At 38.2% G+C, this 60948-nt stretch overlaps 1 pseudogene across 1 annotated transcript; it reads right to left on the bottom strand.

Annotated features, from left to right (window-relative positions):
- Window positions 1–18745: 18745 nt before the first annotated feature.
- Window positions 18746–60152, bottom strand: LOC308554938 (hydroxymethylglutaryl-CoA synthase, cytoplasmic pseudogene; annotated as a pseudogene). The gene is made up of 2 exons: window positions 60005–60152; window positions 18746–20460 (listed from the first exon to the last, which is right to left on the bottom strand). The product of its transcript is annotated as a hydroxymethylglutaryl-CoA synthase, cytoplasmic pseudogene (transcript).
- Window positions 60153–60948: the final 796 nt, after the last annotated feature.

Below are 60948 nucleotides of genomic sequence, written 5' to 3' on the forward strand. Positions count from 1 at the left end.
CAATGGACTTAAACAATAAAATTCTGGCCCAGTTTAGATATTCAAGTACATCTAGCCTGAAAAGCCAAAGAGCATACCTTTGAAGTAAAACAGTAAAGGTAGAATATAAATTTAGTTTATTTTGTTTAATAATTTGCAGACATGTGCAATGATCATTTTTTAGTTTCTAACTCTCAAAATGTAGTCCAAATGCTATGATTAATTATGATTCTGTTCAAAAAGAGTGACACTTGAGTGTCAGAGGCCCTTGTAATTTCCACATAGAGCAATGCTCCTGAAACAAAGTCCCAAGCGTTGTAATTACTCTGGGTAATCCTCACTTCAGCCTTGTTATTTAACACTCACTGTCCCATTTTCTAGGAAACATTCACCACAGTAACCTAAACCTTGCAGGTACTGCCAGAATTTATCAGAGGCCTAAAGCCTTAGACATTCCAGCTATAGCATACATAAAAAAAAAAAAAAAATGATAAAAAAAAGAGGAGATAAATGTTACAAATAACTTTAGACAAAGGTATTCTCGCATAAGGCATATGCTACATTGTCCTGCTACAAATGGAGAGTTATTTCAAAGATGGTTATTTTCTCTTGGTCTGTTGAAGTGTCATCAGCAAGCAGGCAGGCAAAAATAACTCTGAAACTATTATTTGGTTACCTGGATTTTGCACCCTCTGTTGAACAACTTACACGACCTTTACTGTGGTTTTAAGGCTTAGTCGCCCATTCATTAGGCTGACAAACTTGTCAAAAGCCTCCAGGACTATGTCACTTATGTCAGAAACACTTATAGAAGTCACAGCACATGTCAGGGCTCAACTTAGTCCTGTCAACCATTGCCAAAATGACAACAACAACAAAATAACCTTCTGGGGACAAAGGGCTGTGGGGAAAGAGGAGCTCTCCCCTTCAGAACCTGTTGACTTGCCAACCCAGTTACACTGGTGCCGCTCTGAGCAATTCTGTCTCTGCTACTTGAACACCTCAGTCTTTCTGGGTGCATTTCATGATGCATTTTAAGAATCCCTAATTCATTTGAATGTCTTGGCAGTCAAGACAAAAGTTGATCAACCATAATTTTAATGTAGGAGCTGAATGCTCAAAACTGTATTTTGACACAGGACAGTTAAAGACAAATGCAAGTTTATGAAAATCAGGAAACCAAAATGAAAACCAAATCCAAATAAATTAGACTGGGAAATGTTCAGGTGTAAGAATTAAATTATTTTGATCCCAACAAGGAAACATGGAATTCAGATAGCTAAAACAATAGAGAAGTACACTGAGTATTTTCTCCCAACAAAAAATATACAACTTAAGCACTGGCGTAAATCATATAACTGGCAATAAAATAACCTAAAGTATTTCCAGTTAGACTCCTGTAAGTGACTTGTGTGTTTATTTATGACATAACTGACCTAATCCTGGAGTTAGATATATTGCCATTTAGTTCAAAATGTTTTCAAATTAGAATACTTCTATAACACATGAAAGAAATGGAGGAACAAAGTGGCTCCGAGTAATAAAAAGGTTGAGGCTAGAACCACATGATGGTAAATATGTTCTGTCCTCTACCTGGGATGGCCAATGGTCTGAAATTATACTCCCTAGGACCCCCTGCCAGCTGTATTCCTGTTAATTTCTGCCGATGGGAGGTGCTTACATGCAGTTAGAAGAGGGGAGAGGGAAGGAACACAAAAGCATTAGTGAGAGTGTGGGCTCCATGGGTCCTACTCCAAACAAGGGTTCTAGCCATGTCTGTGGTTGGGTGTAGACTCACAGGCCCTGGATAACACCCTTCTGCTTGTCCTGCCACCTTTCACTTGGTAACCAATTTCCCATATAGAATGGCTTCTGTTTCTCTGATTTTAAATGGCTGATAAGATCCTAAAAATTGTCATTTATTTATCATCAAGTTAAAAGAAGAGAAATAAAATCCAGCCATTCTACCAGCCTCAGCGTGGACAAATAGAAAATTTTCTCATACTCGTATCAAATGATTTGAGTAAAATTCCCCATGCACTCTATGAAGTCTCTTGGGAGTAAACTTTAGGAGACTGGATATTTTCCAAATAGGTTTATTTATATCAGTTTAATAGCCTATTTTATACAAAACATAGAATGTGTGGTTACTCTTACTATCACTCACATAGCAAATTTAAATATACAAACAGTTGCCTTTGGTGACCTATAAAAGGCCAATTGGGCATAGGAGGCTCAGATGTTAGGTTTAAAGACAAGCTAAAAATCAATTTGCAGCAATGCAATATATTTGAAGACATCTGGGAAATAACGTGACTGCAAGAACTTGCCGGCGTGCTGCTATCAAAGATGACTGGATCAGTTTATCCCTAAAGCTAAAAGACAGAGCTGAAAATAAATGGGAGCTCAGAATGTCAGGAAAAAAAGCAAACTTCACATGAAATTTATGTTGAAAAATCATTAGTTTTACTGGTCACACTTGTCTACTTAGGGGAGCTCACATATGTTTGTTTGGTTTTGGTTTATTTTTAGGGCCTATATTGTTTCAAAAGAGAATTAAGATGATTTGCAAAGGTACACATGATACAGAAAAATAGGAATGATCAAGAATAATTAAGAATTATACAGAGAAAAATGCAGAGTAGGAAAATAAGGTGGTGCATGATAAAAGATGAACGGTAACATATTTACTACATTGTATCAAATTTTACATCAAACTTTCCAGCAGCGAGTAAGAAGACAAAAACATGATTCATTACAAGTTTTAGGTTCTCCATAAAATGAAAAAATGTGGCATCAGGAGCAACTATTCCTAATTCTGAGACAGGAGGTAATAATATTAGCAGAAGTACCACTTATCAAATATTTGTCTATGCTAAGCACCGTCCTAAACACTTTACATAAATTAATATATTTGATCTTAACAAAAATGCCGAATAAGTGGTACTACTACTGCCCTCTCCATTTTACGAAAGCAGAAACTGAATCAAAGCAAGATCTGACGCCAGGCCAACGGTCTGGGGCTGGGCAACGCTGGGCGGGGAATCGAATTCCAGGCGCTCTCATTCCAAAGTCCACTCTTTGAACCGCTGTGCTTATAAAATCACCCAGGTAGTGAACGAAATATTCTGACAGTAAACTTGAAAATGAGTTCTTTAGGGTCATTCCCTTCGGTTACAGCACCTGCGGCATCAGGCTAAAACACAAATCCAGAAAATCAGTGCTAGAAAGTAAAATAATGTGGCCCAGGTACCCGGCTGGTTGTTCTTTGCCTTAATCTAGCTGTTACTCTCCGGCTGTAAACGCCGGTGCCGCAGGGAGCAGACAGGTAACCTAAATCAGTGATATGAGCCAGGTGTAAGGAAAGGGAAGTAATAAGGACAGTGATCGAAGAAGGGACCATTTTTCAGTTCCAGGCATTTGTTACCAGGCAGGGATACGTGCCTAGTATTGCCAAGTTTTTTATTGTTTCCAAGGAAATCCAGATTTTATGCAAACATTTTATTTCCTATTCACATGTGTGTATGTATATACATAAAAGGCAGAGGGAACTTGTCTGGAAGCTGGATTTGAGCAGAGGCCTCCAGTGTGCTCACCCTGCTCTGGCACTGCTCTAGCAATGGCTCTCCGAGGTCATCCACATCAGCAATGAGGCAGCAGTGGGCGTCGGTAACGTGAATCACCACAGAATCATCTTCATCTTGGGAACAGCCACCCCCAAGGAAAGGACATCAGGCCTCCCCCTTCCCTCCTCCCTTCCCCACGTGCATCGAGAATCACAGATCTCAGGAATAAATTTACTGCTTTTCTCCCAGGCACTCCTCCATAAGCATTTGTTTTTCTCTGCCAAGCTTTTAAGAAATACCAAGAGGCTGGGAGTTGGGAATTATACTCGCTGTTAAGTACCGAGTGCCTAGAATTCAGCTATTTTGGGCTGACAGGTAAATGGAGAGCCAGTGTGAGTGAAGCCTCTCTTCATATTCTCTTGTGAAATTTGAGTTGCCTAACCAACCTCGTTTTGCTCAGAGACAAACCCAGGTTTTCTTCAAAACATAATTCAGGTTCCACACTAACAGTAATGAGAGAGAAGAGAGAAAAAATGTGAATTTCTGTGGTTTTATGTCATAAGTCTGAAAAGAACTTTAGACTGAAAGCCCCTCTATTCATCTTCCTTTTCTCAGTCACTTTCTTCGTAAACCATGTGGCAGTTAGGCTCGCAGAAAACTATAATGCAGTTTAAAACAATGTCAGGAGGCAGGGAGGGGTGTATAATTTTTGCAACAAAATACGAAGGAAGCAGAGAGGAGCTAACAGTTACGATGTGATTAAAACACGATAGGGTTAAAAGATGCCTATCCTTAGTGTTATCAGTCGACACCGCTACTTTCAGTCATAAATAAATGAGCCAAGTTTTCTCCACCTGAGTTTATGGGAACATGGAAGGGATCGGAGAACCACGGCTCCCCAGGCCTCCTGCCAACTGCTGTCCGCTGCCTGCCGACAGGATGGAGGAAACAACCCGGGCAACGTGGGGGGCAGCGAGTACACTCTGGAGTCCTCGGTGGGGGGAACCACCCAGGCAACGGGTGACAAGCGCTAAATTACTTCTGGAACCCAGGGGCAGAGTCGGGAGAGACGCAGCACCCCATTCCCTGACTCCATGCAGCAGAGCGCTCTACAGCAAACCGCGCTATTTTACCCCGCCACCCCAGTAAATTCCATGGAAAATCAGTAAGTAAATAAATAAACGGGATTATATTAAATAAAAAAAAGAACCTCGATACATGTTGGAGCAGAATGGAAAGAACATTCTCTCAAAGCTCTCCATGGTTTCATTATGCTTTTCTCATGGGGAAAACAAAAGTATTCATCACAGCATTATTTATCATTTTGAACCTAAAAAATATACACAGACAATAAGACAAGGATTAATACATTATTTTACAGCAAACATTAATCAAGCTTTTAAATATTATGCTTCCCAAATATTTTCAATGATGAGAAAGAAATGCTTAATGCTACAACAGTAGGTGGAGATGACAGAAGATAAAACTGATTACGCAGAAAGATCTTACAGTCCAGACACAGAAACATCACAGCTGTTAGCTCCTCCCTGTTCCCTTCAGTATTCTGTTGCAGGATTCTGAAGGCAGTAAGAATTATACATCCCCTCCCTGACTACTGACATTTTTTCTTTTTTTTTAAAATTACTTTTTTAAAAAAACACGTCTTTATTGATTTCAGAGAGAGGAAGGGAGAGGGAGAGAGAGATAGAAACATCAATGATGAGAGTCATTGATCGGCTGCCTCCTGCACGCCCCCGACTGGGGGTCGAGCCCGCACCCCGGGCACATGCCCTGACCGGGAATCAAACAATGATCTCCTAGATCACAGGTCGATGCTTAACCACTAAGCCAAGCCAGCCGGGCCTGACATTTTTTTCTTTATGTTTCCAGACACCATTGAACCTATTTTCCTACAACTTTAGTAATGCCCCCCCAAAAAAGTAGAGGAATATGAATTCCTACACAAAATAAATGTAATATCCTTGACCCTTTATATGTCAATCTGATAAGTACAGGACAATGTTTTGTTGCTAGACAAGAACTCTGCAAGTGTGTCTGCATACATTTTCAGCATGTGTCACAGAGTCAAGTATCTCAGGGTGAGAGTTTGTATATTTGCATGAACAAAACATTTCATAGACGGACTTCAGAAGGACTTACAGTGTACTCCCATCTGAGGGAGTGTGGCTTACATTCATCATGCTGAGTTTCTTTATTGACAACAATATCAATAGAAAAAACTGTAACTTGGAAGGTCACTCATGGAACTCCTTGTGCATTAACCAGACTAAGAATTGTCTATACCTTGGGAGTCTAAAGCTGCTTCTTTTTTCTGCTCTGACGAGTCATCCTGTTGTGGTTTTTGGTTCTCCTGTAAACTGCAGACCATAAATAGGCTGCTTTGCTTGCTTTTGGCGGAAGGAGCACTGTGTTTGGAGTCAGAGATCCTGAACTGGACCTTAATTCTGCCACAGGCCAGCTGTGAGGTCTTGAGTCCGCTGCTCGCCGTCTCTGACCTTATCCCTCACTCTAAGAAGGAAGCCACCTGCCACCTGCACAGGACTGCTGGGCAGTTAGAAAAACTCCTGAATGGCAGGGGAAACTTAAAGTTAACTGCTGGTATCTAACATTACTTTTGGTAGTAACTAGAAGAAAAGTGATTAATAGGCAAAATTTGTAGCCATCTGAAACAGTTCCCAGTTGCCTAATATAGGGCACAATAATGATTTCTATACAAATAAGGTCTGTCCCTGATATGTGACTAGTCACAAGTGGCTCTCTACTATCAGTGTTTTCTCCAAATAAATTTAAGCAAAGATCTTTGGATATTCCCTAAGATTTAGGTAACTGATTCATACAACGCTAAACAAAAACAGCCTTTCTTATATTATTTCGAGAGTAGTATATCCCATACATACTGTAGAGAAAATATCATGCTTACTAACCCAATTTCTTTAGCTCAGAGATTCAGAGGAGCAGCTAACTGAAATACTTTCTGAAAAACCATACTGTATCTGGGATGTCTGAGAATCACATTCCTAACACCAAACTGTGTTGTCCGCAAAGCAAGGGAAGAATTTGGCCTTTATGAACTTTCCATAAATCTGAGGGAAGAGAAATGAATTGTAGTATTTTCAGGCAATCCAGATATGTTATTTACATGAGCTGGCCAAGAAATTCTGTTTGCGTGAACTTAGCTAAAAAACAGACTCTAATAGACATGAAAATCCTTTGATGTGCTTCTTGGAAAGTCCATTAATAGCACTTCCGCATAAAAAAGCCCAGTGTGCAAAGGATTCCTCAAGACAAGGGTGCTATTGGCCACATGCAAAATGAAGGCACAAGAAAGGGTTTTCTGAGGTCCCCTAGCTGCACTTTCTGCGGATTTTGCCCACTTTTTAGGCAGCCCTTTGTCACCCCTGACTAGCCACACTGCTCCCCTGCTATCTTGTTTCTACCCTATCGGTGAGAATTTATTTCTTATAAATTGATTTCTAAAGGAAACAGTCACTTAATATGTTATCCCTCAAAGACATTTATATTGAAATAATGGAAGCAGTGCCAATGCCAGAGTAAGAGAGTTTAATCAGTGACACATTGGTTTCTCGGACATAATGTCCAGCAGACACACATGTAGTCACCCTCCTCTTAAGGCCTGATCTGGGTGTTCAGATCTTGAGATAATTTTGAAAAGGACCTACTCCCATTGACAGGGTGTCTGAGAAACATCCAGATAAAAAATAGGACATAAGACACTACTTTGTTTGTTTGTTTTGACCAAGTTGGAAGCAAATAAGGTCAGAGTCAAATTTAAAAATCCCTTCTTTTCCCATAACAAATCGTTAGATGGAAATACTCAGTTCCTTATCAAAGTACATGTTTATCGGATATAGATAATAGCGAGGTTGCTTTTTATCTCATTTAAACATATCTCGTTTGGCATCCTAGCCAAAAAATGACTGAGTAATAATGAATAACTAAATTTTAACTGGACTACACATGTAGGCATCCTCTACTGGCATGCACACTAGATGTCAAAATATCTTACTTTTAGAGAACAAGATACTAGAAAAATGAACATTTTTTAGGGAACAAAACTTCACTTTTCGCCTCATCCGCTGTGCTGCACCCATGCTTAGGAATTGAATTTCTTCCCAAATGTCACTGAGACACGCTATCAAATGGTCTTATTATGAGCAAAGCCTCCTCTCTTAGGGGGGGGGGAGTTCAAATGAACCCATTATACCATGCAGGATCTAAACTCTTTCATTTTCTATTGAATTTTATGCAGGAGCTACTTTATGCTCTATTCCTTTTGCCTTCATTTGCTTTGTTGTTGTTGCTTAGTTTGACTAAATTATTAATATATGACTGGATGAACAGAGCTAAGAAATATGTAGATTTGTATGTTTTATGTTCGCAAATATACATTTTTAAAAATAAAAGTCTAATAAAATGTGCTAATCCTTTTCTTCTCAAAGAGGGTGAATTTCTGAGGAAGAAAGCATTGTAATTTGTAGACAGTTATCATAGCAAAAGGAACATCAGTTGCAAATGCCATGTTAAACAAATGAAATACAGTAAATTAAATGAAACTACTTTCTGTAACACTCTATGCCTCTATCTGTTAATTTTGAAAAAGGCACCATAGTGAGGCTCATTTTAGTACAAACTCATTTTATGCAGATGTACTACATTTATTTTCCTTTATGAAAAAAATATATAAAACTGTATAGCCTGCCCCAGTTCTGCATGAGGAACAGTGTGAAAGCTTTTCTATTCAGAACGTCCCCACCTCCTAGGCCTCCCTTCACATTTCCCCTCCCAGGTGCTACTCAGTGTTTCAGACCAGCTCTGCGCCCCCGGAACAAGAGTCAGGGCAGGAGGTGTCCTTTCTTCTGTCCTTCCTTATAGTTTGACCCATCTCGTCCAACACCTTCTAAGATATTATTCTGGCAATTATGCCAGTCTTCTGTATCTTCACCACCCTCGGTGGTTCCTTCCCCTCAGCCTTTATATATAAACAAATTGATAAATCTTTTTTCTTATCTTAAGAAAAAAGGGGGGGTGGTGCTCTTTCTCCTCTGGTTAGAGACCTAACTTCCTCTTGCTCACCACTGATTTCCTCAGTGTCACCTCCCTTCAGACGGCTACTCACTACCCCCCCTCCATTCAATTCCCCCTCATCCTTTGTCCTGAGTTTGCTGCCCCACCACCCTGCTAACAGTGCACAGAACAAGCTTCTAAAGGCCAGATTCAAGGCTCTTTTCATCCCCTAAATAACTTGACCTCTCACAGTCTGAGGCATTGCCCACCAAGTCTCCCCTTTTTTTTCCAAAACTCTCTTTCCTGTTTTCTACCAGTTCTCCTTCTAAATTTCTGACCACTTCTAAGTCCCCCACCAGGCCCCTCTCCATGCCCACCCCACAAATGTTCCCTGGGGTTCTGTCTTTGGTCTGGTTCTTTTTTCCGGAGATTTTCTTCCTAACTCTGCCCATTTCATTTCTGTCACATTTACTGATCCCTCTTCCCACACCCTCCTCGGAAAATCTGTGCTTCCCAAGATTGTGCCCATGGGTCTCTGTTTCCTTATCTATAAAATGACATCAGTAAGAACATCTACACATTAAGTTGTGAGATGATTACATTAGTTGGTCCTAGTAAAGCACTTAGCATGGTTCATGCCTCAATATTCACAATCACTGGCAATTGTTCTCATAGTCCCTTGATATTCACTCCTCTCGAGGTAATCCAAGTATAACTAACAACTATTCCAGTAGCTCCCAAATCTCTCTACCAGATTCTTAATCTCTCTACTCCCTGTCATGCTAAGAGCTGTTCTCTCTTCATCTATGCAGCAAACCTTAATAAATGGTGCTGCAAGGTAGAACAGACTTCAGGTGGTGAGCACACAGTTATCACATTATAAAGTTGTACACCTGAAATTTATATAATATTAACCAATATTACCCCAATAAATTTAAAAACATACTGCATATAAAGCGCTCTTTTGAGAAATATACTTTATGCCAACTATACTTAAATACAAATTAATAAAGAGAGAAGGAAGGAAGGAAGGAAGGAAGGAAGGAAGGAAGGAAGGAAGGAAGGAAGGAAGGAAGGAAGGAAGGAAGGAAGGAAAGAAGGAGGGAAGGAAGGAAGGAAGGAGGGAAGGAGGGAAGGAGGGAAGCGAGAAAAAGAGGGAGGGAGGGAAGAGGGAGGGAGGGAAGGAAGGGCAAGACTATACAAAGTTGAATGAGCTAAAATCAGTCTTTAAGATGAAATTGCTCACAGTCTATTGGGGAAGCTGGACAAGTTATATGGTAATGTGGCAAATGGGTCTATACAGTATGCAAATAAAATCAAGGCAGCCCATTCTTTACCTCAAACTAAAAATCCATCTCCATGATTTGTCGTATTAGCTGTATATTAAGAGTGCCAGAATGTCTTCCTTCTCAGGATACCATAAACGTAAACAAGGTTCTGAAGTGACCCATTCCCTTGGTTAAAAATTAAAACGTTTTCATAATGATTATATTGCAAGGCATATAAATGCTGCTGTACACCTGAAACTAATATAATACTGCATGTCAACTATACTTTAATAAAAATGTAAAATTACAAAGCTTCCTATTTCATCATTATAAATAAAAATGTATAGGAAATACATTTTGAAGCTGAAGGTAAATGTCTAAAGTTAACTAACTCTTAGGTGAGTTTGCTGTTGTTGTATATAGTGTTTTTTCCCCTTCTCACAAATTAGTGAACCTCCGAAGTCTCATTAGTTCTTGGTTGTGAAACTGCAGTAACTTCTCAGCCTTCACACATGCTTTGGGTACTCATTTACTGATCTTGATGGTCTTGTGCAAAACAACTGTGCTAAATTAGGCTCAACTCTTCCGCAGAACTTCAGTGGGGAATTGTAATGCAGCTGCAAAATACGATGTTGGGGCTAAATTGGGCCATCCTGCGGTATCTTTTAAAAAAATTTTAAGCAACAAGAACAAACTGCTAGGGATATGTCCTCTAAATTCCCTCAACTATGCAATTAGTAGATTTCCACTATATGGCACTATGCTCATTAACATTCACGCTGTTGTCTGTCACCGCATGTTTCTCTGTTTGCTTTGGATTTGCCTTGCTGAACTATTTGCCTTTGTCTTCCTGCTTCTTCTGCAGCTTTGGTTGTTCCTTTTGGTTTTAGCAGAATATTCCAGGAAGATAACGACTAAAAACGTATTTATAAAGAAATTTATACATAATTTTTTTCTGAAAAGAAATATACACATGAGCTGCTTTTCACTGATTAGGAAAGTTCTGTAATAAATACACCTATGGAAGTCAGGACCTCCCTCAATCTCCCAGTTTTATTTCAAAAGGGAAGAAACAGTTGTCAATACCTGTACTTCCTATTTGTTTCCTAATGACACGTCTTCTCTCCGAGTCTATAATCTGAGTGATTAGTCAGTATAATGTGGACTTCTGTTTATTTTCTATTTAAGACGATAGGTTTGCACAGAAATATCCACAGCATCTTACTTGATTCCCCTTGTGATGAAACTGCACACATCTGAGAGCTCAACGTATTGAATTTGGGGACAAAAGGCAAAGGTGTGGTTGTCTTTGCTTGAACAAATTTGGCTGACCCATACATGTCTGTAATTGGTGCCCTTGGTTTCATCGTTATAATGTTCTAAATACATAGATTCATATCCTATTATGACCTTCTAAAACATTTTTATTCCATTGTGACATTTTTCTTTTTCATCTTTGTATCTATACAGATTGCTTAATACATAATAGATGTACAATTGTTTCAATTGAAAGAAGAAAGAAAGGGAGGCAGGAAAGGAAGGGGGGGGGGAGAGGAAAAGAAAGAAGAAATGTAGGTGAGTGAAGGGAGGGAGAAGGGAAGAATCTCTGGGTTTCCTTCCAAATTATTTCCTTATTATTTCTGGAGGCCATCAGAGAATTCCCCACAAATACCTCTGTATTAACAATGCCCCATATTTCTTGCAGACTTTCCCACATGAAGATGAAGATGCATCAGGAAGCTTCACCAACACCATTACTGATAGGACCTTATGGCTTATGGTGCATCCTGTTAAGAATTTACACTGTGTCTAAAAAACACTTGCTGAAGTCTACGGTGATAAAGCAAGAAGGACCTTTGCCTCCATATCAGGATTTCTCAACAGTGGCACTATTGCCATTTTGGACCCCATGATACTTTACTGTCTAGGGAGCCTGCCGTGCACTGTCAGATGTTCAGCAGCATCCCTGGCCTCTACCCACTAGGTGCCAGTAGCACCCCCTCCCCCAGTCGTGACAATCAAAAATGTCTCCAGTCATTGCTACCCAGGGAATGAGTGAGAATTGCCTCCAGTTGAAAACCACTGCTGTACATATACATTTATGTTGTACAACAGCCATAATATGCCACAGATTCTTCAGTGGGGTAGGAAACCACTCTTCAAATTTCCACATCAGAGTCAAGCACAGATCACAGTGGGCTCCCTGAAACTTGTACCTCAAGGCAGACTCTGTGATTGAACCCAATTCTACCCCTTCCCAACTTGCTAAATCCCTCCACATACACTGGGTTGCTCTCCCTTCTTTTATTCATCTATCTCCCACACAGTGACCTTTAATCCACCCATGCATACAGTTTGAATGTAATGTTGAAAGTGTCAATAAGCAGAAAAGTGAAATACTCAGGTGTGTATTAGTTCCTTGATAATAGTTATATTTTAGGCCCTGACAGGGTTTATAGTATGACTGTTTATAAATAGTATGACTGCTTACAAAGGATCATGATAAAATTCTCCTGAGGCAGAACAGGACCCTGTGTTGAGATTAAGAGTTTACACTCTGAGTTGGACCTTCTGGGTTAGAATCCTAGCTCTGCAACTTACTAGATTTCTGCAACTCTAGACAAATTACTACTCTCTGCCTCAGTCATGGCCATCTGTGAAATGAGCATAATAATTACCTCTTGCATGGAACTGTTATCAAGTTTAAAGAAGAGTCTGTCTGGGAAATGATTTAGAAGAATGTTGAATATGTTTTAGCTATTTTTCTTATATCTATGATAATAGTATACCTTACAATAGTACTGTCTACACACAACTATGCAATACAATGTACACACACAGGACAACCAAAAACTATCATTTTACTGTAATTAACATTTTATTGTAGTCATTAAGTTTGTTATGAACTAGAATGGCTCTTACATATTGCTTGGTTTGGTACACTAGTGAATGCTTACACTAGCATCCACGGCTTGCTTTAATTTCCATGTCAATCGGTAAATGCTTAAACAGCATGCTACTCTTTTCAAAGCTGTTCTTCAAATCTGTTTTAAAGAGGAAAGTATTTGGTTTTCTGTCATTGTTGTCATGATTAGCACTCACTACAGGCTGTATTATCAACGGTCATTTCTGTGGCCTTAATTCTCCTGCTCCATAGCATCTCACCCACTGACACATTGTTCCTCATGTTAATTCAACATTTTGGAAAGAAATAAATATGTAAACAAGCATATGTAAGTACTAGTAAGAAGAAGAAATCAATGGTTCTTGATGATTCTCAGGTTATACTGGGCAAAAGGAGAGGAAGAGAGAAGAGGTTACGGCGGATTCCATGATGACTCTGGGTTTCCCTCCTATGACGCATAACAAACAGGAAATTCAGAAGAAGGAATAATTTCTGGAGAAAAGATGGTAAATTCAATTTAGACATGTATAAAGGGAAAAGAGGAGTTGAGTAGGAACCTGGTGTTATCTTGACCTGGGCTCACAGTAAAGAATAAGCATTTTCCATATAATGGTTGCCGGAAACTAAAGAAAACCTGCAAAGGAATCCAAACTTAACTAGAACTTTTGGAAGCCCAGAGAAAATATCTGGATTAGTTTTGTTATGATACAAATAATTCCCCATTAACAGTCTGTCTTTCAAAAAAAGAGGGACAAAGTTAATTTACTACAAAATCATTTAAACTAAAAGGACTAATGGCATTATTGCTCATGCAAAACTAGAACGGGTTACTACCTAGTAACTAGTTTCATTTCTAAGTACCACCATCATTTATCTATAAAAATCAGTAAGAAAAAAAAGTACTTTTATGGTTTTCATAAACAGGAGGGATATTAGCAGCTTCATTTAATAATTAAGGAAACTAAATCTCAGCTAATTTAAATAAAGTCTCTGAGGACTGGGGCCAATAGGTGGTAAAGCAAAAACTAAAAGGGGGGCTGTAAATTCTACTTCAGCGTTGACCCATGTTACTTCCTATACATTCACTTTTGGTAGGCACTTAGTAATTATTTGTGTAAAAACTAAGACATTAACCTTTCTGCCCACTACATCAAAGCAGATACAATCTCAAGGAAAAGACTTCTATAGTCTGAAAAGTGTTAAAATATTGCTTTTATCAAAAGCTTTTGTACTAGGATGCTCGACAAACTTCACAAGTGCTCCCTGTCCATCAAAATCACAAATGCCATTCAGGCAAGAATCGTGGATAATATTACCAGGGTGTAACGTCAGCTGAAAGAGAAGAAAAGAAAAGTGGGCCCGCGGCTGTGCCTCTCCTCCTGGGGAGTAAGGGCTCTTTTGAGCTTTCATCAGAGGCTATTCCTAGGAGGTAGGTAGGGAAATAAAAGTGTCATTATTCTTGTTTTACTGAAAAGAAAACAAAAATCAGAAAAGGATTTGCCTAAAATCACGCAGTCCATTAAGGAACAAAGAGCACTCAGTTGCTTTTGGCCGCCCTTTCCCATAGCTTCTGCTACCACCTACTAGACAAGTGTGAGCAGTCAGGCGGAGGACGGCTCAGAGGCAAAGGAAGCCTCCTTCAGTTTGCTGCTCCAACTATAAAAATAAAACCGTGTTGGAGCTTCACCATAATCTGACTCACCTTGGCGCAAATTTAATACCCTAAGTTCATCTTTAGAATTAACTGCAGGAGCTTGTCCTCTAGAATTCTTAAGAAGTTGCATCTAGCCCTCCCGCTTGGCTCAGGGGCTGAGCACCCACCTAGGATCCAGGAGGTCAGGGATCGATTCCCGGTCAGGGCACGTGCCCGGGTTGCAGGCTCGATCCCCAGTAGGGGGCGTGCAGGAGGCAGACGATCAATGACTCTCATCATTGATATGTCTATCTCTCTGAAATCAACAAAAATAGATTTTTTTTAAAAAAGTTGCGAGTAATATGAATTTGACTCACCATTATTAAGCCCAAGAAAGCTGCCACAGAGAGAAATAGCAGCTCTTTAAAGACACTAGTAATCAGCACTTCTGCTATTTTTCTAAACCTGTATACAGAACTCAAACATTTTTCCATTGCTCATCTAATGATATTATGTAATAACAAATAACACCATACATCACTTATATATGTAGTCACAGATGTAAAATATTCTGCCTCATAGGCTTATTACAAGGATTAAATAAGCTAATATTGCAAAGCACTTAAAATATAAGTGTTTGTTAAATTACAAAAATAAAAGTTTATTTTCTTCCATGCTGTGCTTTCAGTGTACTTAACTATAAAATTGCTTTTTTTCAGACTTGGGCCATTTTTTAACAACTGAAAGGGAAAGGGAAACATTGAGACAGAAAAGGATTTTTAACAAAGGTCACTTAAGGATCTGATCATACAAAAAAGAAAAAGCTCTCCTGAACAGATTTTATTTTTTTGACACAAAGGTGGAAGAAACGATTTTCTCTATAAATCTCTAGAAATGTAAAAGGACATAATGAGTAATTAACTGGAATTTCTAATTAAGTGTACACAGAGTACTGGGTGCCCTTTTCTTTATTTTGTCACCCAGGAGCATTTCCAAGAAGTGACATCCTTTTAAACACGGGCCTAAAATGCAAATTAATTATAATTCTGATGGCCTTGAATCTGAGTAGAAAGTGACACAAAACTGTAAAATTTCCTAGAATGTCCCTGAGGGTTTAAAGGTGTAGAAGTATTGAATGTATATAAATAGTACAAGAAGGTTGCTGCATACCATTTTCCTAAATTAGAAATTGACAGGACAAACCCAAGAAGTAGCCCTTGGCTCTAGTTGATATTCAAGGTATATGGGGAGCTAAGTAGGCATGACTCAGAGCTAGAAAATGACTAGAATATATTCAGATAAGGAAATAAGAGTAAAAAGCAAGCCTTCCTACTTGAAAACTCTGAGATATCAGTGTCTTAGTCCATTCAGGCTGCTATTATAAAATACACAGACTGGGTAGCTTATAAACAACAGAAATTTATTTCTCACAGTTCTGGAGGCTGGAAGTCTGACATCAAGGTGCCACCAATGGCCAGGTGAGCGCCCTCTTCTGGATCACAGATTTCTCACTGTGTCTTCACATGAAGGAAGGGGCAAGGGATCTCTGTGATCTCTTTTTATAAAGGCACTAATCCCATTCACGAAGGCTCCACTCCCATGACCTAAGCATCTCCCAAAGGACCCACCTCCTAATACATCATCTCTGGGGGTTAAGAGTTCAACATATGAATTTGGTGGGGACACAGACACTCAGACCACAGCACTCAGTCTAAAGTAAAATATTAATTTAAACTATGGTACTAAGTTTCATTTGAGTTCTAAATGGCTGAACCATGCATGCTACATAAAGATTGTCCTAAATATAAAGGGCTGTTACCCTCCCAATAATACTACTCCCTGAACAGGAAAAAGAGCAGCATCAGGAAAGGACCTTTACTAAGACTAAGTTACCCAGACTAAAAAGCAAGTAGAATTGTTTCAATTTATAGTTTCATTTCCTTCCTAACCAACAGTTATATTAGTCAAATTAGGGATCTGAAAAAGCTACTTTTAAGTTACAAATTGAACCCTCCCTAACTCAGTTTGCATCTAGGTGATATGCCTGTGAACCTCGCAGTTTCAGCATTAAGAGGTCCCAATTAATAGGATACTGCTGAAGGTGCACTGGAAGCCCAATGCCAATGCTGATTTAAAGACACTTTAAAATACCAACCCCACAGAATATCCTGAAGTACTGCAGGACAGTCATTAAAATGTTGTGGGAAATAGCTCAGGTTTTGAATTCACACTAACCTGGATCCAAACAGATTCATTTAATTGCATGTAACTTTGGGAACATCTTTGAACATGTTTAGCCACAGCTTCCTCACCTATAAAACGTGAGTAATTATATCAACCACAATACTTTGTGGGGAATACATAAAATAGTTTATAGGATACACTTATAAGATAAACATTCAGCAAAACGGAAGGTCTTGTTATCGACCTAAAAAGGGAACAATCCAGTTTCCATTAACCATAATAGTCTCATCACAATGTGTATGAAATGATAAAAGCATTTCACAGGCTCGGTTGAAATTAAATAAAAGTGTTTCTCCTCTTTAATTAAAGAGAGATTAGATAAAGCCCTAGATTAGGGACTCCTACCTCCAGATATCTGTGTTTAATACCTGCAAAAACTTCCAGTAAAAATTTCTCTCTTACTATCTTTGCTGAACATGTTATTACAAAGCAATGACTTCACGGTAGTTTAAAAGCCCTTTTTTAAAAAAACACTTCCCTAAAACTTTACTCAAAGTTATTCACCTCACTGTTAATAGCTGTACAGTTAATTCTGTGCCAGTATTACTAGGCCTGCCCATTGCTGGCAATGGACTTTGAGAAAACCCATTTTCTGACAAACAAAAGTGAAATTATTCTTTTCAAAACATACTGGACTCCCAATACTTGCAAAAGTATTGCATGCACAATTTTCCATCAATCTTTAAACCTGAACTCCATTATCTATCTGTATCAGTGGTGTTAAAATCAAGTCACTTTAACAAATTATGACTGTACAAATCAAAGTACCACCAGTTACTATCAGACAAGAGTATTTTACAAACACTACACTGCATATTACCTTGCAATCTGAAACATTACATTTAATATTTGTGTACATTTATTTTAGATAGCTGAGGCTTGAGAGAATTTAGCACAAATAAAGTTTAAAATATTTAAATCTGTATGTTGGTTCCAACTAGCTCTATTTTACAATCTATAAGGCTCGTGTCATCGTTCAGCACCAAAAATATCTCCAAAACTGTCTAGCTAGTCTTGTCAGACTTTGTGATAGTTTTTTAAGGTGTAAGTCTGAGCAAATGCTTTATAGATCCCACTTCCAGATCTTACGTGGAATACTCATTTTGGCTGATCAAACTATGTAAAAACATGGGTTTTACCTTTTTATTTTCATTAAACTGATTTTTTTAAAAGAATTTAGGTTGTCAATCTTTCAGTTGCATTTATAACACTGAAGCATCAGAAGTAGCCTAATAATGCCTTGCCCCTATCCTTCATTTAAAAAATTTTTGCAAAGCAGTCAGAAAAATGTTTTATTTATTCTTCAAAATAAGGTACGAAGAAGAATTGCAGCAACAAACTTCCTCACACTCAAGTTCCAGTAACATCTCAGTGTTTTTCAGCCTAATCCATCATGACTGACTCAGGAGCAGACCTGGAGCTACAGTCAGCTCCAGTGGGCCAGGCTGTTCCTCCCAGACGCCTGCTCAGGGACAGCATCTCTGCTCAGGGCCCTTACAACCACTCGTGACTGCTGGCCTGGATTTAAAGCCACACTCCAGGTTCCAGAACCGAGTTACCATCCCAACTCTCTCTCTCCAGAATATACAAAGTTTAGAAAAAGAACATGCTTGTCTCCCCACTTTCAAACAGGGTTTGTTCATATCACATGTAAGAGCACATTCCTTAAACTAGAAACTTTTCTCAAAAGCCACAGGTACTTTCAGGAATCTTATTTGTTCAAAGTATAAATTCTTACACATTCAAAAAAATTAAAATCGAAGACTAGTGCCTCTGTCCTTTTCTGCCAGAAGTACACGGCTCATGAACCCATATTTTAAAACAAAGCTTCATGCACACGAATGGCCGGAGAGGTACGAAGCTTACAGAGCCCTTAACATCGTGGAGCACATTAAGCAGCGGCTAGGCCACAATGGGAAGCATATTAGCAAACTGAGCAAAGACACTTTCCCAAGAACATGATAGGTTTCCAGGCTCCATGTCAGTACATAAAATTTTAAACAACATATAGTCCTTGAATATTGTCCCCAGACATCCCATTCCCAATGGTTCCCATGCCTACCCAGCCCCCCAGCCCCCAAGGGTCTTCCCCACACAGAAGTTCTCAACGCTCCCCATTGCTAGTGACGGTGGCTCTGGCTCTGCTGCTGCTCCCGGGACTCCGCGCACTTTCTCAGCAGGACTAGGAGGACTAGGAATATGCACAGCTGCTGAGCTTGAGTGCACAAGTCCTACTCCTTTGTCCAAAGTGTCATGATTTGGAGAAGGTCGCCAGGCATGAGTTCTCCTGTGCTTTTCATCCACTCTAACCAAGTACCATGTTCCTTCAAAGAATGAATCTACTGAACTCTGGGAACTATAATTGACCAAGTGGCCAGTGTCCTCTCTGAGCTTCATGCTTTCCCCAAAGACAGCTGGTGTCACACAAGTTCTTGAGTCAAGCCTTGATTTAAGATCCCATAGACTTGCTGTTACTTTATCGGGAGCAGACCCTGGTGTGGCATCTTGGGTAACTTTAAGGGAGCAGAGGGTGGCAGCCACACCAGAACCATGGGAGGACATGCCGACCCTCTTTCCTGCCAGCTGCTGAGGCAAGTACTGTGCTGGAACAGGAGCAAGGGAGCCAGACACGGAGACGTGTACGTATCTCCATTTGGTTGGATACAAGCAAAGAGGCCTCTGTTTTCTGACTAAAGAGTTCAGAACTAGCCTTCATAAATGCCTTTCCACATCTCTATCAAAGCAGGCATCTTCTAATTTAACATCCCCAAAGGCTTCCAGGCCATTATAGATACTAATTATCTCTCTGTTCTGGTCATTCAGGAAATCGTTCAGCATCATCCGAGCTAGAGATTTCTGAACCAGTTTACATCAGGGTGAGGGGAAGATCATGAAGCTGAAATCATTCAAGGCCAAATCTTTATCATTTCCCTCTTCCTGCCACTGGGCACGGGTATTTTTGTGGTAGCCAGAGTAGCAGCAGTCTAATGCATTGAGGTGGCACTGGATGGAGAGATTCCCATCTCCTGTGGGATATTCGGAAAGATACCAGGCTTGTGAAAGTCATAGGCATGTTGTATGTGTGTCCCACGGAGTCTTTGTTCACAAATTAAAGGAGCATTTGCCCCAGTGAGCAGAGCAATGGCTCTGACTCCACCTGTAGGTCTAGCATTTCCTGTGGCATATACAAAAGTATCTCCTACAACCACCAGGGCATGACGTCCTTCCCAAGAGCTGGACTGGATCCAGTTCACAGCATTGAAGACAGCAGCTGTGCCTCCGCAGCAGGCATTCATGGTGTCTACTCTGTCTATATCTGTGTTCCCAGACTCCTCACAGAGCAGCATCAGATTAGTCTTCACTGACTTTGATTTGTCGACGATTGTCTCTATTTTCACTTCTAGCCACCCAATGCGATCTAAAAAAGGCTGTTTCTCTCCATAAGAGTCTAAACCACAGTCATACAAAGAGAGGTGATACCTTCTCTATCTGTGTGGAAGCCCACCCTGGCCTGGCCCAAACCAGTAGTATACTTTCCAACATCAATACCACTGTATTTTTCCAGCTCTGCATGATCAACATATTGAGAAGAAAAATAAATCTCAAGGGCAACAATTCCCATATCTTTTGGCCAGCAGGCTTCTGCATTCAAAGGAAGTTACCCAGGCAGGGTAAAAGCACTATGTGAGGGACAGAGACCATCAGTCTCCATGTCTGTCACTGTTTCCTCCTTCAGACACCAAAGGTGACCAGGTGTCAGTACAGGAAAGAGAGCAAGCCAGGAAGACACAGTTAAAAGCCCTTCTGAGTTGCTTTTCTCTTACCATTTTTATTACAAGTCACTTCCCTTCTTATGTGAACACAATTAGTCTTAAGTTCAGGAAGCAGTGATTTCCTTTGACCTTTATCACATGAGCTTTTTAGTTTAGGTCAGGTTCTCCAGCTTTCGGGAAAGATCAGAAGGCTGGCGTGGTAGAGTATTACTTCCCTTTGGCTGAAGTAATATTCTCCGTTTATATACTGAAAGTAACCCCCTATGGGCAAATTATATATATACCCAAATGACACAGTGTCTCAAAGTTCAGTTGGCACAATGAAGCAACCCTTGTTTTGTTTGGTTGTTTTGCTGTTTTTGAGGTGAGTAGCTATACTGCAGACTTTTCTATTGGAAACTGAATTAGGGATCTAATTTCCATGTATGATGTTGGCTTAATTAGAACACTGTCCATAACAGTTTGACATTTGGAGTCCACAGCAATCTCTTTTAAAGCACAACTACACAATTTCTCCAAGGCAAACGTGAAGCCTGGAAAATACTTTAAATTGCATATAATTTATCTGACCTAACATTTTTTATTGTCATAATAAGTTTCTCCATGATTTTGGCTCTCCATCCATCTAGGCTATCTTACATATCAAATGGACAAAAAGCTAAACAAGGGGCCACGAATTAAAAGTATCACCCTCTTTACCTCTGTATTTCTTCCTAATTAAGAAGTATGTTAATTGAAATCAGAGTGACACAGACCCTGTGCAGAAATCTCCCGAGTATTGTAATTGGTTTGTGGAGCTGTCGCCCCAGGGTCATTTACTGGAGTGATTCTCGCCTGGGTTGGGAGTGACTGAAAATCCCCATCTAAAAAGCAACCTCAAGCTTATCAAATAGGATTGCCAGTGGAAAAGCAAATATATCCACAACCAAATTAGATTTTCTTTAAACATTTACGGAGAAAGTATTTGAGATCAGACGCCTTTACTAATCAGTTCACCTCAGCGGTTATTTCCCCACGCAATTTCCCTTAACTCAGTTTGATCACATCTAGGCTTTTTAATGGCTTTACATCACCTACAGAAAAAAGATAATATTTCAAGACTTTGGCACCAGGCCCCGCCTTCCCTATTCCTCCCCTTACACCCACAGGGCATCTCAACCACACTCTAGCCCCCACGCCCGCACACCCCCGCCCTTCCCTACCGAACAGCTATGCGCACACTGTTACAGTCACAGGCAACTTTTCTGCTTTCTCTTTTTCTCTGGAATAACAAACGCTTACAAATCCAACCGAAATTTTCTTACAAGACCCAGCCCAAATACCATGTCCTCCAATTACTCCTTTAATGTTCCCCTTGGCTGAAAATCTAAACTTTAAGTGTAATATACTCTTGTCTTGGTTTAATAATATCAAAATCTCTGGTAAAGTAGTTCTTTTGTCTTAAGTCTAATTTAAGGCAGCGAATATCAACTTACACCAAGCAAGGTAGAATGTTAGGAATTAGAGCTATAAAGATATATGATGTAATCCTTACCCCCAATGATTCCATAAATAAGACGTTAAACAAATTAATATAAAAATAGAACACGCAGATTTGAACAGGGTATACAAACAAAGGTTTCAAAGTCTGGAGAAGAAAGACGCTATCTTAGTCTGTTTGAGCAGCTATAACAAAATACCAGAGACTGGGTGGCTTATAAACAACAAACATGCACTTCCCACAGTTCTGGAGGCTGGAAAGCGCAAGGTGATGCACAGGGAGATTCAGTGTCTGATGAGAATTCATTTCCTGGTTCACAGGCAACCGCCTTTCCCGGAGCCCTCACATGGTGGAAGGGGAAAGCTTGCTCTCTAGGGTCTCCTCTGAAAGAGCACTGATCTTATTAATGAGGGCTCCGCCCTCATGACCTAAGCACCTCCCAAAGCCTCCACCTCCTAAGACCATCACACTGGGCATTAAGTTTCAACATATGAATTTGGGGGGGACACAAACATTCAGTCCACTGCAGATGATTTCCTTGAGAATCTGTGGAATTTAAAATAGAATTTGGAAATATAGCGAATGGGTCTAGATAGAGACTGGGGTAGAGAATTCCATGCAGAAAAGAACATAAGCAAAGACACTGAAGCGAGACATTTTCCAGAATTATTCCAGTTTGCCAGAAGTATAAGGTGCAAGTGGCTAATAATCACAATAATAATAATACCTAATATCTTTTGAGCAGTTCCCATATGCTGGGCATTGTTATAAGGAATTGACATGCCTTGAATTCATTTAATTTTGTAACAACATATGCATTCAAGACTATATTCCCTTTTCATAGATGAGGAAAGTGAGGCAAGTGAGGAAAGCCAGGTTGCAAGCTGGGCGGAGGGGGAACATCGGATCGTCTTTGTAGAGAACTGGAACTGTTTGCTAGAGAACAGTGTGGATGGTGAAGAGTACGGCTGGGGGGACACCACACCACGGAAAAAGTGTGGGAAGTGTGTGTACATGTGTACGGGGGGGGGGGGGACTGCACGAAACTAATTTTTGATGGAGAGTGCCACGTGAACGGGGTGGACAGTTTGACAAGCAGATCCCGAAGCGCTTGTATGCCAGGCCGAGAGCCTTTCTTGTATATGAAGTCTTGAGGACTTTGGAAGAGTGTACTGATGGACAGATTTCCACTTTAGAAAGGTCACCTTCCAGCTCTGTGGAGGGTGGCTTTGAAGAGCAGTAGAGTGAAGGCAGGGATACCAGATAGACCACTGGCCCTAAAGTCCCAGCAAAAGATGCTGAGATGCAGACCTACAACAATCATTGCAGATAAGGAGAGGAATGAAAATGTGGCAGAATGTACTACCTAAAAGGGACTGCCACAACTCCCATCCCACAACCCTAAGGCCCACTGAGACTCAGAGACTCCTTCCATCGAGAGATGGGGGATAAATATTTCCTCCCCCTGTAATTACAGAGAAGTGACACTTTGGTCATAAAATGTTATACAGCTTCCATCTGGTCCACTTAGGATGCTTGTTTTTAGAGCCCAGCTGCCATCCTTTGCAGAAGCTCAAACTCTCCCTACCTGGAGAAGCACATGGAAAGGCCACATGTAACTGCTGACTAATAGCTCAGATGAAGTCCCAACCAATCATATGCCATCAACTGCCAGACCTGTGAGTAAAGCTGCCTCATGATCATTCCAAATCCCATCCTTCAAGTCTTCTAAGCTGATGCCCCATCACCGGAAGCGAAGATTAGCTCTCTTACTGTTGTTATTCTAGCCCTCTGAGTTTGGGCATACTTTGTTACTGGAACAGGAGGGAATTGATAAATACTAGAAAATAAAGTCAAAAGAATTTGATGGTTTCTAAAAACTATAGCTTGACTGGCTGAGGGTTCTATGGCTGGTAGAGGACTGGGACCAAGAAAGCAAGGAATGTAAAATGAATGTCTTCAAGTCTTTATCAAGTTGAACTCTTAATAAAATGGCCCAAGGAGAAAATTTAGTAATCTGGTCCCTCTTTAAAATATAAGAAATCATATTTTTAAATGTTCATATATGTACTAAAAAATCCCATTTTTAATCTAAGCAAATACCTGGCATGTTCTAAAGCAGCATTCTGGAAATTATCATTTCAGGTAAGTAACACAATGTCTTCCCTAGAAAACTACAAATATTTGAAAATATTTGGAATTTCATTTGGGGCAATTTGAAGGAAGAATATCTCTGGCTTTATTTTTCTCATTTTTCATGACTCCTACACATTATGTATTTATATGTCATGTTTTCAAATATTCTGTCTAAACTTGCTGTAGCCAGACTTTTATAACATATGATGTGGTAGGACGATGGCTGGATACCTGGCAGATTTTGAAGATTTATTCCTTTGGATGGAAATCTTACACAAATGGCCCAACTGCTAAAACTGCTAAAGAACAAAACACTTTTTAAAATAAAGGCTTTCAGAAATCTATACATATTCTCAATATGTTTAGGTGTTTTTGGTAGGAAGAAGGGTTAGCTCTGCTAGATGATTTCTCTTCTTTCATCAAAATGTAACATTGTCCCTGGCTGATGTGGCTCAGTTGACTGAGTGTCATCCATGCACCAAAAGGTCCCTGGCTCAATTCCCAAGCCAGGGTTGTAGGCTCGATCCCAGTGGGGGGCATGCAGGAGATAGTCCATCAATGTTTCTGTCTCACACTGATGTTTCTCTCTCCTTCTTCCTTCCTCTCTCTCTGAAATCAATAAAAACATTTTTTTTTTTAATGTAACATCATTTTTTTCCTTAAGAAAGTTCAAAAAATTAGAGTATTTTCTCCTTGGTGCCAAACTACCTTCATGTGATACCCAGTACGTGACAGGATCTTGCTGAATAAGCACTCCGAATTGTTCCTGCACAATTAATCTAATTGAAACCAAATGTAAAGAGAAACATGGAGGGCAGCTTATCATAAAGACCCATGACATCATTGGCATTAGACTGGTGATTCTTGCATGTCTTCTCCTCATGACCCCAAGTATGGCTTATGCAATTGACTGTTAAAGATGCATTTAGTAATCAGTGATTGCCAAAAATTATTACGGAGCAAAATGGATACATACTTAGCAAACTCAGATGATATTACACTTGTTCACTGCAGTAACCTCCTGAGGATGTGATAATTGAACAAGAGCAAAGCATGACGAATGTCTTAAATAACAAGGGAGGACAAGATGTCTCCATCTCCGATATCTTAGACTTAGAGCATTGTCATCACAGTCTCTCTGCCACTCTCTCCCAGACATCTCCCTTCTCTAAAACTATCTCTAAACAAATTCACTGGCATCATTTGGAGATTAAGTTGTGAGTAATGGTGAAAGAGATGTACTCATAAAAATGGTTAAACTGGTCTACTCATATAGAAACAGTAAGGTCATTATATACCATATCCCAAATAAAAACTTTTTTAGTCATGTATATTTTTATGTAGGAAGCCAATACATACAAATTGTGTGTGAGTGTGTATCAGAAGCTAACTTGTAATTTTTTAAATATATGGCAAAGGTATGGGATATTGTAGTTTCAATCTGTATGCTTACTTAAAACTTACAGCAGCACACTTTGTAAAAGTAATTAATGGCCAGTATTGTATAATGTAACAGGAAACACTTCTTTTTCACTAGGCTAAATGGACAATGTAGGGCATACATATGGATTTGGACTGATTCCAATAGATGCTGCATCATGTAGGAAGAAAAATGGGCTTGTATTAAGCATATTTTGGTAATTGGTAATGCAACCTCCCAGCTCCCCTGGGTGTGCAACTCCTGAGGGATCATCTTCCAAACCATTATGATTTCACAAGCTCTAATGCACTGGTTTTACATAATTAAATTTTAAGGTAAATTTAATGAAATGCTCAAGAATCTCAGAAAATGGGTGTTATTACTGCAAAAAGGATAGCAAAAAATAACAAATCTCTACATGTTTCTTCTATCTTTCTTCATATAGCCAGACTTAATGTGTACTTAAAGCAAATATATATACACTTATTTCCACAGAAAGTGACCTCTCTTGGAAATGAAAGAAAACAAGAAAGCAAGGAAGAAAGAAAGAAAGCGAGAGAGAGAGAGAGAGAGAGAGAGAGAGAGAGAGAGAAAGGAAAGAAGGAAGGAAGGAAGGAAGGAAGGAAGGAAGGAAGGAAGGAAGGAAGGAAGGAAGGAAGGAAGGAAGGAAGGGAGAGAGAAAGAAAGAAAGAAAGAAAGAAAGAAAGAAAGAAAGAAAGAAAGAAAGAAAGAAAGAAAGAAAGAAAGAAAGAAAGAGAGAGAGAGAGAGAGAGAGAGAGAGAGAGAGAGAAAGAAAGAAAGAAAGAAAGAAAGAAAGAAAGAAAGAAAGAAAGAAAGAAAGAAAGAAAGAAAGAAAGAACTGCAAAGAAAGAAAGAACTGCAAAGAAAGAAAGAACTGCAAAGAAAGGAAGAAAGAAAACTGCAAAGAAAAAATAAAAAAATAAAATGCATTAGCTTCCTCAAACACAGTTGAAACCACAATTTACATTGGGGAAACACAGTTGAGACCACAGCTTACTTTGGAGGTTTTACACATAAATAGATTTAATCTGATATTCCTTCTTTCCTTCTGTTAGAGAAAAGAATTGGAACTATAGTTTAAATTCTTATAAATGGTTCAAGTGGTTTAAACCACACTGTCGTGCTAGTTCAATCAAATGAATGTTAAATAAAAATGTGTTTATTTGGAGAATTTCATATAAAAGGCCTGAGTTAAGAACTGCATTCTTATTGCATTCATTCATTCATTCAATAATGTGCTAAGCAAAGGTTACAAAAACCAATTATGACTTTCTGCATTATAATAGAATAGTGTCATTTAAGGGAATGCAAATGAGTGGAATTTCATTTTTGCCCTTGAAGAGAATCTTTCATGAGCTTAAACAGTGCCATGGTCAGTGGCTGTCTTCTAGTGTTTCCACTGCCCATGTCATCAGCCAAAGGTTTACTAGGATAAAGAGATAGTGGCAAGCTCTGCCCAAAATTTTCAAAATGTATATGTGAAAGCAAATTAAATACCTTTGCATGTGACCTGGAGATAATGACTTGCTTACAAAGGATAAAGGATGGAAGATGAATAGTGTATTGGTTTCCTAGGACTTTAATAACAAAATACCACAAGTCAAATGGCTTAAAACCACAGAGATTTAGTCTCCCGCAGTTCTGGAGTCTGGAAGTCTGAAATCAAGGTGTCAGTGAGGCCATGCTCCTGCTGAAATGTGTAGGGAAGAGCCCTTCCTTGCCTCCTCTTAGCCCTCGGGGCAGCTGCCAACCATCCCTGGCAGATGCTTCACTCCAATCTCTGCCTCTGCTGTCACATGACATACAACTTGTGTGTCTCTGTGTCTCTACTTACGTTTCACATGATGTTTTCCTCTTCTTATAAGGACACCTGTCTTATTGAAGTAGGGCCCATCCTAATCTTAACTTGATGAAATCTGCCATGACCCTATTTCCAAATAAAGTCCCACTTATAGGTACTGGGGACTAGGACTTCAACATATCTTTTTTAGAAGACATAATTCAACCTGTAAAAAACAGTAACTTTTCAGTGAAGAAACCCAGCAAACACAATTTTTACGAAGTCATGAATGTTAGTATCAGTAGTGCTAGGTCATATTGAGGTTGAAAGGAATCAGACCCCTTACCTCAAAATACGGTACCTTAACGTGCATATTGGATATTTTACTGAAGGAATTTGAGAAACTAGAGGTGCAGGAAGGATCCTTTGATTTTCCCTGAAGCAGGTCATAAAACACTTATGTGAGAGGTACCCTCTCTATACTCAGAGAAAAAGGAGCATCCTTATCTTCAAACACAGAGGGATGACAAGAGGAACCTGACCCTAATTTACCACACAGCTCATACTCCGCTTCGTTTGTCCTTTCACATTTGTCCACAACTTTCCACCCTCCACCAGACCTAGATAAAAACGCTCAGGTTTAACCACTTCTCCAGATCTTCATTTCCTTATGAAGGCTCTCGTGTCATGTAAAATGTATATTCAATAAATTTGTATGCTTTTCTCTTGTTAATTTTAATCTATCTTTTGTTACAGAGACCCATCCAAGAATCTAAGATAAGTAGAAGATAGATAGCTCTCCTCCCCAATAATATCACGCACCCCTGATAATGTGTAATGAGAAAAGGCACTTCACATCTCTGACAGTCTTCACAGTAACCCATAACCAATCATGACCAATACCTCCTATGAATCAAATTGAGGAACATTCTACAAAACAGATGACCAGGTCTCTTCCAAGCTGTCAAAGTCATGAGAGAAAAAAAACACACACAAAAAAAACTAGAAATGATTGCCGACCAGAGGAGACTAAAGAAGCATGAACACTAAACAGCGTGGGATGTTGGATTGGATCCTGACACAAAAAAGGACACCAGTGGGAAAACTAGTGAAATCCAAATAAAGTCTGTAGAACAGTTAACAGCAGCGGTATTAACTTTACGTAGTTTTAACATATGTAACGTATGAGATGTTAGCATCATAGGAAACTGGATGAGAGGTACATGAACCCTCTGCACTATCTTCACAACTTGAATGCAAAGGTAAAGTTTTTCCAAATGTTTAAAAGTTTATTTAAAAAGTAAATAATAACAATGTTTATGTTCTTTCCATCATATAAGAAGCTTATAAAGATGATATTTTCAAGTTAGAGTGATGGAGAATATTTAGCCCCTCTTCATTCAGTGGAGATGTTTCCTTTCGGGAGGGAAGCACACCTGAGATAGCAGAAAGATTCTAATGTGCAGATATTTTTAATGGCATATATATTCAAAGGAGGCACTGCACAGGTAGTTGAAACAGTGGGCAAAGCATAGGTCTGGGAGCCAGAAGAGCCATCTCTGGGACATTTGCTCCACATTATAGGCTATATGCCTTTTCACGTGGGTTATTTTACCTTCATCTCTAGGACTGGAATAGAATATTCCTACCTATATGGTAAGGACATGGTGAAGATTAAAGAAAAAGTATGTTAATGCCAACTACATAATAGATGCTCTCCATTTTTATCATTATTTGTAGAGAGAGAAAGGGAAGGAAAAGATTGTATTACAACACTGCTGCACTGGCAACAACATTCTTAACCTTTCCATTCAATGTTGATGATCTAGGAGTGATGACAGAGTCAAGAGGCAAGAAACCAGACACTTCCCTTTCGAGTGACAAGAACTGAGCCACTAATGACCTCTGCAAACAATTACTTATCCATCTAGCTTCCTTCCTGACATTTCCATATTTTCCTACAGAATATGAGAATTATTATACATTACACTTTGAAGTACAGATATACTCTCTAACGTCCCAAAAAAACCCAAAAGGAAAATGGAGATTTTTATTTTGTGCCAACAGCAGTAGTTTCCAGTGATCAGTTAGTTTTCATAGTTCCTCAACAAACTGTTTCTATTGATCTGTTCCAATACCTTTCTCAGGATGGATGTCAAAAATCGGGAAGCAGGTGGGAAGGGAACTGAAATTATTTCAATTATTCTTACCATTGATAATATCATGAATAGCATCAAAACATAAAAAGGTCAAAACCAAGTCAATAATACACTTAAATTAATGTACAGATGAGCCTTCAGTGAATCTGAAGAGAGAGTGTAACGGGGCTAGAGCGCTGCTGAAACGGAGACCATGCAGTCATGTTGAAACTGCTCGTTCGCCTCACACCCTCTCTCTTCCTGAGCCCTTGCTGGAAATGTCTTTGCTCTTATCCCCTGTAGGCACTCAGTTGACATCATTCTCCAAGTTTCCGCTCAGGGATTTCATTATCAAGGATGGGCTTCCCGCACAACCAGGCTTCACTCTGCCCAGATGCCATTGTCAACTGGGAGCTCCCTGGAGATGGAGGTTGTTTCATTCATCTCCGAGACTCAGGACCTAGCATTGGCACAGAGCAGGCAACAGATTCATCTTGATCAATCTAAACTGAAACTTTTGTGAACTGGTAAACACCAAGCACTGATTATTAATTATTGGAGAATTTTATTCTATCTTGCCACCATTTCCTTTTATGGCTTTTTCCTCTATAATAATATCATTGTTCTCTATTTCTTTAATTCTCCCAAGATTATAACATTGACCCAATATGAGAATATGTAAAATATTTTCCCCCTGATAAATAAAAATAGGTATCCATTTAAGTATGTCTTCTCTCTGCTTATTGCACATCCATTATAAAAAATAAACTTAACCAACATAATTCTTTCTATCTGACAAGACTGCTTCAACAACATATGGTTAATTTCACTAATTTAAATTCATCTTCCGATAGATGTGCAATGAAGTGTTTGCAGGAAAAATGTACAGGCATGTGTAGCTGGGGAACTAACTTCAAAATCCGCATAAGCCCATGCTTTCTTCACTGAGGCTCTTCTAGCCTCTCAAAGGAAACAAGAAGTGGGCAGAGAAAACCAGAACGAGGTCAGCCTTTTAAAGAATCTAGTGGGTAGTGGATGTGCTGGCCTTCCTGGAATGACATATTCTTAGTTTGAAAAGAGATAGGAGCTGTGAGTAATTTGCAAATGAATGCATCTGCAAATGAATGAATGCATGAAACACAATGGAAGCATTGTGTCCAAGATTATACCATATTGCTCTTTGCATCCACTTCCAAAGAATTTGTTTCTCCACCATCTGCATCAGTTCTATTCCACTATCAGATACAAAGCCCAGAAAATGCAAGCCACTGAGAATATCTTGTGAAAGGGGCTGTGTGAACCGTTATTATGCTTGTGTTACTTCCTTAATATCCTTTATTAATGAAAAAGAAGAAAACGACTTCAGAAGCAGCACTTAAAATTCAGAGTGGAGAGGCTTCTGGCCTCTACTGAGTAGCCTTCCCCCGTCCTACTCTCTTTCTTCTTTGCTATGTAATAATGTGTTTGGGTTAAAGGAAAGCTAGATTCTCACATCCATGTCTCAGGCGAAAAGACTGCTTTAAAGGGAGTAAATGGATAACTTCTTATCTAGATTTCACAATGGATTTTTATAAGCATGATCTAGCAACACCACGTTAATGCTGACACACATTATCCAAAATATACTTATTTTACTCCAACAAATTACTCTCCTAACTTCCTTATTTATAAGCAATTAAATTTACTTGTAATGTGTTGAATAATTGTATTTCTTTTATTATATCTAATTTGACAACTATATGTCAAAACTAGCCCTAAGAAGTCAACTAAAATAAGACTGAATTTCATCTTGTTTTGCACAGTGGGGCCCAGATGAACTGTATCAGCAAAATGGGAGGAAAGCACCATTAGATGCCATCATGCCTCTCATTTGCAGAGCTTGTCACGTTTGTTTGCTACAGAACAATGGATATTACCTCAGCAGACTCCTGGGCTTCAAATCCTGAACTTATATCCTGGGCCTGAAGGTAAATTTTTTATGACATCTGTGTACTTCTGTAATTAGATCCACAGCATCTGCAACACATGCTTTTCCCTTTGAAATGTGTCTTCCAAAGAATAAATAATACAGGGAAATTAAAGAAAGTACACAAGCATGTGTTGCTGTTGCTTTGATAAAACTCCTGCAGGAGTCTGGAAAATGGGCTTGACCAATTTATCACACTATCCAAAAAAGTCCAAGAAAAGGCAGAATTTCCAGCAAATCTTTAAACATTTCAAGGGATTTGATGATTTCTAATCAATGTTTCAAATATTTCCAGTATCATTCATTTATTCATTTATTCCTTCCTCCCTGATGCTGTTAGAATGTTTATGCAGCGTTCTAACCAATACAAAACTATCTAAATAGTGTGATCAGAGATCATTCATGGAAGCATGATTTATGAAAACATCATCACCATCAATTTATCAAGAGATGTTTACATTTCTTTGTTATGGTACAACACCAACTCTTTTAATAAAAATGTTCCAGATAGCATGTGTGCTCCTCTTGCAATTAAAAAGTTCTGGACAATATGTGTGCTCTTTCTTGTTGACAGCAATGTTTTCAATCATTTAATAAGTTATTTACAATCTATATGTTACAATTTGAGGACAGGACATTTCTCTAAAATTGTCCCAATTTTCTGAAAACTAAATGACTTACACAAATAATAACAACAAATATAGAAAATGCAAGTAAACACTTGCATTAATCTTTTCTGCATTAATCTCAGTTAAGATTTTTTCCCCTAAAATTCAGTTCAAAGCAGATCCCATTTGTAAATTTCACCAACTCCTTAAGAGTGCATACTTCTAACTAGGTGGAGGGAAAACAACTTAACAAAATGGTGATTTATCTTTGCTAAATTACCAGTGTGACATGACATTACTTTGTCTAAATTAAGCAATTATGACGTAAGGGCTGAAGAAAGCTACAATGAAAATGTCATCCATTCCTGCTATTTTGTAAATATGGAAACAACTCTAAATGAACCCAATATACAATGTTCTAAATCTGTCAAGAAAAAAATTGACAAAATTATGAATTGATTTTAAAATAATATACCCTGCAAGAATTGGAAGCTTACAGAGATAAATACATGATTAGACAGTCTGCTAGTTTAACTCAATTAAAAGAAATCATACTTTTAATATTTTTATAAGCAACTTTTAAAAATATTGTATTTTTACTGCATTAATAAATCCTCTCTTAAGATAACCAAATTTTCACTATTTATTGGCAAAAGGAATAATATAAATTTACTTAAGAAATCAGGGGTCATGCTAAAACAATATTATTTTTAAAGTAGCAAAATATGTGAATGAGAAAAAGGGGGGAAATTTTGAATATAAATATATTATTAGTTTTTTACTTTTTGTTTCCATGAATGTAACAAAAATAATATCAAAATGTTAAATTTGCCTGAACACCTAGAAATTATTTTAAAAGAGAGTTAAAGATTGATGTTTAAAGTAAAATCCATTATCGCTTTCATAATTACTCAAACATTCTTTTACTGACTGCTGAGAAATGAAATTAAATGTTTAGAAGTAAACCCTTTCTTAGTCCATAAACATCAGAAAGTGAAATTTGCTCTGGACGTTGAAAATTGAAAGATAATGCCCTTGTATTTCTAACAGATGTTCTTTACATGGGGGGTAATAATCCAAAGGAACCAGTGCTGAATTGTACACTGGAGACATGCCCAAGTCCAAGAACAATCAGCGCTTCCTCCCTGCATAAAGCAACATGGATGCTGGGACCCACAAGCAACCAGAACAAGACCAAGGGATCCATCTCTACCCATTGGCTTTCAACCAGAGAACAAGCCTGGTGTTGGGAGTACAAGAGGATCCACATGGTTTTCAACCCCTAAGTGAAAATTTCATCGTCATTTACGCTCCTTTTATATCAGTTCATGGCATGTAAGTATTTATACTTTTAATGGTTCTGTATGTTTTTTAGAAGTTATCACATTCTAATTTTGCATGTCCTATCTTGAATTTTTCTTAACTCTCACATCCTATTTTTAATGTCATTATTGTATCTTATTTACTAATGGTAATATTTCTTGATGTCTAGTTCTTATTTTAAATGTTTATTTTCACTTTGATTTTATTTAAATATGACAGGCAGAAAGCAGAGGAACATGGGGTTCTACTGTATGGAGTGTCTTTGGCAGTGCTTCTCAGTCTATCAATGGGAAGGACCAGGTCCCCCCCCCCCCCAATCTGCATATTCATACTTTTGTAAATGAAGAAAAATTAATTTCTGGAAAAACAAAACTAAAAACTAAAAGGCATGCATGCACAATGCACGCTTAAATATATTACTAGACTTAATGGATTTTAAATTACTCCTTCAAATTGTTTTAAAGGGCTCTGGCACTAACTCCAAGTTTCTGGATGTGCCCTGTCATGTCTGGTGCAGACAGTTTGCACACCAACACTTGTCCTTGGATCTGGCCTATGGTTACGGCACGTGAGCTTGGACTCCTGTCCCTAGCTGGTCTTTCCTCGGGAAAGTCTTCCCTGTGCTGCAGACCAGGTCTAATTTCCCTACTGTAAGCTCTCCTAGTTCCCTGTATTTCTCCATCCCACAAAATAATTGAATAATGTATTATTTGACTAGTCCTTTAACTGTGTCTGCCTTGCCAGAGGACACAAGTGCTTAATGTTGTTTACACAGGAGCAAGCGGAGGTGGCTTTACTTTGAAGCTAATGAAATGTCAGGCTGTGGTCCATTTGTTCAGACAGGCCCCTGTGAGCGGTGGAAGTTGTGGGGTTGCAGTGTTCTAGGTGAGAAGGGAAAGAGGCTGCCATCAGTAAGCATTACTGTGTAAACATTTTTGGCAAATTGCCTAAAGGGATCTTAGACAAAAGGGACCTGAGACTCGAAGAATATAATGTGATTTTTTTCTCCATCATAAATAAATAATCACTTTGGCACCTAGTTTTATATTTACAGTTTTATGGGTTTTCTTCCTTAAAGTGGGTCCCCAAATTACATAAGTTTTAAACTGCAGAAACTCTGGATCTCCAAAACACTTTATCCCCAGCAACAAGCACAGCGCCATACCTGAGGTAGGTAGCCCATAATATCACCAGCTGAATTTGAAATGAGTAAGTTATCAACTAACTGGTTTAGAACTCCCCTGCAAGGTTCCTGTGAGAAGATCCACAGGGCCCTAATTAGTCTTCTAGAAGTTCTTTCACACTAGCCTACTTTCAATAAAGGTATTACTCGTAGAATTCATCTTTAATCTATACAAGATGAATTCAGTAGATTTTAAAGCAGAGTTTTTCAAACTGTCGATTGTGATCTCTTAGTACTTTTCAAAACCAATTCTGTATGTTGTGGAATCAGAGTTTATTTATTTTTACAGTGGAACAGAATGGAAAAGAAGGAACAGAATGAAACCAAATAAACAGAATGGAGTGAAAAACATCAAGAGTACATCACAGGAAGCAAGGTTGAGTATTGTTTTATAAAACTTTTGTGTCACCTGGCCAGGCATGGCTCAGCGGTTGAGCGTAGACCTGGGATCCAGGCAATCGGGGTTCGATTCCCTGTCAGGGCACATGCCCGGGTTGCGGGCTCGATCAATGACTCTCTCATCATTGATGTTTCTATCTCTCTCTCTCTCCCTCTCCTTTCCTCTGTCTGAAATCAATAAAAATATATTTAAAAAAAAACACTTTTGTGTCAGTGGTATGCATACATGTGTGTGTACTAGAACGTAACATAAAAAGTATTTTTCACTTTGAAAAAAAAATCTATAAATTTAGAGCACAGGACTGCCCTATAGCCTTTTCTGAAGAAAAGGGATGGAGGTTGTTTACAACTAAGAATGTACCTAAGAGTTTTGGTTTTTGGTAGTTACTTGCTTTGTTTTGTGTTTCATATTTTGCACACATACCCCTTTGTTGAATCATCCATATACATATAAAAGAGTAACTTACGTTTTTAAGATCTCTGAGAAAAGATAGTAGGCTGTTTCCATGACCTTAAGGAACTTTCCATAAGAAGGTCTTGAAGTTTCAAGATCTCTTGCACTCCATTTCCTTATCTCCTAAAAAACAAATCAGTTTGCCACTGTGGCAAGTTGGAGTTCATTCTGTTAATTGTCTTGCTGAATATACTTTGCCTGTGATGTCGTCCCCAGCAATGGTCTCCACTAATACCCATACAGTAACAATGCCTGAACCTCTATCTCCAGCCTTGGCTACTCTCCTGAGTTCCAGACCCTGTAACAACTGCCTGCCAGGCACATCCATCTGGCCACAGGCACCTCCGGAAACAGAAGTGGTTGCCTTCCCAAATAAAACTTACTATTTCTCCTCTCTACACTGACTAATAGTCCTACTAGGCACCCAGAAATATAATATAGATGCATAGGGGCCTTTCCAACATCCTCCATCCATCACCACTAGTCAACAACAAGGATCACCTGTTATAAATCCTTAACATTTCCTAACTCCAGCTCTTTCTCGCCACCCCATGATTGTTTCTGTCCTGGTCCCTGGCCTGGGCTATTGCATCATTCTTCTAAATGTTCTCCCACCGTGGCTCTCACTCTCCCTAGTCTTTCTTCCCAGGGACTCCAGATTGATCTTTTTAGAATCCAAACTTAATCACGTTACACTCTTGTGTAAAATCTTCAAACTGACTGAAGAGATTGTTTCCAGAGGGACCAAGCTCCTGCACTAAGCATGTGCCTCTAAGAGGAACTAGCCTGACCCAAGTTATCTGGTAACCCGATGATAAAATAGAAGGAAGCTCAACAAATTCTTCATCAATACAGTGCAATGTGGTGAACACACACAAAGCATAGGCCCAGTATAATCTGTCATCCAGAATAAGATCTCTTATGACCTAAGTTGCCCTTAAATAAACCTGCTTAATATAGTCAGGAACCATGGGAGTGAAAATACTGAGAACATCAGATTTTCTAACTAGATATTTCAAATGTCAGCAGTTTAATCTCTTCTCTAGGTTTTATTATGTTCCTTATCAAATCTGACAGGAATAAAGAAATACTAGCAGAGGAGAATGGTGAAATCCATTGTATGCCAATAATTTCACTCTTTCTGAATAGTAAACTTAGGGATGTTTAAATTAAAACTTCATCAGTTTTTACTTTTAATTTTGTTCCTTTGTGAAAAAAATATTCTATTCACTCAAGAATGAGAAATGTCAACTATATACCTCATGCATCATTAGGTACTGGAAATTTATAAAATGAATGTCACAACCCTTACCTTCAGAAATCACAACAGCAACATAGGCGTTTCCTGACTTCAGTCCCCCTCACAAGAAGACCAATTAGCAACAATCCATAAACAAGATAACTGGAATCTCTTTTCTAAGTATACAAGGAATATTCATGAGGATAGGTCATATGTTAAGACACAGAACAAACCTCAGCAATTCAAGAAGATGGCAATTCTACCAAGTATCTTTTATTACCACAATGGTATAAAATTAGAAATCAATAATGGAAAGGAAGCTGGAAAATTGACAAATATATGGAAATTAAACCACACACAAACAGATCAAAGAAGTTAAAAATAGAACTACCATACGATTCAGCAATTCCACTTCTGGTTATATAGCCAAAGGAAATGAAATCATTATCTCAAAGAAATATCTGCATGCTCATGTTCATTGCAGCATTATTTACAATAGCCAAGACATGAAAACAACCTAAATAGTCAATGACAAATGAATGAATAGAATAATGGTGTATATATGTATATACAAAATGGAATATTATTTAGCTACAAAAAAGCAAAGGAGATCCCAGACTTTGGAACATAAATGGACTTTGAGGGCATTATGCTAAGTGAAATTAGTTAGACAAAGAAAGATAAATACTGTTAGATCCCTCTTAAATGAGAAATCTAAAACAATCAAGTCCATAGAAACAGAGCAGATGGTAGTTGCCAGGGGTGGTGGGCATGTGTGTTGAGGGAGGGGGGAATTGGTGAAGTGGCCAAAAGATACAAAAGTCCAGTTATAAGTTCTCAGGATGTAATTTGCACCATGGTGACCATAATGAACAATACTGTATTGTATATTTAAAAACTGCTAAGAGTAGATTTTAAACATTCTCACTAGAAACACACACACATACACTGTGTGTAGCTATGTGAGGTAATGGACGTGTTAACTAACCGTATTGTGGCAATCATTTCTCAATATGTATATATATCAAATCATTATGTTGTATACCTTAAACTTACACAGTATATGTCAATTATATCTCAGTCAAGCTGAAAAAAGAAAGTTCACTTTCAGGTGGTGAAAAACATATCTGTAAATATGTCATTAGCACAGCAAAGATTTCTATAGCATTTACTATGTGCCACACACTACTCTAAGAGCTTAATACATATTAATTAAATCATTTAATCCTCACAAAAATCCTATGAAGTAGATCTTATATTATCCCGATTTTACTGCTGAGAAAAATAAGGCACAGAGAGGCTATTAGCAGAACTAAAAATCAAACCTGTATACTCTGACTCCACCATGCCATTCTGCCTGCTGATGAGTCAAGGAGTAGAAATATGCACATGGTATTACAGAACACAGTGCACATATATCAAATTCAGATTTATTAAAGAAGGGCTGGGGAAATTATGGTAAAATAATAATGGCTAATATACTATATACTAACACCTATTGTACTTATTTACTGTGTACTAAGTACTTTACATGTATTGAGCTGACCAATTTCAAACTCACAAAAACCCCATGAGGTTGGTGCCATTATTATCACAATTACACTAATAAGGAAAATAAAGGGTTAGTAACTTATTCAAGGTTCTGTAGATAATAAGCGGTTAAAGCTTCTGTAAGAGACAGAGTAGACTTTTGTTTTAAAACAATTAAGGGGCACTAGCCAAGCCACCAGGTAAGTGACCTGTAACATGGGCGATGGAGATAACCTGTGCAAGAGTGTGGAGGCAAAGAGGAGCACAGGACATGCAGAAAAGTGCAAATGTTCCCTGAAGATGAGGCGCTGAAGTACGAGGCATGGCCTGGGAAGGACTGGGGAAAACAGACCAAGGAGGGGTCAGTGTGCCATGCTTAGATTTGTAACTGGCAGTAAAGGGCTTTGGAGGCCTTTTAGACAAGGGACTCACATGGCCAAGTTTTAATCTTAGGACACTGATAGCTGTGGGTGAATTTTAAAGGGACAAAGCTGGAGACCACAGAAGCTGTCCAGCAGACATACCATATACATTTCTAAAGTGACAGTGGTGGTAGACGTCCAGAAAACAAGGAAGAAGTAAAATGGGACAGATGGCCGCGCTACGCTCAGACCAGTCTCTTCTTTCTGAACGCTCGCTCGACTACTCCAGCCACCACCCATCTGCAGCCATTCTCTCCTCCGGCCCTTCTAGAACATTAGATAGTCCATGTGTTTAAAGCACCTCCCTGTGTTTACTGGGTTCTCTTCACTTCCTGGTTGTTAGGAACCTTGGACTGAGTTACTATTTCTTAGGGCTCCCGCTAAAAATTATTAAACTTTTTACCCAAAAAAGTGTAATATAATGGAAAGTTCAATAGTATAAAAATGGCTGGCCTTTCCATGGAGTCTAATTCCCAATTCCGTTTTTCATTCGTGTATACAGCGTCAGAGCACAGTGTTCTTGCCTTTACCCAGATGTGCGCTAGGTAGTTTGAGTACATGGATCAAAAGCCCAACCTCTGCACTTAAGGAGCTTGCATTAAAGGGAAGGACACTGTTAACTGATAGTTATAACAATATAAAAACAAAGTAAAAAATAAAAATAAATACTAAAAGATTTTTCCAAAATAATTTTTAACATGATACAATGGCAGAGATTGGCATGACTTGCTTTGGGCTGAAAATAAACAAAAATCATAGTGACTTAACCAAAGAAGGATCTATTTTTATGACACATGAGAAATCCAGGGGCAGGCAGGCAGAGAAGGAATAAAAAACCCATGACCCACCTCGCTTTGCTTTCCTGAGCATGCGATTCTCACCCCCAAGGTTACCAGCTGGCTTGTCTACCTTCAGGCAAGCTTTTCATTCTCGGCAAGAAGGGGGAAAAAGAAAAGGCACAGGTCCCTTTTTATCTAGAAAACAAGAGCATCCCCAGAAGCTAACCCTCTAGACTTTTTGATTCTATCTCATTGCACAAAACTGCTCTCAAAAAGGTCTGGAGAAGTGAATACATTTACCTGTACTATAGTTTAGCCCCATTAAAGGCAGGATTCCAGTGGTGAAGGAAAAGGGAAGAATCGATACCGAGTAAGCAATTAGCAGGACCCGCCACCATGAGAAACACACGCATCTGAGGAATGGCTACGGAGGTAGGAAGGCACGAAGGGCAGAGAGGTGCGTTAGGAGAACCGCAGGGTGAGAGCAGGGTGCCCGGAAAGCGTCAAACACAGCCTCGAGGTCCAACGAGAGGGTGAGCAACACGCCCACTGTCCATGGCAGTCGGGGCGTCCCTGGGGATGCTGCATAGAGACAGAACTCTGCTGCTGAGGGCAGAGCTCAAGCAATTTACTTCATCCTCAAGTGTGGCCACTAAAATAAGCAGCATTAACATACCTGCAACAGAGATGCACAGAGAGGCTAGGGTGGGAGCTTATGCAAAGGGGGCTGGCAAAAACAGCTTCATGGTCCATCCAGAGAGCCTGTACTCCCTGGGCTCCTCTGCCTAAGTATACTGAAATGGTCCCTGCCTTACTGGGGCCATGTGAAAAAAGGAGTCAGCCCCTGTTTCCTTTACAGTTTCCTGTCCATGAAGTAGTATTACCACCTACTGCAATGAAGAGAATGGAAGGGGGTCATCCCCCCTTCCATTACATATTCTGTCACCATGTGCTCTTCCCTCGGCCTCTGGATTATGGAGATCACAGGTATAGTTACAAGGCAGGTGCTCAATACACCTGATAGGCTGCCTTTACAAAGTACATGCTCAATTTTAACTAGCTCTCAGAGTTTGTATCCTAAATAATTATTTGTATATTTTTAAATATATTCTATAAGAAGAGACATTGAGACAATATCATTCATATCTCCCGAGAGCATATTGGGAACAAAAATTTGCTTTTGAGTGTTTTAATGTCTCTTTGGGCAGAACATATGCAATCTTTTAATAAGGAGGATATCTACAGAAATATTATATTGATTTTCTTGAAGTTATACTGCATAAAGTGTCCTAACTTCCAAGACACAGAATACTTGCTATATTAACAATTGTTAAAAGTCTAGTTTGTCACTTTAAGTATATTTTGCCCCTAGAAATAATAAAGTTTCAGGTAAGAGATAAAAATAAAGTTACTTTTTCAGATTTCACTTCAGCACAGAGACTCAAATATCTCTCCCAATTCTGAGTCTATTAAAATTTATCAAATGTATTGATTTCTTTAGCCCTGGATGGTAACTAAAATGGAAACTTTTGTCAACTAATTATTTTAAGGAATGTCTACAACACAGACTGTTGGGTTTAGGCTCTTAAAGAACATTTCTGCCCAGAATGGTTTTTTATATTATCTTTACAATAGTACATTCAACTGAATTTAGTAGTCCCTCGGATAAAACTAAATCCATTTATGAGAAAACAGAACTTTTTGTAAAAAAAACAAAAACAACAACAAAAACTATTAGATTAAAATCTGTGAAGGTGCATTCCAGCTCTGTCCCCGCTCGAGGGGCCTTTGAAGGTATCTAGACATCTTACTATGTGAGAAACAATTAGAAAAGAGATAACATATCTGGTCATGTTCAGATCTTGTCTGGCACTAGTTTCTCCAAGTATTTAGATTATTAAATGGAAGAAGGGAGAACCAAAAGAAAGGGTGGATGGATTTCAGTACACTGTAGAAAGGAACTTACTACCATTATAAATATCCAACCTTAAAATTAGTTAATTCCTTTTCATTTGAAGGGATCAAACACTTGAAAGCCAACTTAACAATTGGTAAATGATCCTCTATAGGATAGCCACATCCTTACCCCATCCATGTGGTGCCATTCACATTTTTGTCTATATGAATGACATTCCACTGGCCCAGCTCTTTAACATAGTTTAGAAACATGTCCTCAGTGGGTAGGAAGATGAAGGTAATGTGAGTCACACAAATGCAAATGATGTGGTTAAAAAAGAGAGTGAGGGGGAAAGAGATACCACAGGATGACCTACCAAACCTGTGGTTTAAAAGAAAAGAGATTAGCCTGATAGAAGGATATTATAAACTAGCACAAGCAAGATTTCTATTACACAGAGATATGCATAGAAACTTAGATTATAGAAGAGAGAGAGAAAATGTTACAAAACATGAACTTGAGCTGAGTGTTTAATAACAGAAGCATCAAATTTTAACCATGGAATTTTCTTCATTGTAAATATGGACAGATACACAAAATATTATCATACTAATTATTGAAGTAAGGATTGAGTTTCAATATCTACCATAGTTAGTATGTAAGAAGTGTTTATTAAATAGACATGATTAATTCATTTATTCTACAAATACATATTGCAAATCATGAAGCTTACTGCTTAGTGGGAGAGATAAAAACTAATTCCATAAATGCATAAATATGTATATTTACAAGCTGTGCAAAGGTTAAGAGGGTTAGAAAGGGTTACTGTTGGGAACCAAGTGAGTTTATAGACAGGTTTCTGTTCTAGACTAAGGGTAAGAGAGTAGCATCTTGTGTTTTCAGATCATCATTATATTTTAGCAACAGCACAGGGCCAGACACAGTATATTGAACTTCGGGATGAAACTGGAAGAGCAAGTAGGGATTAACCAGGTAAAATCTAGAGCTGGGAGTGGGTAGAGTTGAAGAAACTTCCTGGCCAAAAGGAACAGATAGAAGATGGTGCTCAAGAAAAAGCTTCTTTGAGGAGGTGATGTTTAAGTTGAGAAGTGAATAAAGAATGGAGAGGCAGAAAAAAAAGCAAGTGTGAGGTCTTCTGATAGAAATTATCTTGGTTTATTGAAAGAATGGCAGGCAGGCCAACTGGAACATAGCACAGAGGAAGTTTGAATGAGATGTGATATAGCATTCACTGTGACAGGAAACACAGGATAACAGTGTGGTTCCAAAGACTATGGGTATGGTTTTAGACATGTTGAGTTTAAGACACCTTTAAAACATTTTTAAAAAGAAGTCATAAAATGAATTGATGCACAAAATAGAAACAGAGGCATGGATACATGGAACAGTTGGGCAGCTGTCAGAAGGGAGGGCAGGGCAACTGGATAAAAGAAGATAAAGGGATTACCCAAAGAACATATATGAATAACACATAGACACAGACAACAGTGTGGTGATGAAGGGAAAGGAGTGTGGGGGCTGGGTGGAGGGCGGCAAAGTCAGGGGAATGAGGACATCTGTAAGTGTCAACAATAAAAATTAAAATAAAGAAATTTTTAAAAATTTAAAAACACCTAAAAAAGACACCTTTAAAGAAGGCACAATCGACATACACAATATTAAAGATAAAAAAGAGTTTGAGGTCAAAATATTAATTTCAAAGTCCTTATCAGACAGATGGTAAATTAAAGTATGGACATAGAGAAGATACCATAGGAAGAAGACACAGAAAACAGAAGGGAGTAAAGGCTTGAGAAATTTCAACACTTAATGGCCAGGTAGAGGGAAATAAACCTGCACAGGAAAACTGTAGCCTGAAATGTGAAACCCAGAGCTGAAGTTAAAGGAAGTATTTCAAGGACAGTGGTCAAGGGTATCAGTTGCTGCTGAGAAGAAAAGCACGTGGAAACAGATTTAAACATAAGGATTTCACTAGTGGTCACAAAGGGAACCATTTTGGTGAAGTAAAGAGAGAAAAGACTCCTTACAGTAGACTGATGAGTGAATGGAAAATAATGAAATGTTGCCAGTTCGGTAGACAAGTCTTTTGAGCATTTTGGATCTGCAGATAAAATTGAAAAAGGTAGAAGCTAGATACAAAACTGATTCTGAGACAGGCTCTTTGGCTAAATTAGGTTTCGTGTTTTATTTTATCTTTGAAGAGGATGATATTTAAGCATGTTTTGATGCTGAGAAAAAGCATCAGAACATATGGCTAAAGAAATTAAGGAAAAGGTCTTACTGATATCAAGTACAGAGACATTTTCTCAGTTCTTGTCATTAATTTTACTAGTAATTGCTCATACTGAGTATATATAAAAATCTAAGCAAAACTATTTTATATATTATGAATTCCTATTGTTGTCAGACCTGTCATAATTTTTTTTCAAAATATTGTAACAAAAATAAGTGGGAAATGTTTGCATCCAATATGTACTATAATTATACATATATACATGCATAATAATTTTATATATATTTATATATATGATCCTAGTTCTTAGATTTGGCTTTACTAATTAATTTCATCATAACATTTCGCATTTTACATTCATTTTACATAGTGATATTTTATTTAAAGTTGCATTAATTTTGACTTTTTCTTTCCTTTTCAACAATTAAAAATTTGTAGGAAAAAACACACAGGGGAAAAATTCTAAATGTATTTCAGTCATCAGTTTTCTCCAAAGAAATTTGAACTTAAAAAAAAAAAATCAATTCACAGATATATTCACTGCATCTTCCTAATGGTTTTATGGTTAATATGACTAAAAATGAATGAAGAGGAAAATCAGTGAGGAAGACAATCTCATCCAGATGGCTCTCAACATCAATGTGGTAGTCTGAAAATAGATGGTATTCAAAATAAAACCATCATTCAAAATAAAACAAAATGTACTATACATATATTATTCCTATATACAATGATATGACCTAGTATTAGCATTAATGATTTTAAATTTTCTCTCTTGTAAGAACATAATGCAAGATAAGACTGAAAATATATATGATGCAAATTATTTTGAAACTTGACTGACAAGACAATGAGTTTGAATTTCAGACTGTATCATAGGGGTAAACCTCTGAAATGTTTCACTAGCAAATGAAAGGCACATGATAAGGTGTAAGTTTGGTTGGCACCATTAAAGATTAACTCAATGTTCAATCATTTATTTAAGAACTATTTATTGTCTCCTACATACCAGACAAGGTTTAAAAAGGTGAATCATGGGCCAAATGCCTGAGATACTGCTGTTTCAAGTCTCGAAGGTCATGTCCTCTGCATCCCGGTTTCTCTATCCAAAAAGGAATGCAGTAGGTATTTCTTGTAAACATTCTTTGAGACTGGAATTTAACAGAGGTGGAACCAGCAAAGAGCGAATATAGCATACTCCCAAACTCACACACGGCTATTACTTGCTTATGATGGTCTGATCTGACAAACGTGGAATGTTGTTCATATGTCCTCTCACTGACTGGCCAATGCCAAAGGCTAGAGGTGCAACCGAATGACTGACCAGAGACATAATAGTCACTGTCAGGAGCCATGACTTAACGTGACTCTTATTCTAAGTAAAGAGTTTGTCCTTGAAAAGACCAGTCAGGTAATGATAAACTCATAGAAAGGGATAAACCTCAAGATTCACCAAACCAAAAGGTGATTGAGCAACTCTGCCTACTGAGACTACGATGTGGATGATGTCTGGTTGCAGGGTCAGAGTAAACTCCAGAAGGTTTAGTGTTTGGTACCAGAAAGTAGAGAGAATTCACCTTTTGCAATTCTAAGAATATCCCTGAAATGTAACTGAGATAAATCTAAATTTGAAAGATTGGGCTTAGAGATGGAATCTAAATACTTTTTAAACTGTATGGAAACATGCACTTAGGGAGAAACTTAACCAGGACCCTGAAATAAGCCACACACAAAACACTCACTTGGTGGGATATACTCTTCCAAGTCTGAATCCAGGCATAACACAAAGAGCTATATCAAGAGATTAGCCTTATATGCCCCAGTGACAATTTTTATGGCTTCAAAGTATTTTGTGAAAATTTCTGAAGGCTTGAACTGCTCGTCACAGTGTTGACATGAAGTCATTCAAACGTTCTGTAATAATGAATACTGGCAAAAGTTAAGCACAAAACAATGAACTGACAGCATCGATATTTCTCCATCCACTTTCTACTAATCATTATCCACCAGTTATATATTTTTTTATAACTCACCAGTCCAAAAAAAGTGCTAGCACACCCATAGACACTGATGATTAATGATAAGCTCAGATATGTGTAAGGCTAGAGAACAAATGATTAACCACTTCATCATTGCCCCTCTGACTTCGAGAACCAGGTCACTGTGCAGGATTCTCTGAAAACAAACATATCAACTGGTTTCAGGCAAGCTGTGGTCTTGATTATTGATTTTTTAAAAGGTATCAGCTTTAACAAGTGACCTCAGAGGACTCAGTTATTGTGAGTTATAGCCAGAGTAACCAGAATCAGAGAAATGTCTAAACTTTGGGTAAACGCCAGTAATGAGAGTTGTTTCTAAAGTCCATACAAAGTGCCTGAGCTCAGGCAATGATTCTAGTTTATTATCTAAATAATGCAGACATGACAGCTTCTGATAGCAGTGTGCAAACAAAAAAGAAAGTGGAGTTTATTTTGAATGTATTGAGGCCTAAGGGGGGGAAATTTACGTTTTATATTATGAAATTTTAATGTTTCAGTTGCATTCTATGAGTTTATCATTCTTCCATATTCAACATGCATCTGTCTTTGAAATAACTGCTTATAGTCATGATAGCTTCACCCACACACTACTTTTGTGCTATAAACTGGGTATTTTGTTTTCAACTGATTTCCCTTTCTTAACTTTTTGCGTTGAGGATTAAGACAAATTTTAAAAGTAATTGCTAAAGGCATGAACCCTAGCCATTTTCATCACAGCTATTCAAATTTTACCAAAAACGTATAGTTAATCCTAGTCCTTGGCTAAGATTCTAATCTAGTTTTTAAAAACACTCTGCATTTTAAAGTGACTAGTTACTTAGACCAAGTTGGTAATATTTAAAATTTCCCCCAAATATATAACATTTACACAATTTTTCAATTTCTTCTAAGGTTCTTCCTGTCCAAAAAGCCAAAGTTCATACACCTCTTAGCTGTTTTTAAAGTTTAAAGCTTTTTATCTTACAACTATTTCATCCTAACGGCTGCCATCCTCCAAGCTTGACGGATTTTACAGAACTTTACTCAAAATACTTGTGATTCTTGGGATTAACAATAATTCCTTCAGACAATGGGCAGAGTTAAGAGGTATAAGAAATATTTTTATTTGTGTTTTTATTTCTGTATGTGCTGCCCCCTGGGAGCTTTGGCAAAAGAAAGGTGTCACAGAAATATAATTTATTAATAATAATTCATTTCATAACCATTTACAGAAAAGAGAAGGAAAGGACTTGTGAAAAGCCACAGAATTCCCTGAGAAGGTGACTCACCGGTGGTGTTAAGTATCCACAAGAAGACTAAAAGAAGAGCTCTTCTCATGGTTCTTATGACCACAGAACTACATTGGTAGCCCACAGCTTCTTCAGAGAAGACTACATTGTCTCCCATAGCACAAGCTTACTAGACAAAGTTTCTGCCTTACCCAACAGACAACTGCAGGTTACTACAGGCCCTAATCTCCTAAATGCCTTACTGCCTGCCCCACCCTCCCACCCCTTACTCAGACAATTCCTTTTGAAAAAAGGGCAATCTGATACAAGGATGACTTAGAAATAGTAACTTGAACTTCAGCAATTCGTTTATTTGAATAAGTCATGCAAGGAACAGGAAATATTTATTTTTACTGGATCAGAAATGTCAGACATTTGTTAACACAGGGTATCCAGACTAGAAAGGATGTGAGGAAACCCTCACTGGTCCATAGATGAATGTGAAAAATATTTCCTGTAAGAAAAATGTAAGAGAATTGTGGTTGTATAGCTAAGAGAAGGAAATGTTAAGAATTTGCCAAACTTAAGGATAGAAATCATTTTAATTTCTGGGAAAGGGGCATTGTTGATTAATGTTTCTTTAATTTGGTGAATTAGAGACATGATGTCAACCCTAGCTAAACATCAGATTACCTAGGGAAATTCAAAAATCACTGATGCCTATAACCAGTTCCAAACACTTTCAGTAAGTCTATGATGGTCATGGGTGCTGAGGCAGCTATGTTTTTAAAAGCTCTCTAGATATTTCCAATGTGTAACTGGAGTTGAGAACCAATGTAGAAATACATAGTTGAAATAAGCAAATTTGCAGGGATTTAAGGAAGACATTTTGAGCCAATTTTTCTCAAGTCAGGTCATCTATCAATATCAAGACAATCTGAAGAGCTCCTCTTCATGACTAAGCCTTGACCTTGGGTCTTGCTGGGACTGCTAAACCTAGTTTTAGCAAGAATTTTATTAAGCCAGTTTAGAGAGAATTCTCCCATTCTGGATATCTGGTCACCCTTGATAGCTGGTCAAATTCCTTACCCCCTACCACCCCCTTGCTATCTGATCATCCTGACCTGCCTTTGGCAAGAATTCTGTCAAGTCAGTTTAGCAAGAATCCCCAATACCCTTGATTTCTCCTCTTGTTAATTTTCCATCCATTTACTACCCCTGCTACCATCACCACCAGCACAAACACACACATACCCCTTAGCTAAAAATTTCCACTTGTTCTAGTATTTGAAGTTGAGCTCATCTCTCTCTTCCCTATTGCAATAGTCTTGACAGCTATAGCAATAGTGGAATAAGTGTCAAGAGCTTAACACGTGTCAGAATGATTTTTTCATCAACACATGACCTTCTGAGGAGATAATATCAGTAGTCTTCCTTCTCCTATGCCCAAACTGGGAACCACTGCAGGAGGCCACCCAGGTGGCGCAGCTCTAAAATGCATTACCGCTTCAATATTATAAACTTCAGCTCCATTGGGGTCCCAAGGGAAGAGTGCAGTAGAAAACTATATATATAAAGGCAAGATAAGATGAATAAATGTGGCCCAGCAGTAAATATTGTAGGAATGAAATCCCTTTGGGATAACAGAAATGCAGAACTGTAAAAATGCACAATGGGTTTGATTGATGGTTTTGTTAGTAACAAGGTATGTATTAAAGAGAGAGAGAAAGAAGAGGCAACAAAATGAGGAAAAGAAATACAAGCCAGCACTTTTAAGAAAATATGATTTCAGAAAGGAAGAGGAACGTTTAAGCTCAGTTCCGGATCCAGAATGGGGTCTGCACAGAGGAGGCTGGGTGGCAGATGGATGAATCATGACCTACAGACACTAACAGCCTTAATGAAAGTGGATTACCTTACTTTACATATGTTCATGCTTGGCCTTAAAATGTAAGATGCAATCAAGTTGCCCCTGGTAAATACATTCACCTCTGTAGCAGACGTTAGCTAGAGTTTCGCTTCCCATATGATACACACTTATACTACTACATGGATATCACTTTGCAATGTTTTTATGTAATGTTCTATAAAAACAACATTAAAACACATTAAATACTTTAAATTTTTCAAGACTCAAATAGAGAAGGTGACTTTCTAGCCTCATGAAATTAATGTGCCTGAAAGCTGGGGACTTCACCAGATAACCTTACAAGGTCTCCTTCATTTTTAAACCTGTCTTTTTTTACTTTAGTTCATGAGCAAGTTTACGGAGAATCTATTTTTAAACTTATTTTGTAGGTGAGAAAATAGAAGAAGTAATGGTAAATGGACTTCCCAAGGTGTTAGAAAGGATGTCTATCTGAGTTAAAATTATAATTTATGGTCCCTTAATTGCCCAACTAATTACCAAGCCTGCTGTTAAAAGCACTAAGTTATACTTTATGAATATAAAGTTTTATGTACATTTTCTCTGATATCAAGAGACTTACATCAACTAGAAAGTCTGCTCTACTTTTTATGAGTATTTAGAGTTGAATGTTGTGTCAATTACACGTGGTTTCGAGAAATATGCTGCCCACAATATGTGGGATAACTGGTGATGGACTAATGAGCATAGCTGTGAATTCTTTAACCTTTCACCTTTCTGTATCTTTGAAATTCTTGTTAAGATGCATTAGGCATACAGAATATACTTGCATCAAGGTAAAGCAAGAGCTTGGAACACTAAAACACATGGTTATTACATTTATTACACGGAAAAAAGAGGGCAGAGCTACATTTTATTAAACAGGTGTTGCACCAATTTGAAGTTTTAAAAGCACATTTAAGAAGTACATTTGTTCAAGAAATACGCATTGAGTGTTTCCTCTATGCCAGGCACCAGATGGGAACGTGCAAGGACGCACTGGAGCTGAGAAATGACCCGACCTGACGGGTGTTCAGCAAGGATCATTCTGGTTGCTGGATTGTAAATAGATTTCAGGCAGTATTATGAGCTGAACTGTGTCCCCCTGGAATTCATATGCTGAAGTCCTAACCCACTGAAGAGAAGCAGAATGTGCCACCCCAAAATATGCCTCTTTGGCATATTGATTATTTTGAGCTGATTATTACTATTTTTAATCCTCACCAGAGAAGTTTCCACTGATTTTAGAGAGAGAAGAAGGTTATTCTAAGACTAAAAAGGTGAACTGGAATTCAGAAAATAGCTTTCTTTCCATCATTTTCTTTAAAATTCTCTAAATGACACTGATTTTACTACAGAGATGCTGCACATTGTCTAAATGTACAAAATAATAGCACAGGGCTTTATCACAATTATTTTCTTCCTTTTTATGTGTTTTGTTCATGGGATTAAATTTTTCTATATAATAAACATTGCATAAATGTTTTGAGTAAAATTTTAAAATTAGAAGAAAATGAGTGAAAACAGTAAGTCCTGGGGCAGAGGACTGCAAGAAGTTTCAAAGGAAAGTCTGTAAAGGTACTTTAGAGTAGGCCTTTAGAGTACCCTGCTCCAAATCCTGTCTGTACAGCTGTAGCTGGCAGGGTTAGGTTAGCGTTACTCTCATCTTGCTAATTCGGAATCTACCCTACATCTAGGGCCCTGTAGTTCATTAATTCCTGAGGTCAGCGGAATACTGCAAAGAACAATGGTCCCAGCAGCTGACATGGCTCACAATTTTCTCTCTCACATTGATTTTGGTTTAGCTTTTATCCATGATCTTCTGAATCAGGAGTTTAAAAATTGGGGTTATGAAGGGCAGGATTGTAAAAGGTGGTCCCAGAATGACTCTTCTCTTTGAAGAACCAAAACCTCATAACTTGTGTCTCTGTGATCATTACTCGCATTCCTCCGAAATCAGCTAACTAACATGGAAGAAGGAGGGGCAGGGGAAGCCCACCTCCCCCATGGCTGGTTGCATACTGATAAACAAGCCCAAGTTTCCTCCCGTGCCAGAATGTGACCACAGGGACTTCCAAGGAAAACACTGCCCAACTCTGTCCCTATTGAAACACAGCAATGGATAACTAGGGAGAACTTTAGCTCTAATCTGAAGCCATAAAACAAAGTGTATGAGGCATGATAATTCAACAGGAAGGAGATTGCTGACCCTTCCTAGACTGGCAGCTCTTTAAATTAAGACGGTTCCTAAGAGAAAAGGTGAGGTTTTACAGGTCAGGCAGCAGGCTGTCTCATTAATAAAGCTGAATATTAGCCCACTGAGTTTCTAAGGAAAACAAAGCAAACATAAATAAGAAAGAACAGAATTCTTAGAGTAGTGCCGTGCAATATCACAAAATCAGACAGGTTGATGTACGAGGACAAGCTCTCCCACTCTTCAATTGTCCAAGTATGGAAAATTAATGTTTTTGAGCCTCTGTTGCCTCTAAGTGGGATAATATCCACCTCCCTCAGAAACTGTGAGCATAAAATAGCACATGTATAAAGTTTAGTATAATGCCTTGCATATAGAAGAAACAGTATATATTACATTTTTATTTCTTTCTTTCTGCCTTTACCAAGAATCTATTTATGCTATGGTCTGCTGTCAAGTAATATTTATTGAAACATAGGAAAACCAAACACACTTGTAAGTTTGTCAAAGTGTTCCCCAAACTGTGTCTTAGCACACCAGAGTGGCCTGCCAAAGATTTTTAGGTACATTTCTCCTTCCTACTTCACTTCTGTCACTGTTTCTATCCTGCCTATCTGCTCCTGTATTTTCTAGAGTAAGTAATCTGAGCCATTCCAGTGGCTGGGTGAGAAAGTATGGAAGAGAAAAGAAATATTAATGGTAATATTTGAAACATTAATATTAATTTCATATGAAATATACCTAATAGTCAACTGATCATCAAAATGAAATATAAACTGTATGAAAATTATTTGTAGTTTATATGTTTTCCTTCTATTTCAAATAGAAGCAGCTCTCCTGAAAAATTCTAAGGAGAGCATTTTATGTGGATGTTCCAGCCCCAGGTGCTGGGCCTTATAGACAGTAGGCATGCAGAAATTATTTCAAATGAAATCTGAATGAAGATCAGCAGGAGTAGAGTTAATTAAAGACACAGATGTACTCCCAAATTTCAGGAGACCTATATTTTGATTTAGACAAAGCACCCAACATAATGACATGTTGAAAAATACCATTCCCAAGATAAAAAATGGCTTGGTAAAAAAATAAATGCTAGCAAGAATGTAAATCCCACCTAGCTTCAGGAAATGCAGGAGATAAATCTTACCACCAGATTAACAAGGACAAAGAGACTGTGGGAGTATAAAGAACAAAGTACTGGACTGGGAGACAGAAAATACAAGTGAGAGCAGACTGCAGCAGAAGGCAAAATGCATGGAAATAAGGTGTCAGGGAAGATTGGTTAAGTAGGAACAAATCTACTGGGTGATTTGAAATTGGAACTGGCAACAAAGTGACTGGGCAACTTTTTGAAGTCCACAGCAGCACTGGTGGCTATTCTAAGAGAAGAAAATATCACTGAGAATGAGAAGGAAGTATTAATCTCAGGAAGTGGCTATGGTAGTGCCAAGGGTACTAATATGAAGATCAACAAGAATTCCTGACATTTCATATCTTCTGGGAATAGGGAGAGAGAATCGTGACCCCAACAGAAACGGCAGGATGGTACCCAAGGATGTCTCAGTCTTTGTTTTACATGAAGTTGACTTCTAGGAGTAGCTACATAATTTGCAGGACCTAGTGCAAAATGAAAATCTGTAGTCCTGACTGGAAGAAGCGAAGTCAATCTTTCCTTTCCACAGCCTGGGGCCCCACTCCACAGCATATATGTGCACCCCAATGTCAATGCTGGATGGGGGATGGAAAGGCTCTGTCTTACTTCAGGCTGCTACAACAAATTACCACAGACTAAGTGCCTTACAGAACAAACATTTATTTCTCACAGTTCTGGAGGCTGGAGGGCTGAGATCAGGGTGCCAGCATAGTCAAGTTCTTGGTGAGAGTTCTATTCCTAGTTTATGGAGGGCTGTCTTCTTGCTGCATCCTCAAATAGTAGAAAAAGAGCTAGCTAGCTCTCTGGTTTTTTCTTATAAGGGTACTAGTTACATTTATGAGGGCTCTACCCTCATAATCTAATTACCTCCCTAAGGCCCCACCTCCAAATACTATCACCTAAGTGTTTCAACACATGAATTTTGAGAGACACAGACATTCAGTCCATTTGCAGACCCCTTGCCAAGTTGCCTGCAGAATGCACCACAGCACGGCCAGACTGAAGTGACAAGGGTCACAGCTTTATCCCACCCTGAGACACCAGAAGGCGTTTGCCTAATCCCTACCCTCCTGTGCTGATGCCCAAGTCCCTCCAGAAGCAGAAGACAGGGGCAGAATGCAAACATCTCCCACCAATGCAGCCCAGGGGGTGGCAGCCATGGTGAGGCGGGGATGGAGAGGCCAAGCAGAGTCCAGAGCACCAAGTGGCAAACACCAGGAGGCAGATAACTGATTCCAGGGAGGTGGGAAGGTAGAGAAGAGGAATCAGTCCTGACAGAGCCAAGGCTCTGAGGCTCCAAGGCTCATAGCCCCCATCTCATGCTCTAACATTGCACTGGACTTCATTTACAAAATACAAGTTCAAAGATAAAATTATCACAAATTTCAAGACTGCAACCATAGAGCATTTAACCCCAAGCAAGAGATGCTCCTGAGCATAGATTCCTGTGCAACTGCACAGGTTACACACCATGAACCCTGTTATGTTTTCTCTATAGTGCAGGAGCTGAATGCCTGGCCACAATCCATTTGTTTCGAAGTTCTCCTAAACTATAGTAATTGTTTTGATCTCTAGCCCTCCTGCCCTCATCCACTGCCTCTTCTTACCATTTGCCTTGATTGCTTTCGATGGTTTAAGCAAAAATCTGAAGTACCTATAAAATTTTAAAAGAACTTTTAAAATAATTTTATGTGCTTTCTTTGATGTTATATCAAAGACCTTAGGAGTTTTTCTTTCCAAAACTAGTTATTTTTGTCATTATTATTATAAAATCATATACTTACATATACTTACATAGTAAAAAATACATTGCAAGAAACACAGAAAGATAAAAAAATACAAATCTTTCAAAATTCCCATCCCTAAAATTACTTCCAAGGGTAGGATTATTTCTTTTTAGTTCCACTGGTGGTGATTAGTGTAGCTTTAAATAAAATACTTGTACCTTTAATTTGCGTTGCCAGCAATGACAAGCTCCCTTAAACGCTCCTCAAGTCCTGCTGCACTGTGAACCCTGTCTGTGTGTCAGCTCATCCTCTCTTTTTCTTTTATCCTGAGCACCCACTGGGTAACTTTTTCATAGAGTGCTATGTATAATGTTCTGTGTTTCTATATGTTAAAAATGTAAATTCTGAATACTATTTTATAGACAGTTTGAATTATTATTGAGAACTGCAAGTGAACTGTCATCTTTGCTATAATTTTTAAGTCATCACATCATTGCTTTCAAGTATCCAGAGTTGCCAAGATTATTGCTCTTTCCTGTTGTAAATGAATTATCTCCATGTCCTCAGAAGCTTTTAAGGATTTTTCCTTACTCTTAGAATTTTTAAACTGAAACAAGATATTTCTCCACTTTCTTTTCTCTTTTGTATTAACTCCTCTTAGTATTGAGCTTATCCTCAAGGTCTCCTGAGACCTAAGCTTTCTACAATTTGGGGAAATTTTCTTTTAACTTTTATAATTACTTCCTCTTCTTATAGAACTTATATTAATACCTGCTCAACTTACTTTTATATTTTTTATCTCTAAATTTCATCCTATATTCTGGGAGATACTGTCAACTTTGTCTTTCATGTAAACAATACTACTTTAAGCCATGTTCTTTCATTATTCATCCTATGCACTAAATTTTGTACTTTGGTACTCATATTGTTTAATTCCCAAAAGTGTTTTCCATTCTATGTTTGCCCTTTTCTTTTGGAAGAGATATCTTCTGAAATCTCTTTGAGATTAACAATTAGCATGTTTTTAAAACTTTTTTTTTTTTTTAAATATATCTTTATTGATTTCAGAGAGAGGAAAGGAGAGGGAGAGAGAGAGACAGAAACATCAATGATGAGAGAGTCATTGATCGAGCCCACAACCCCGGCACGTGCCCTGACGGGAATCGAACCCCGATCGCCTGGATCCTAGGTCGATGATCAACCGCTGAGCCATGCCCGGCCAGGCTAAACTTATTTTTTTAAACATATCTTTATTGATTTCAGAGAGAGGAAGGGAGAGGGAGAGAGAGAGAGAATGATGAGAGAGTCATTGATCAGCTGCCTCCTGCACGCCCCGGACTGGGGATGGAGCCCGCAACCCAGGCATGTGCCCTGACCAGGAATCGAACCTCGATCTCCTGGATCCTAAGTCGATGTTCAACCACTGAGCCACACATGGCTGGGCTTTTTAAAAATTTTTGTTCAACATTCCCTCTATTTCCACTGATATCATCTATTACAATTTTCAACTTTGTGCTTTTCTTCATGCTATTTGTTTTCCTTAAAAACCTGGGGCTCTTGATGTTTGCGCATGTATGAATGAGGTTCTAATTGATTAAGTTAAATCACTGGCAAGCATTTCCTCTGCATTTATGTAAGTCCTTTCTACCCCCACTCCCAACAACTTCTTTAAATAAGTCTTGGTTGCATGTTCTGTGGAAGTGGGTAGTGTGTGTTCAAAGCAGGCTTGCTGGTGGGAAATGAGGGCAATTAACAAGCAACCAGGTGGAGAATTTCCACAACTGTGGGTACAAAAGCTCAAAATTCAGCAAGTCTCAATATACTGGATTCATATGTGGGGGTGGGGGGTGGGGATGGGGAGGTATGTGTGTGTAAGTATGTGTTCATGTATGCCAAAGTTACCAGGAGCTCAGCCACACTTGTCTCTCAGGTCCTCATGCTAAGAGTTCAGGCTGGGAAGATTGGGAGGTGCCATATCTTTAGAGAAAGCAGCAAAGTCATGAATGGGAGGAGCATCCTTGAATATGCAGAAGGAACAGTTGTTTCCAGTGCAGTTGCTAATTGATTTCCCTGATAATTGTCCTTAGCCAGGACTATTTGTACATGCCACTCTTTGTATTGAGTAGCTCTGTTCTAGAGCTTCTCCAGGGTCTTCTGGGGGGAAAATAGGCTTGTCTTTGGTTCCTTTGGCTATAGTTCTCTCATTTCTGATTTCTCCATCACTCAAATTCCGTCTGCTTTTTATCTTCATGGAACACCTCAAAATGAGGTGTTGTTTACCAATGCAGTCTTGATTGTATTATTTTAAAGATATAATTTCTATCATTTCAATGAGATCTCTGGCAGAAAGGAAGATGCATGGACATCTCAAATTATGGGCATCTCCAACCTCTTAATTAATTTTAACGTTAACTGGCATAACACCTGACCTTAAATTTGTGCCCACTTAACATCTGAGTATTGTAATTGCTACAAAATCCTTATAAAAATCTTCTCCATTTCAGTCAGGAAATAGGATCCAGTTATGGTTGTGACTGAAATATTAGATTTATCATCACATTGAAAAAAGTTTAAAAGTAAGTATAGACAAACTCAAAGAACGATTGAGATGTTTCATTTTTGGAAACAGGTAAAGATGAAATGTGGCTAATAAAACACAGTGACATGAGTTAAACTGACTTGGGGAGAAAGTAAGCTATATCTTTCCTAAGGGTAAAAACATTTGAATAAAGTAGTTATTGTAAGAGATAGAAGACACTTGACTGACTCTAGATTTAGAGAGAGCTAAACAGAGAGGGTGGATTAAGAATAAATTATGAGAGATGGTGATCAAAACTCTGGATATTATCTCATACAGTGTGAGAATATATTAACATATGATTACTGTTCAAAATGCCAGACACTGGTATAAAGCAGCTTCAATTAGTTATAGCCTTATTAATTAACAGCTTATATTTTCAAGGTGCCTCATTACTATAATTACTCGCAACAGAACAGGAAAAAAATGTTCTCACATCTCACAGTGACTCAGCATTAGAAAGACAAATTGGAGCTCTTGATTCTGTATTTAGTACTTTGAACATCTGATTTCCTTTTACTATAACATATTTCCTAAAAAGAAAAAAAATATCAACATATTTCCACTTTAGCCATGGAGACTAATAATTTTGAACAGAGTTCATATAATACAATTTAGTATTACAGTTTCTAATGAATGGACTAATTCAATGTATGTGAAAGGACATAAATTAATAGCTAACAGGTTAAAAATCAGCAAAATTCTTAAGAAGCCTATCTGTCAAATGTGGTACCATTCACTGAGGTACCATAAATCCATGAACTGACAAATATCAAGCTGTTACTTAAAGTTAATACCTCCTATTACATCATCATGGAAATTGAGTCAGTGAAGTGTCTGTGAATTCAGAAGATTGTTTTCTTGGTTTTCTTTTAGTTGTTTTTCACTTTTCATTTAGAGCCCTTCAGGGGTTTTTGAAAGAGAGTGTTCATAATGAGTACAGAGCATGTGATTTCCAACAAGAGAAAACCACGACTGGAAGAGAATGAACAAAACAGTACTTCCAACTACTCTCTACCCAAGAGAGTTTGATCTCATTATTTTGTTTAAATGGCTAAACCCATACTTTCATCTTTCTTTGGTCACATTCCCGGAAAACATTGATGTACTTAAACAATTAAATAATTTTGTATCTGTTGTTTCAGAGGAGTGAGGAAATGCGAAATTAGTCTTTTCTCTGGGTCAACTTGTACTCTATGAAAATGGGCTAAACAGATGATGCCCTGAACATAATTGGAAGCTGGACAATGGGAAAAGAGAAAAGTCTTCACTATACTTCTTCAATACCATGTTTCATGAGGAATCGATGAATTCTTCAATAATGAAAATGATGATCCTTCCCATACCTGAAACATGAAAGTCTTTAAGAGATTCAAGACTTTCAGAAAACCCATTCTAATTTAATACTAAAATGTACCTTGCCTCACCCATACTCGTACATTTTTGACATTGTATTGACATCTCAGAAAGACTGATTAAATAACATTTGCCATTTTTTGAAGCTTGCTATACTTCTATTGGTCTAAACTCCATCATGATAGTATAATTTAAATTTTCTTTGTATTTTTTGAGCTTGTTCCATGCTATGTATATAATTTAAATGGTTATAGTTGTTTTGTTGGCAGATGTCTATTTTCTTTAACTTAGTAAAATAGAAATTATGCTTCCAAAAATATAGGTCAAATTATTTTAAAGGATTCTGGTCAGTAATCAGAATCATTTTCTTTGTTCTAGCTAACAACTATTATAATTCATTTTACATGAACTTGCAAGTGCTAAGGGAGAGGGGAAACTTCAATAATAGCAGTTCAAATAATCCCTATATATTCACCATTAAGAATGATTCTAGATGATGTATCAGAATTCAACCTTTTTTATTTTACACATGAAGAAGACTGAGGACCAGAGAGATTAAGAAATGCAGCTTGCCCAGCCAACATGGCTCAGTGGTTGAGCATGAACCCAGGAACCAAGAGGTCACGGTTCAGTTCTGGTCAGCGCACATGCCCAGGTGCGGGCTCCATCCCCAGCAGGGGGCTTGCAGGAGGCAGTTGATCAATGACTCTCTCTCATCATTGATGTTTCTATCTCTCTCTCCCTCTCCCTTCTTCTCTCTCTAAAAGTCAATAAAAACATATTTTTTTAAAAAAAGAAATGCAGCTTAACATGATGCAGCTATTTTATTTAGTTGTAGAACTGAAAATAAAACTCAAGCTCTGACTTTTGGCTGTTTAGTCTTTCCACAATATCATATTGCACCCCCATATATTAAATGAGGTGGCAAAAGAAATTCAAAGTAACTAACAGCTTCTGAGGAAGAGGTAGATTAGCTCTGAAAGGAAGATTTTCTTCCCACTATATTTCTTATGAAATCATGTTTTAGATTTTAGGTTGGGTAATTATGTTTCTATCTATAAAGGGTCATGACCAGACTGTGCGTGAGGCATAAAATTATTAAGTCCTGAAAGTCAGATTCCTTTGTTTTTGTTCACAGAATGGCTGCTTATATTCCATTTTTTGTGGTGTAACCCACTTTCTAAATGGATGTTACTGCCATAAATAGATCAATGAAGGCATTGTAATAAATCATTACCAGGTTTTTCAAAAACTAAATCCCCAAAAAGACCATAGATAGGATGTAATTCTTAAAGAACCAGGCATAAGAACAGCAAGTAAAAGACAAGCCCTCTCTGAGTATGTTAAAGTGGCACTGCCCCTGGTATACCTACTAGCTGATAAGTGACGACACACCTTTAAGATAAAGTAAGACTGTGATGGAAACATGAGATATTCCCAGAATCCAAATAAGTCATTCAGTTAGAGTCAGAAATAGGGAGCTTACTAAGATTCTGAGCAAAAGAACTTCTTTGGATAAGCAATGTAAATCTGAAAGGCAATTCACAGAAAGACAGCTCACAGTAAAAGGGGGTAAGGATCAGAATATGGCATGTGACACCTGGTATGTTTGCTTTCCTCTCTAAAACCTGCTTTAAATTTCATACTTGAGCATCCTTGTTTCAGTTGTTTACTCTCTGCCACGAGATTTGCAGAGAATGGAGCTCCAATAAGTAAGTAAATGATGTAGTGATTCCAATAGAGTCAGAGATCAGCGTGGAGAACGGAGTCATTGGAGGAAACGTTAAGAGGGTCGAAGACCCTTTCCAGCTCAGAAAGCCTCTTAGGAAAACTTCTTAAGCTAAGGGAGGGTTTTCTGAAATCCAGCAGAATTTAAGCCATGAAGAAAAGGAGAATGGCAATGAGGGCATTTTATCTAGTTTGCCCATACTGAAATACCCACAATAAAAACACAACAGGAATATAATGATGGATTTAACTTAGTAAGTCTGTAGAAGGACTATGGCAAATAAGAAGATACTACAAGAGAGAATTAAGTCTTGGAATAAGGATTTTTCTCTCATGTACCTATGATATGATGAAGGAAGTGTAATTTGTAACCATTCACCAAGGTGTTTTTGTTTTTGTTTTTGTTTTACTTTTAGTCATTGATTTACGGTAGAAATAAGTATTGAGAAGGAACCTTAGTATCTTTGTTCTTCAGGTTTCATTTGAGTAAAGAACAGTGACTTTAATTCCTTCCTCGATATATCTTTAATATGTAAGTCAATATAACTAAAATTAAAATTACTTTAAATAACTGCCTGAACTGCCTAAAGCAGTGTTCACAAAGTGTTCAGCTAACACGTAAATTAAGTCAATTTAATATCATCATTTTTTTTAAAATATCTGGTTTTTACCTCCTAGATTACCAGTTTTGACAAAGGTCATTAAAGGATACAAATGAACAGCCAGATGAAGAGATGCCCAGAAGGTGGTCCAGAAGTGTCCTAAACACAGGAGCTCCAATCCCAGTGGAGTCTGGGGTGTACCATCCTCCTGGCACATGGCTGCATTCTTGTTCACCAGCGTGGGAGCTCTGCAAACCTCACAGTTTAGAGATTTTTATGGAGGCTTCGTTATGTAGGTATATTTGATTAAATCTTCTGGGTATTTATCCAAAGAAATCCAAAACACTAATTTGAAAAGTTATATGCACCCCTAGGTTCACTGCAGCATTATTTACAATAGCCAAGATGTGGAAGCAACCTAAGTGTCCGTCAATAAACAAATGGATCAGGAAGATGATGTATGTGCATACAATGTAATATTACTCAGTCATAAAAAAGAATGAAATCTTGCCAATTGCAACAACATGGATGGTCCTAGAGGATATTATGTTAAGTGAAATAAGTCCAACAGAGAAAGACAAATAACCATATGATTTCACTTATATGTGGAATCTGAAAAACAAAATAAACAAACAAAATGGAAACAAACTCTTGATAAAGAGAACAAATTGGTCACCAGATAGGGGATGGGGATGGGTGTAAAACTGAAAGGGATTAACAAGTACAAATTGCCAGTTATAAAAACAGTCATGGGGTCCCAGCCAGGTGCTCAGTTGCTTAGAGTGCCATTCTGTACAGCAAAAAGGTTTTGGGTTTGATTCCTGGTTGGGGAGAGTACGAGAAGCAACAGATCGATGTTTCTCTCTCTCCCTCTCTCAAATCAATTAAAAACAAATAAACATGCTCTCTTGTGAAGATTTTTAAAAAAATAGTCACCGGGATATAAAATACAGTATAGGGCATATAGTCAATAATACTGTAATAACTATGTATGGTGTCAGATAGGTACTAAA

Source organism: Miniopterus schreibersii, assembly GCF_964146895.1.
Source record: "Miniopterus schreibersii genome assembly, chromosome: 3".
In the NCBI taxonomy this organism is placed as follows: Eukaryota; Metazoa; Chordata; class Mammalia; order Chiroptera; family Miniopteridae; genus Miniopterus; species Miniopterus schreibersii.